Consider the following 70,099-nt stretch of genomic DNA (forward strand, 5'->3'; position numbering starts at 1 on the left):
GATCTCTCCTCTGGTCCCTACCATTAGAATCACATTCCAGATGAACCGCTGTTCTTCCCCAGCGGCTCAGAGCAGGAGTGGGCAGCTGTGAAGGCTGGGCCCGTGGCGGAAGCTGGAGCCGCAGCCGCCCTCCCCTGTGAAGGGCAAGTTCTGCTCAAGACCCCTGAGTTACGCTCCTCAATGGCCAGCAGCTGCCATGCCTCACTACCTTCAGTGGTGGTATTTGCTGGAAATTCTTCATGTGAAGAATTAGGTAACTATTAATGATGCCAGAGGGGGAAGGAAATCCTCATAGGCAGTTGCTCAGAGCTCGACTCCATTCTTTCGCCCTGGTGTTGGCCATCCTTCATGCACGCTGCCCACTGAGCTCACTCACCAGATCAGCTCCACCGCCTCCCTGCCACCAGCCAGCTTTCCTGTGTTTATTCCAAGTCTCTGTTCAAATCTATGAAACCCTGAGACCTTTGTGATCAAGTTCAATCTCCTTGGCCAATTACATTAACCGCTATTTCAGCTTTCACCGACTTTCCAGCCTCTCCTAGTGACTGGGATGGCCTGGGGCTTCTGAGCCCACAGGTTGGGTCCTGGTGCTGGAGGATGTGGAGCTGACCAGCTGGGTCATCTCCCCTGGGGAGACCCACCTGCCAGAGGAGAGACTGAAGCCAGGGCCAGGTCAGCAGGTGGCGGGAGGGAGGCCTGGTCTGGGCTTCCTCCACAGCATCTGTCATGGAGCCACTGCACCTGCTTTGCTGTTTCTGCTTAAACTGCCTGAGCTGGGTTTCTGCCACCAGTGAGCCCCAGCCGCTGGCAGCCAGAGCCGGCACAGCCTCGACTCCATGACCTTTGATTTTATCCTGTGCCACGGCCCTCACCCCATCCTGGCCTCTTGCAATCCCAAACACAGGAGCTGCCCCCCTCCCCCCGCCCCTGGGCCTCTAGGCCCACACCGTGTCTTCTGTGTGTCCTACCAGAGGCCCTCGAATCCCCTGGTCCAATGCTTCCTCCTCCCTGTGACCACCTCACATGCTCCCACCAGCCTCCAGCACTGTGATTACTGCCAACGAATTGGACCGCCCCTCCCCTGCTGCCCAAGGCTGGGAGCAGCCTGCTGCTCTGTCCTGTCCTCAGTGCCCGAGTGCTGCCTGCCCAGAACAGCCTGTGGGACTGAGCCCTACCCCGTGGATCTGACACTCCCCCGGGAGACATGTCAGAACCGAAGTACTGCAGGACTCCCAGCTCGTGTCGCAGGATTGCTTGGTGCCCCCTGCCCGTCTGGTGAGAAGTATCAGGAGTGTTCCAAGAGCCTGGTGTGTACTGAAAAGGAAATCAGTGGGGCTCCTCCCTTAGCACCGCTGTTACAGGTGACGCCGCCTGTATGGACCGGCATCGTCTCCGACCGCCGTGTGCTGTCTCCTGGGACGGGTTCCAGAAGAGGATGAGCAGGCCCAGCGGCGGGCGTGAGCGTGTAAGGCTGGGCTGCTGCGAGCCTGCCGAGCTGAACTGCCAGCAGGACATCCTCCTCCTCAGCACAGAGGAGTTTTAAACAAGCTGCTATAATGTAGCTGGGAGCTTGTCCTAACTGCATAATGTTGAGTATTAGTGAGATTGTGGCACTTAGTTGTTATTCCTCTCCCAAGGACACTTTCCCATTGAGTTTTAGAGAGAGATACACCGATTGATTGCCTGCCACACGCACTCCAACCGAGGATCGAACCCGCAACCCAGGTACATGCCCTTGACTGGGAACTGAACTCACAACCCTTTAGTGCTTGGGTCGGTGCTCTAACCACTGAGCAACCAGCCAGGGGAAGATTGCACTTTTTTAAAGGTTTATTATAAGCTTTTAAAATTTCTTTTATGATTGGTTTGCAACAGATTACTGTTTACCTCATGGTCACGGTGTGACAAGAGTCACCTGCAGGCAGTCCTGCATAAATGGCACTAATGGGGGTCTTGTGGCCAGCAAGCAGACCCGGGGCCTTCCTGGTGTCAGCTGTGGGGATCTGCCTGCCTGTCTGCAGTCACAGGGCTGGGGGAAGTCTTAATGGCTAAACACAAACAACAAGCTACGTTTATACAAACAAAACCAACACATTTATATGAACAAAATAAATGTACATGGAAAGCCTGACATCCAGGCCTCTCCCCAGAGAGCAGTGAGCTGGGAGCTGGGAGGCTGGAGCCCCCGGGGGGCAGGAGGGTTGCCCGGCGGTGGCGAGGGGTCGCTTTCTTGCTTTGGGAACAGCCTCCTGGGAGGGCGCCCAGGGAATGACCACGCAGTTCCCCGAAGGCAGGTCACACCTCAGCAGTGACAGCACGGAGCTCGGCTGCAGTGTCGTCCTGATGTGCCAAGGTTGCAGGTTCCGTCCCCGGTCATGTGAGAACCAACCAACGAATGCATAGGTAACAAACTGATGTCTCTCTCTCCCCCACCCCCTTCCTCTCTCCAAAATCAATGAGTAAAATAAATAAATAAAGAACCAAAAAGGATGTCCGTGGACTTCCCATTGCCCAGCAGAGGTCTGAGCTCTCCAGCAAGCTGGCAAGGACTCTCGCCGTGACCAGGGCCATGCCCAACATGCCCACCTGCAGGCTACGGTGTGGAGGCCCGTCATGACAGCTGTGTGACAAGCATGACTGTCTGGGCTCTGCACACGCTCCACCTCCCAGACCCTCTGTGGTGAGGACCAGTGCCCCGTTTTCCAGGTGGAGACACACTTGCCCAAATCACATGGCACTTAAGCCAGGGGGCCGGGTTTGAACCCAGGCCGCCAACCTCAGAGCCCGTTTCCCAACACATCAGGCCTATCAGGCCCACGCCTTGCCGTACGGCTGGAATGGCTTTCTGGGCTCTTGCCGCACACACCTGGCCGGCGCAGGGCAGGCCTATGCCCACCAGAAGCTGACGGAGAAGCTCAGGTCCAGGGCCCGCACGTAATGCCAGTATTTAACGGGGATGAACAGCAGCTCTCCCGGGGACAGGATGCAGGACAGGAACGGGGCCTCCGCAAACCTGGGGAACTTCTCCAAGTCGGGATTCTCCACATCAACCTGGAGGGGGCAGAACAAGTCACATACCTGCCTCCAGGCGGTGGGGGAGGAGCTGCGAGGCCACGCGGGCCCACCTGGCTGGTGTTGTGCAGAAGGTGTGTGTCATGAGGGTAGACCGCCTCCGACTCCTGCGGGGAATACAGGCGGATGTACTTCCTCCCAAGCACCTGGAAGAGAGCGACCGGCAGTGAGCTGGCTGCGACCTCACCTCCCGCCGCTGCCCCACACTGACCGCAGGTCCCTGAACCCCTCCCTGCCTCTCTGCACCTTCCACGCGGCTCCCGCACCAGCCAGCCCCAGCCCCAGCCCCAGCCCCAGCCCCGCTGCACATGTGCCAAGTCCAGCGTCTGTCCTCCGGGTCCACTGCAGACCAGCGCCTGTCCCAGTGCGCTTCACGTGGACCAGCTCCGACCCCACCGCCAGGGGGCGGGTCCTCCCCACCACAGAGCACAGGGCTGGCGAGGCGGTGAGCTGCCCGGTTCACAAAGCACTGGGGCCGAGCGGTGTGCAGGGGGCAGCCTGCTCTGTGCACCCCTCCGCCTGGCTGGAGGCATGTTCCCATCGGTTGGACCCTGTGCTTAGGAAACACTAAGGCGGCTGCACAGCTGCCCTCCCTTGCCCTCTTCCGGGTCCCAGGAAACCAGGGGCCGAGCAGCTGCTCCCCATGGGGAGGGTTCTGGCAGGAGAGGCCAGCCCGGCAGGGGCGGGAGCGGCAGGTGCTCTGGAGGACTCCCACCTGGGCCAGGAAGTTCTGCTGGGGATCCTGGTGAAGGGGGGACACGGTGCCCGGGGGCCCAAACCAGGCGTTGATGGTGATCTCTTCCTCCTCCCCGTCGCCCAGGCAGCAGTAGTCAGGGATGCTGATGTCCTGCTTCAGCTCCGGGATCTGTGGGTGGCAGAGCAGGCGTGGGAGGTGAGGCCAGGCCGGGCACGCCAGCCCAGAAGTCACAGGACTACCTGACAGAAGGCCAAATGCACGCTGTCCTCCTGTGTAAGACACGACTGGGTGTCATGTGCTGGACAGGAATTTAAAACTCAATGTGAAAAATGTAATCATAGGGAAGAGCTGTGATTTTATGTCAGGTTTGTTTCCATGTCATACGCATTTTATGTGTCTTTGCTTTTAAAAACCCAACACCAGTGCTTTGTCTTTGTACTTAAGGATAAACCAGTTAGGGGCGTCTGGCGACATTTTCACTTAAATGCGCTCATCTCCCCTCTCAGGCTGCACAAGGGGCTCAGGCAATCTACGTGAACATAATTTCTTATAAATGTGTCTTTAATGGGTTTAATTCACCCTTAAAAAAATAAACCAGTTGGTAATTTTCTTTTTCTTTTTTTCTCTCAGGTAGTAATTTTCTAAAGAGTTAATTATTTTAAAAAATCAGAACAAAAAGAAAATGGGACTGACGACCACATCTCTGGGGGAAGAGCTCCCAGATCTACCAAAGGTAAAGAGCGACGCCGCACGCGCCCAGTACCGTAGTTACAAAGACCAGCGGACCAGCACCCGACTGGAGCAACTGTGCTAAGTAAGGGTTAACGTACACAGCTCGTTCAAAATTATAAGGATCCCACTACAAAGGACAAAAACGAGATAATACCTAGAAATGAATGAGATATAAAGGCGCGGTTCAGTCCTGTTAGCAAAAAATCCAAATGAGACGTCATTGTTTATCACCCATCAGACTGAAGAGTGACAGCAGCCAGCATGGTGAGGATGTGGTGGAAGGGGTGCCCACGCTGGGCTGCTGGTGCGCCACGCGGGAAGCCATTCAGATAGCGAGGCGGTCCTGTGCACAAGGCTTCAAAGCCTGCGCGTCTGACAGATGGAAGCGAGCTGTGCTGCGCTCCCGGGTGGGGGGTGGGGTGTTGAGGCTGTGATGTCCCGCTCCCAGGAGGAGGCTGCCAGGAAAGCAGGTGCTGTGGGCTCGCTGCCCGCGCCATCAGTGTCTGCATCTCGTCTGACGTCAGTGCGTCCGATAAGATGTACTTTAAGATGGTCCCTCTATTGCTTCCTCACCGCCCCTGCCTCCCCAGCCCACGCCCTCTTTTGGGCAGAGGCAGCCTGTCATCTTTGCCTCAGAGGAGGAGGAAAGGAGGACACTGGAAATCAAGGTGGCTCCCTCCTCTAAAAGCCCGGGAGGGTATAGAGCCGGCACACAGGCCGGGCACAGGGACCGCCCGAGACAGACAGTCTGCGCCCAATGAGTGAGAGGAGACATTTTCCCTGCGAGCCCAGCCCATTTTGTACTCAACTAGACTTCCTTTATGGCTTTAACTCATGCGATTCTTTTTGGGCCCAGGCTTCAGTTTCCCTTGAATTTCCCAAAGCCTCAGGGCCACCGCCAGCGCGGGCAACCCTGGCGGTGCGGGCAGGGTGTGCTGGTCCTGGCCTCATGTGGAAAGAACCAGCCAGCGGCTCCCAGTGAAGACACCTCTCACCCTGGATGAATCCACCTCCTGCCCCGACCCCCAGTGCCGGCCCCACCAGAGCAGCCTCCAGCCCCACCCGAGGGGTGTGGGTCCCTCACAAGCCCCGGCGGGGCCAGCTGAGCCCAGGGGCCTCCCCAGCCTGAGAGGGATGGGACCGCCCGGAGCCGCCTCTGCTACTTGCCCCGGGGGCTTTCAGAGGAAGCGCCTGGTCTGAAGGTGCCCAGTGTCAGGTGCCAGGTGTCCTGGGCAGGGAGCCTGGCCACGCCATCCCTGCAGGGGGGCTACTGCGAGTTGGGGTGCTGGCAACAGCTGGAATGTCCTGCAGGCACCCTGACCAGACCCTGCAGTTTGCGGTCTAAGTCTGTCTCAGCAGCTGGTGTAGATGCAGAAACGCGTCTGTGGGCACTGCTCTGGGCTAAGGCAGAAGGCCCTGTCCACGGTTTCCGGGGATCACTCATCCCAGGCCCTGTCCGCGGTTTCTGGGGATCACCCCATCCCAGGCCCTGTGGGATGCTGAGCAGCTCACTGGTTCCTGATGACATCATCAGGATTTCCGAAAGATGATTGGTTGATGTTATCAGAGCACTGGCCCAGGACTCAGAGACCCCAAGAGAAGAAAGCCTCCCGCAATATGACTTATAGTTAAAAGCAGGCCTAGTGCAGTCGCCAATACATCCTAAACCCGGGGCCTCTGGGAGGAAGTCAGTAAGAGACTTCCCTGGCTGCCCCACACTGGGCAAGAGGTTGAGTGGGAGGCCCTGAGCCTCGCGTGGGCACAGAAGGCCCGGAGAGCAGCGCAGAGGCCCCAGCCCGTCCGCCCCGCATGACGCCCCAGGGCCTGGCTGCTCACACTTCCCCACCACCCTCTGTACAGCAGCGGGGAAAACGCCCCTGGGACCCCAGATAAAGACTCCGGCAACAGCCAAAACATCTTCAAAATAATCACAAGCTGCCTTCTCTTCAAACAGCTTCCTCTTGTTCTCATCCGATGGCTGTTCCAGGGCCCTGGGAGGCCGTGCCCAGTGTGACTGAGGTCTTGGATCACACAGTAGGGCTGGTCAATGAGAAGCCCCTCTCCTCCTATCAAGAGAGTCCAGGAGGCAGGACCTGCGAGCCCTAATACGGGAGGCCTGGGGAAAAGACAACACGCCCACCCAGCCCTCTCCAACTTTGGGGTGGAGGTTCCTGGAGGCTGGCGCAGCCCCTACTGAACCTGGGACCCCCTACCCCACCCCGGGACAGGCAGTGAGGATAGCGCTGGCAGACAGGGGCCCAGCCCATGCTTGGCTGTGGTCCTGCCACCGGCTCACTTGCCTGGCCTCGCCTCCTGCGGGAGCTGCCTTCCCTGGGCATCCCTGCTGCCCAACTTCTCCCCCCCGCGCCCCCCCCCCCCCCCGCCCGTGTCTCTGGCCTGGCTGAGACCACACCAGCACCTCTCCTGGACTCCTTCATGTAATGAGTCAGTTGGCCCCCAAATCCAGGAATCGTCCTTGATTGCTCCCTTCCCTCAACCTCGGTCACCCACCAGTGTCCAGGTGCCAGCACCCCACATGCTGTCAACACCACCCTCCAGTCCCCATCACATTCGGAAAACTGTCCTTCCTCACCCAGCCCCACCTACCTCTCAGCCCCCACCCCTTGAAGGTGAAAGTTCACTCCTGTTGCTCCCCTTGCCGGCTGCCCTTCTCTCACCTCCTCACATGGCTGGCCACTCCTCACCTTTTGGGTCCCTGCTCCAATGTTACCCCCAAGACACCTTCCCTGGCTGCCCCACCCAGAGAGCCACTCTCCCGCCAGCCTCCTCCTGGAGCCCCTCCTTCCTCTGGGGGCTCCTCACCATCTGAGGTGATGGTCTTAGGCCCCCGGGGGCAGGGAGTGACTCTGACATCTTTAGCCCTGTATCCAGGGCAGACTCAGTGCTTGGTGCACAGGGGCCTACAGAGAAGCCCACTCCCTCGTGGCCCCGGGTCCTGGCCCAGCCACACCCCCAAGTGCTGAGTGAGAAGTGAGGGGTGGGCACGTGGAAGGGTCTGGGTAGAAAGCCGAACTTCACCCCTTTCCCCAGGACGAGCCTCCTCTGGCTGCCCAGCGTCCTCAGCAGACAGCGCTGCAACCGGAGCGCAACCTCATTCCTGCCACTTCTCTTGGTTCTCGGGTTGTTTGCATTTAAAAACAAGTCTACCTTTTCTCATTATGATGAGCGTTCACACTCATTCTAGAGGATTTGTAAACTACAGAAATGAGAAGGAGAAGACCGCTCGGCGCCCACAGACAATCACTGCTGTCTCCTGTGGCATTTCCCGTCCTCGGCACAGCGAAGCGCATCCTTTACGTAGTCCTGCACCCCAGTTTTCTCCCTCCCACAGCCAGGACGTCCCGAGCTCCCGGGACCGCTTCGTGAGCTCCAAGTTTGGTGGCTCTGGAGCCCCGTCACCTCGAGCCCAACCACCGAGCCCCAGGATGGAGGCCACATGGCTGGGAGCTCCCAGGGATGCCCATGCCGGCCAGGGTCACGCTCTGCTGTCTGTTCACAGGTGCTGATTTGTGGCAGCGGCACCTCTGCTCCCTGCACTGTGTCCCTCCCCTTTCCCCCCCAACACCGTCCCTCGCAAGTATCCCGGCTCCCTGGCTGTCCTGCCTCCCTGGCTGTCCTGCCGGATTCCATTGGAAATGCTGCCTCTTCCTAGGAACCCTCCTGTTAAACGCCTCACAGGGCTCCCTGCTGTTTTCCAGATAAATCTGAGTTCTTGGCTTGGCATTCAAGGCCCTCCCCTGTTTGGCCCCAGCCTCCCTCCTCGCCGGCTCCTTGCTCTGCAATTCTGGACAAACCCTCCCCAGCTGGTTGATGTACCCAACACGGCAGTCCCACTGGCCCCTCTGGCCTCTGAGTGAGGCATTGCCCTCTGGCCTCGCTGCGCCCCCTTCCTCCCAGCTGCAGCCTGCGCCCCCTTCCTCATTCAGTCTTCAGCAGGTGTGTCCTCGGGGCCTTAAATCCGGCCCACCAGGCTGGGTACCCAGGGAGTCAAACCCGGCCCCTGCCACGAGTGCGCAGGCCCAGGGTGGGGAGAGCCTTGCCGGGGGATATGAGACGTGTAAGGGCGGTGCCAGGACCTGCCCAGAAAACTGTTGCAGGGAAGGCAGCGACTCGCCCTTGCCTGGCTGCCCGGGACTCCTTCTCCAGTTCTGACCACACCTGAAGCTGTGGACTCCCCCAACTACCCGTGTGCCCCGCCCCTCCCCTCCACCCCATTCGCCATCCTGGGGCCCTGGGCTCTCAGGCCTGGTGGCCTTGCCTGCTCTCCTGCCACCTACTGGTGAGGAGGGCGATGCACAGGGTGCCAGTCTGCTCTCTGCAGGGAGCAGCACCTGTGGGTGGCAGATGAGGCTGCTACCCTTTGCTGCCCTCTAGGGTCAGAGCCCAGGAAGGGAGGAGAGGAGCTGAGAGTGAAGGGCAGATGAGCGCCGTCTCAGACCTACCTGGTCAAAGAGCTGGTGCTGGGCCAGGTACCCGACGTCCCTCGGCTGGTCCATGGGAGAAAAACCAGAGGCAACACAGAAAGCCCGTTAGTGGTGATGGACGCCCTCCAGGTGCTACTGCTGTTTAGCTGGCTCTCAGCACCCCATGCCCTTGCCCCTGCCCAGCCCCGGGCAGCCACACAGAGGGCCCCCTCTGTCCTGCTGGCCCCCCTCCTCCCACCCAGCGGCTGATGTGGTCTCAGGACCCGTGCTGCCTCTGCCAGAGGTTGCTGGAGCTTGTCAGCCTGTGCCCAGGGCTCAGTTGACTCAGATTAAAAACGAAGGGGCAGGCCCTGGCCAGGTAGCTGAGTTGGTTAAGCATCGTCCCCAGACACCAAGATTGTGGGCTGGATCCCTAGTCAACGCACATACAAGAAGCAATCAGCGAATGCAGAAGTGGAACAAATTGGTGTTTCTCCGCCTTCCTCTCTCTAAAATCAATTTAAAAAAGGGCAGATACGTTGGTTAGATCACTCCTTTCTGCCGTGGAGTCAGCATCCGCTGGTCTCCCCTCCCGCAGTCATCAACCCGACTAAGTCCGAGTCTCCCAAAGAGCCAACAGCTGCCAAGGCTCTTCATCGGAGGTTTGAGCTTTGAAACAAACGATGTGAGTCGGAGGAGCCCTTCTGAGCCAGGGGGACACAGGCTGCGATGAGATCAATCACCAAGCGCCCCTGAGGCTCTGGGTTTGTCATGATGCCAAGCAGGTGGATGCAGCCACAAATGCCAGGTCAGCAAGGGCTGTGTCCAGCGGAATCTCAAAGACCTGGTCCCCACCACACTGAGGAAGATTTCTTCTGGTTGCATCGAAGAAGACACAGGAGAACTCGCCTAACAGGCTATTCTGAACCGTGGGAAGATGGAGTGATTGAAATCATGACTGAGCCAGGCAGTGGCGAGAGGAGAGGTTGGCTTTGGTGACCTGACTCCAAAGACAAGACTGTCATTCAGAAATAACATCCTGCGAATGGCCACACTGAGAAGTAGGGAGAGCCCTGTCCAAGCAAGAGATGGCCAGCGCCAAAGAGGTCGAAGGTTCTGGTAACTTCGGAGGTGGCCGTGGAGGTGGTTTGGTGGGAATGACGACTTTGGTCGTGGAGGGAACTGCGTGGCTGAGTGGCTTTGGTGGCAGTGGGGATCGTAGCTGTCATGGGTTGGTAACGATGGAAGCAGTTTTGGAGGTGGCGGAAGCTACAGTGATTTTGGCATCTTCAAATTGTGGACCCGTGAAAGGAGGAAACTTTGGAGGCAGAAGCTTTGGCTCCTATGGTGGTGGAAGCGAACACTTTGCCAAACCACGAAACCAAGGTGGCTGTGGCGGTTCCAGCAGCGGCAGGTTAATTACCAGGAAACAATGCTCAGCAGGGAAGGAGAGCAGAGAAGGGCCAGGGAAGCTACAGGCTACAGCGACTTGTGAACTCAGCCAAGCTCAGTGGTGGCAGGGCCTCGCTGCTACCAAGACGTGGTTTAGATCAGCGGTCGCCAACCGGTGGTCCGCAGAGGTCTGTGGGGTCTGAAAGGTTGGCGACCGCTGGTTTAGACAACACTCATGTGAAAGGGCAAAAACCTCGAGGACTGTGCTTGTGGCTAATTGTGTAACAGGTTTAGTTTCTGTTCTGTGGAAAGTGGAAAGCATTCTGACAAAGGGCTTTGATGTAGATTTTTTGCACCATGCTGTTGATCGCTAAATGGAATAGTCGGATCACGACACCGAGTGAACGTGTCTTTTATTACATGTGCTGGGTAAAGCTAGGCTGCTCTGAAGCCATCTTGGTAAATTACCCCAAAGGTGTGATGTCGGAATCACTTCAGAGTGATGTCAGGTTTCATCTGAAACTGCTGGGCACAGAAGCCAGTGTCTTCAGAAACCCTGGTGTGTTGAACTGACATCTACTGTGTAGTGGCCTGGAGTTCACCGTTAAAAGGTCACCCAAGCAGAGTCATGGAGTCTGTTAGGTTATTACTGATTGTTGACATATCCTGTGCAATATATCTACACTGAATTACAGCACCAGATAAAATTACAGATGGGAATGAAACCTGTGTATCATCCATTACCACGTGTAATCAATAAACAATTTAATATCCTCTTGGAGAAAAAATGAAGGGGATGATTTAAAAAATAAAAATGGAATCATATTAATATATTATATGTATTACTTTGAAATCTGCTTTTGTCATTTCACCACGAATCTCTCAAGTTGATACATACGTGTCTGACTCATTCTTTTGATGGATACTTCTTTATTGACAGATACACTGTTATTAACTCACCTTTCCCCCTACTGGTGGACACTGGGGTTGTTTTGCCCATTTGGGGTGTTCGCTAGTGTTTCATCAACAGCCTAATAGTTTGGTCCTTATATTCACACTAGTGGCCCGGTGCATGAAATTCGTGCACATTAAAATGGAATTAATTAGAGGAAATGTTTTAATATTGTTGTTTGCCCTTTCTCTATAATAGAAATGTCAGGGACAAAAGAAAATTAGTAAAATGTATATAAAAATCTCCCTCCTGTCAGAGTCTGGGGTGTGCCGCGGGACTCAGAGTCAAGTCCCTGCCCACCCGTGCACGACTCGAAATCGCGGGAGACCCAGACCCAGCCGGCCCCACCCCTGTCAAGCCCCACAAGGCAGGGGGCTCGGCCTCAGGTCCCCGGGCCCCGTCACGAGGGTGTGATGACCATATGCATATTAGCTCTTTATTACATAAGATACTATGTCCAAAAGCAGAACTGAGACAAGGAGTATGTGCTTTTTAAATTTTCATAGTTTCTGCCAGGTTATTTGCCCCAAAGTTAAATGATGTAGACTCTTTCCAGCAATTAATCTGAGCGCCCATTTTCCTACATCTTTGGAGATTATCACTGTGTGAAAAGGTCAGTTTCATATACCGGCCCCGGGCCTTGGGCTTCTCTGCAGGCGCCTGGGCCTCGGTGAGGATCCATTGGAGGAGTGGAGGGACGCCAGGCGCGGCCCTCGGGCTCCAGGGTGGAGTTGGCTTGGCCTCAAGGTCTGAGGCTGAAACGGTGTTGAAGGAAAGAAGTTCCTCCAGGATTCCTCAAAAATCTGTCTTTCTGTCTCTCTCCTTCATTCTCTCTTCCTTCCCAAAAACAGTTTACAGAATGCCAGACCCTGCACTAAGCGCCGGGCAGAGCCAGAGGTGACGTGGCCTCCAGCCCCTGGTGCAGAGGACACGGAAGGCCGTGGTAGCTGAGCGCCAGCTGTGCTCTCGGAGCTCCCGTGCTACTCCCGCAATGACCCTAGGAAGCGTGGGTAACCTCAACTGACCCCAACCGACCCCAACTAACCAAAGGTCAGGGCACTGGCGACCCGAGAGGTTAAGTAACCAGCCAATGACACACAGCCAGCCAGGGCCAGTGCTGGATACAGTGCTGTTCTGCCTGAACTGCAAGTGCACATCTTGACCCACGCACACCCTCTGGCCCCGCCTCTGCCGAGAAAGCAGGCTTCCGCCTGGCGGAGGGAGATGCCCAGGCCCACGGGGTGCATGCCTACAGCAGAGGTGGACATGCACACGGCACGTCTCTAGCCCACAGCTCCCTTTCCAGCCTCCAGGTGACTGTGCACTGAGCAGAGATGGGGCCGGGAGGAACGCAGAAGCAGGAATGGAAGGAGTCTGTGAGCCCTGCTGGAGGGGCCCCGCAGCCAAGTGAACGGCACCGAGTGCCGTGGAGGAGGGGAAATGTAGGAGCGCAGAGACGGGTCAGGGAGGGCCACGGGGTGGTCCGTCAGGTGAGAAGCTGAGAAGGCCAAGCGAGGAAACCTTAGCCCCATGGTCACTGACCTGGACCGTCAATGCAGCAGACCCATGACCAGACCGGTCAGAGCTTTACAGAGCCCCTGGGCTGGGGGCGGGCTGCCGGGTGCGGCGGAAGAGCTGCAAAGCACTGATGCTGACTGCGCACACCTTGTGGAGGTCCTTGCCCACCACAGGTGCGGGTGGACAGCCCCCCCTGAAAGCTCCCCTTCTCCTGGCCAACAGGGATGGCTCAGGCTCCCGCAGACAAGCTGCATTCCCGGCCTCACTAGTCAGACTCTGAAATGACAAAACGGCGCAGCTGCTTTGGAAAACAGTTTGGCAGTTCGTTCCTAAAAGGTGAAGCGCAGAGCTACCATGAGGTGTTACCAGCAGTTCCACTCAGTATACACCTAACAGAAACAAAACGATGTCCACAAACACACTTCACACGAGTGTTTATAGCAGCATTTCTTTTCTAAATCCTCACCGAGGACATGCTTTTATTGATTTCCAGAGAGAGAGGAAGGAGAGAGAGATATGTGAGAGAGAAACATCGACTGGTTGCCTCCCATATGCACCCCGACCGGGGATGGAACCCGCAACCTAGCTTTGTGCTGACAGGGAATCAAACCCAGAACCTTTTTGGTGTACGGGACGATGCTCCAACCAACGGAGCCACCCGGCCAGGGCTCCAGCAGCATTTTGATACTGACGGAAAGTGCACACAGCTCAAATGCCCCCAACTGACGAACGGATAAACAGCACATGGTCTCTCCATACAGTGGAATACGATCAGCCGTAAAGAGGAATGCAGGGCAGCACCGACAGATGCCACAACCTGGCTGAGCCTTGGAAACGTGAGGCTCAGTGACAGAAGCCAGACTCAGAAGGCCACACACTGCATGAATCCATCTACAGGAAATGCCCAGAACTGGCAAATCCACAGAAACAGGAGCAGGTTAGTAGTTGCCTGGAGATGGGGGACAAGGGAGTGGGAAGCGACTATGACTTAGTTTGGGGTTTCTTTGGGGAGTGATAGAAATTTTCCGGAATTACACAGTAGGGATGGTTGCACAATGTTAGAATATACTTCAAGACACTGAAATGTACAACCAAGTTTTTGAAATGAGCCCCTCACGTCCTGTCACGTGGCCCACCTGCCTACCCAGTAGCCTGCCTTCCTGGCTGTGGCCGCCTCCTGACAAGACTCTTAGAGACTGACCACTCCCAACGCTCCAGTGCAGCGCACGGAGTTAGGTGCCCAAATGTAATGTGCTCCTCCAATAAGTATTAGAAAGGAGTCAGAATGACATACCTCGTTGAGGATGTAGCAGCTGATGAACTCACTGACCGTCATGAGCCTCTGGGACCATTCCTCGTCGGTGTACCTAGAGCCCACTTCCACCGGGACAGTGCGGCAGCCAGCAATTTCTTGTATATACTCCAAGCTGTCAGAAAATATACATGTCATTTCATCACTATTGCTCGCGCTTGCAGGACACTCTGCTCAGCACGCTGGACACTGGGCTCCTCTCAGCATCACCACTTGCGAGGTGGAAACTGCCTCCCCCATTGCACTGACTAACGCCTGTCGCCAACCTTTTGGACCTCACGGACCACCGGTTGGCGACCACAGGACCAGACCCCACGGGCAGAGGTGAGGCTCCGCCCACCTGGCGCTGGAAGGCTTTGCAGACAGTTCCAATAAACCTCATTTGCCTCAGCTCTCCCCGGCTGCTCTGTCACGGCTTGCCAGGAGCCTTCTCTCTGCACGCCTTGTCACGCAGCTGAGTAAGTGGCCGGCAGTACAGGGTGGAGAAGTGCCTAGGTCTCAACCCTGGTGGCCTGGCATTGACTCCAGACCCTGCCGCAATAGACCTGGGGATCTAGCAAGTTACCTAACCTCGCTGAGCCTCTGGTCATCACTGCAAAATGGTGGTGACGACTGTGCCTGTCCCACGGGAACCAGGACAAAGAGTTAAACATGGCAAGGGTCTGTCTTGGCACTTGGTACGCAGTGAAACATGTACCACGCAGCAAACATGTAACACCATTGGCATGCAGTGAAACATGTACCATGCCTGGCACAGAGCAAACATGCAACACCACTGGCATGCAGTGAAACATGTACCATGCCTGACATGCAGCAAACATGCAACACCACTGGCATGCAGTGAAACATGTACCATGCCTGGCACACAGCAAACATGCAACACCACTGGCATGCAGTGAAACATGGAACACGCCTGGCACACAGTGAAACATGCCTGGCACGTATGCCGCATGCTTGCTGGCACGTGGGCTGCTGCAGTCAGAGCTCCTCTGTCTCAGTGGGAGCCACTTCCTCCACAAGACTACCACCGTGGCAGGCTGACTCGCTCACCCTTCCCTAGAGACCCTCCTCATTTCCAAAAAGATGCGCAGCTATGGTGATATGGCCACTCTCCAGCTGCCAGTCTCCCTGCGCCTGAGCCTGAGGCGGGACTACAGGCAGGTGTGAGGAGGAAGCAAATACAAGAGCCACAGGAGCCCAGAGAAGGGGACAGGCTGTTTCTGGGGCTCTTATTTCTACTCTGAAACCTCAGGGCCCTCAAGAAAGTGCACGAAATTCCCAAGATCCTACAAAACTGTTTAAGAGACTTAATCCTGGACTGCCCTGAAGCCCAAATTAAAAATGGCTTCGGGCAAGCAAGTGGGAGGGTGAGAGTCTGAGATCTGGCGAAGAGCCAGAGCTCTGACTGTTGCTGTTTGTTTTTAATCCTTACCCGAGGATTTACTTATTTATTATTGTTTAAAGTACTACATATGTCTCCTTTTCCCCAGTTTTATTTTTTTAATTTCAGAGATGAAGGGGGAGAAACACTGATGTGAGAGAGACATATCAATCGGTTGCTTCCTGTATGCACCTTACCAGGGATTGAACCCGCAACCTAGGTGTGTGTCCTGACCAAGAATTGAATCCACAACTTTTTGTTGTTGTTGTTAATCCTCACCTGAGGATAATTTTTCCATTGACTTTTTAGAGAGAGTGGAAGGGAGGGATGGAGAAAGAGAGAAACAATGTGAGAGACACGCATTGACTAGTTGCTTCCCGAATGCGCTCTGATCAAGGCTGGGGACCGAACCTGCAACCCAGGTATGTGCCCTTGCCCTGCAGCCTTCAGTGTGCAGGCTGATGTTCTAACCACTGAACCACCAGGCCAGGGCTGTCAGTTCTTGTTTAACCCTCAGCCACCCACCCCAGGGCCTGGTAGTGACGTGTCCAGGGGCTGTGCTACTTGGGGATGCTGGGGAGGAGTGCAGGGAGTCTGGGAATGCTGAAATGGAAGGAGAACCTCTGGCCCTCAGCAGCCACCCACCTCCACTTCTTCATGCACGGCCAATGGTCGGCCACGCCTTCCAAGATCACAGGCGTCTGTGGAATCAAATAATGCTTCCTGAAATGCTGCAGGGATGGACAGTGAAGCCGGGGGACTGCTTTCTCTGACCTCATATCGGGAATTGAAACATGGCCATTCCTGGCTTTCTGTTTAAAATAAAACAAAACAGGTGGCAACCACCAAGGAATTTGCATCAATAGTAGGCGAGCTTTGGGGTCATTAATAACAGTAATAGCTAACATTTATTATCATTATTACTGCTGCTGCTACTGTTCACTTCTCCTGAGAGCAAGATAGTTTTTTCTTTACCAGGTCATTTCCAATGTTTGTTCAATTATAAAAGTAGTATGTTGCTGTCACAGAAATTCTGCATTAGAGGAGAACTTACTATCCCACACTCCACCATCTAACATAAGGGCATTCATTCTCCTTCCCTAGTGCCTTCCCCACCATTTCAGACACATTGCTGATCCGTGGGTAATGTACTCATGATGAACACACAACTCCGCCTCTCCCGTCCAATAATTTATCTAAAGCAGTTTCCCTGATACCACCAGTCCTTGCAATGTCCCGGGAGTGGTTGCGTTATAATTTTCTTAATCATCTCCCAGCTGACTGACCTGAGTAAGTTACTGTCTCTGAGCTTCCGTTTCCTTAGGTTAAACTACTGGGAGATGAACTCTCATGTGTGAACCCAGGATGACCGCCTGGCGTGTGTCAGCGTCCTCTGCCCCCATCGCCGGACCCCAAGCAAGTTCTCTACATTTGCAGCAGTGGCAGCAGCACAGCTAACATCCTTACATGCAGGCGATGTGCTGGGACCTGTACCTGCTTGTTCTCTTCACTGTCACAACAAGCTTTTATGTTCACACTAGAGGCCCAGTGCACGAAATTCATGCATGAGTAGGGTCCCTAGCGGCTGCTGGCTGCCTGCTGCCGGCTGGGGCCTCCCTTCACTGGCTGCAGGCTGCTGGCAGGGGCCTTCTTTCGTTCTGCACCGCCCCCTGGTGGTCAGTCAGCACATGTCATAGTGAGCAATCGAACTCCCGAGGGGACAATTTGCATATTAGGCTTTTATATATATAGATGCCCCTCATCAAAGAGGCCTTCCCTGAACATTCCCTGAAGCTGCCTCCCCCCATCTTTTACAGCCTCACTCTACTGTCAGTGCTGAGAGGACAGGGCCTGGGCCTTTCTGTACCATCACCTAGCGCTGGCACATCTGGGCCACTGCTGGTGCTCCATAAAGCTGCTGAGAAAACCCCTCTTACAGGCAAGGGAGCAGCGGGGGCACAGAGGGACTATGGCACTTGCCTGACTCACAGGTAGTGGATGGCAGTGTGGGAGCTTGAGCCCAGGCAGGCTGGCTCCAGAGCCTGCGCTCAGGCCCTTATCTATTAGCATGTCCACTGACCAACACCACCCACACCATGAGTACCACCTTGGCCACGAAGCCACCTCCATATGCCCTTGGACAGACTTAGCATGGGAAAGGGCACTGTAACACCTGGGTCAAAGGGGACAGGTTTTTGTCCCTTGATCTACACGTCTGCCCTGCCCTCTCCAGGGTCAGTGAACACACCATGTACTTAGCTCTTGGCACCCTTGGCAATGCTAGATATTGTACAAAAGCTTGTTTAATAATTTCACAGCTAAAAATGACTGCCCGTTTTTTAAAACCAAGATGAGGTTGAACATTTCCCCACACTCTTTTATAGATGTTTCCTCTTTGTGAACAGACTTGCCCAGAGGTCTGTGTGTCAGCACTGGGCTTTGAAGCCGTCTCAGTAAACCATCCTTTGCCATGTGCACTTAAATACCAGCAGGGACATGTGCAAGGATCTACAGGGCAGGACTGATCAGTCACCTGATCAGAAGACAGCTAACTGTGTTATCTCCCCCAAACTCAGCAGCACAGGGACAGAGGCAGCCAGGAAAGTGGGTGATACTTCAACCAGCTGACCAAGAAGCTGAAAGAGATGGGCTAGCTGGCTGCACTCTCACCACACAATCCCTGAGCTGTTTCTCTTAGGAACGACGAAGCTGCACGCCCCCTCCCAAAAGGACACTGCTTCTGCAGAAACCGGAAGAAGAAATTGAGAAAATAGATGGAGCTGCTCTATTTCCAAGTCGATGGAGATGCTATTTTCAGCCAGAGAGGTGACTTGTCCCTTCTAGAAAAACAGGGCTGTTGGGTGGTGTTAGGTGTGGTCGCGGACAATGCCACCAAGATACCTTTAAGCGGGGCTGCTCCGGGGCCGGACCTTGGGCAGGCCTTTTTCCAGGGAGAAGGTGCGCCTGGAGGACGGCAGCGACTTTAATGAGGATGTCATCGAAGATGGCCGCTCCCATCAGCAGGCCCATGTCACAGGCTCTGAGGGCTGCGGCCACGGTGGCCGAGTCCCCAGGCGCTTCACACAGACACATGGCTTTCAGGAGGCAGCCGAAGGCATAAACCCGACGCCAGTCTTTGTCCACGTCCTGCCACAGCCCGGTATTGAGTTTCTCCCAGGAGTAGTCAAGGACCGCCTCGCACGCCTGCAGACACTCGCTCCGTCTGCCCCCGTAGAAGAGGTCGGCGGCTTGCTGCAGCAGCACCACCACACTCCCCTCCACGCTCGCACGGAGGTCCAACCGCAGTTCTTCTTTAGTGCGGGGCAGGAGCGCCCGCAGGGCCTCCCAGAGCGCCCCTGGCCCCGCCAGCGCGTCTCGGTTGCTGTCTTCTGCCATCAGGCCCACCGCCAGCTCAGGCTGAGTGCTGGTGGAGGAAGAAATAAGTTACAGCAAACACCATGAGGGACACGTGAATCCATACAATTCTCTTTTTATAAAATAAAACTGTGATGACTCCAGTGGCCAACATGTCAACCACTGAGATTTAGAAAATATATACAGAGAGAGGGCGACCACATACAGACTTGGTCCCCGGTAGGTTCCTACAGCTTCCTACACTTGTCCTTTCTAACACACACCTCATGTGCCAGTGCGAGGGTCCTTCGACAATGGGCTTCTCTGCTGGGCATAAACTCTGAGGGCAGGGCCCCATCTGTCTGGGTCACCACTGTATCTCCAGGGCCCGGCACAATACCAGCGTGCAGTGGGCACAGGATAAATATCTGTTCAGGAAGAATATTTACCCCTCTTCTCTGGCAAACCTATCCCACCCTCAGTGACCCCCTGCAGGGGCCCGCCAAGGCTCCCGGGCAGTGTTTCCTGTTCCAAAGGCCCTGGAGCGTCTTTGATAGCAGCTGCCACATGCAGCGCTAATACCTGCTCACTCGTCTCTCTCTAATACCAGCTTGTGAGCTCTTCCAGGGCAAACGCATCGCATGGCTCTACATTTCCCTGGAACCTGTAAGCTGCCCGGCTCACAGCAGGCACTCCACGGGGGCTGCTGAACAAGCGAGACCTTAACTTCTCCGGAAGGAACCTGAGGACAGGGCACCATTTGAAATTGAGGTCCTTAGGACTGACTTGGTTTTATTTATTTATTTAAAATATATTTTATTGATTTTTTGCAGAGAGGAAGGGAGAGGGATAGAGAGTTAGAAACATCGATGAGAGAGAAACATCGATCAACCGCCTCCTGACACCGCCTACTGGGGATGTGTCTGCAACCAAGGTACATGCCCTTGACCGGAATCGAACCTGGGACCCTTGAGTCCGCAGATCGACGCTCTATCCACTGCGCCAAACCAGTTAAGGCTGACTGACTTGGTTTCAAATCCTCGCTCTGGAAATCCCATCCCTTTCTCTCTCAATACTCAGAGACCGAGGCTTTCCCCTGGATAATCAGGACCCGCCCCCTGCCCCCAGGCATCAGAAGGCAGCAGCCGGGCCTGCGAATGGGGTCCCAGTCCCGGCCTCGGTCAGGCTGAATATGACATCTTGACCTACGTTATGGTTCAACTCCTACTTTCCCGTGAGACCGGACACACGGACCGGAAAAGACCTCAAAGCTCTCAAGATCTAAGAAAAGATTCATTTCCCTCACCTCACCTTCTCATCACGGGCACCCAGCACAACCGGGACCCCTAACCCACGGCGTCCTGTGCCTTTGCCGGAATAATCTATAGCCAAGTTCCTGCTTCTGGGCATTAGCGCCCGTCTCCTGGATGGCGCTCTTCATCAATAAGAGAGCCCGTATTGCTCCACTTCAGCCCCCGTGTCTAGCGTTTGGCTCTGCCTGCACCGGGTGGACGGGCTCTTTCTGTCGCCGTGACCCCAGCCCTCGCCCCACCGGACGGCCCCCCCTAAGCATGGTGACTTACCGGTCTTCGCATCCTGAGGGGCAACGCGATGCTGATGCTGAGTTAGCTCCTGCCGAGTGGCCGAGTGGGAAAGCCCGGTCCTGCAGGCGCCCAGCGCGCGGGCCCCACCTGCTCCCTCGGGCGCGGCACCTGCCCACACCCTCCCGCCTCCCCCAGGCCTCACACCCTTTTCCTCCCGGCGCTGCCCCCGGGGTTGGGGTTCATCTCTGGCGGGCCATTCGGAACCCCGCGGTTCAAACGTTCCCAGTCCGCCGAGCTCCAGGCCGAAGACAACGCCGATTGGTCCGGCAGCTACAAGTAAGAAACAAAAGACCGCGCAGGCGCACTAGAGTCAAACCAAGGCGACACAAGAACTGCGCAGGCGCAGAACATCCTGGCTTGCAAGCATGCGCAAAATTCTGAAATAAAATCACTGTCCAAGCGCAGGGCCTTTCTCCTACCCGCGGTTGCTCCGGAGAGTTGCTACCCCCTGCATTCTCAGAGCGCATGCGTTGGTTCTGTTGTGTCTCTGACGAGCCTTCCGAGGCGCGTGCGCGAAGCTATCCTCTCTGGATTGGTTCCTTAATCCAACGCCTGCGCAATTCTCCCCTCCTCCTGTAAGGAGTCACTCCGCCCTCTCGAGTAACTCGAGCTGACCTTCCTCGCGTCTGCGCCGCGTCACGTCTCGCGGGGACTCGTTCCTATTGGTCCGTACCGCCCCCGCCCCCGAAACGTCAGAGGTGCGCGCGAGCAGAGTCGACTCTCACAGCTCGTCCGGTCGGACGGAGTCCCTGGAGGAGCGGTGGGTGCCGCGGCCCGTCCGGGTTAAAGGCCTGCGGTCGGGGGCCGCGCATGGCTGGGCTGCTTCAGTTTTTCTCCCACGTGGGTCCTGCCTGTGGTACCTCTGCGATGACAGCTCCACAGCCATCATGTTTATCCAATCTTTACAACTAAGGTTCTTAGCTTTCAGTTTCACAGCGGGGTAGCCCGAGCTCGGTGACATAAAGTGGCAAACCCTGTCCTTTGGAAAGTGACCGATGCTGACTTTGAGCCCCGGGTGCTGCACCCGCGGCCGGTGGGAGTGGGGACTGGGTTTCAGTGCGCGGCCGGTGCCCCCCTCCCGCCAGGCCCCCTGATGCTGGGCGGGGGCGCCCCAGGGGGTGTGGTCTTGGGGAACCAGGGACGCAGGCCGTTGCAGCCTTGGACAGAGGCAGTAGAAAGTTCTGCTGATACTTAGTGTGGACTCTGTCAGAGTAGAAAAGAGAAGCGGATCCTATACTGGTGTTAAATTACCCATGGCAGCTGTAAAAGAGGATGAAGCGGGCTTGGTTCAGGGGTCGACCGTGATGGGGAGGGCGATGGGACACAGCAAGTGCAGATCTGTCACCAAGAGCAGGGCGGGTCCGCGGATGGAAATATTACAGAGGAAACCCTGGGTAAGGGCGATTCTGCTAAATCGACTTCACGGGATTCTTGCCGGAAGGCCAGGGTCATAGCCATCAAGGTTGAAGGACGAGGAATTTGATGATAGACTAAGGGCGGGGAGTTTTACTAAACGGACCCAGCAGGATTCTTGCTAAAACTAAACAGAAGACCCTGACCCATATTGTGTCAAGGAGAGTCTTTGCTGCTGGTCACTAGGGATGTGTCCGATATTGTCTGGGCCGGTCGGACTCCTCAACATTGTGTAATTCTCCCAGCAGCCCGGTGAGGTGGAGATTATGTCTTACTTACAGGTGGAGACAGGCTTGCCGAAGGCCAATGCAGCAGGTCAGTGGGCTCCAGCTACTGTGCTACCCCCGAAGAAAACACAGCAAACCCAACCCCTGCCCTCAAGGGTTTCACAGGTAAATACAATTAACAAATATTTATGGCGAATTTACTACACACCTAGCACTTTTAGAACACTTAAAAATATTAAAGTCATAGGTAATGCCCTAGGCCAGGGGTGGGCAACCCCTGGCACGCGTGCCAAACATGGCACGCCAGTAACTTTTGTTGGCACACGAAACCCTCTCTTATAATCTTCCATTTACAATTTTTTTCTTAATATCGACTTTTTTATTTTTCAGATAAATTCAGTGTAGGTGCATCTTAGATAAATAAATAATTTTACATAACAAGTTATCTTAAAGACCATAGACATGGATTGACGAGAGAGGGGAAGAGCAATTTCTATGCCTCTGCCTTAACTCTCCCTGCCTTCCTAGATCCGACCAGTGTTTTGGTTTCACCCACGTACGCTTGTGAATTTTTGTTCTCAGCGATGAATTTTGTTAAGCCTCATAATAGGAGTAGCCTGACGGATGAAAGTAGTAGCCCGTGCATATCTCTGAAGGTCACAAAATATAAACCTGATGTAAAATCTCTGTCATCAGTGATGCAGCAGCAAAAGTCCCACTGATAATATCAAACGGAGTCATAAAGTTTTCTGTCGGACTGTCAGTGTACATGTATACATTAAAAAATAAATGTATTTTTCATCATCATATACTGTGTTTTTGTCGCTCGAATGAATTGTATTATTTCTTCAAGGTTCTTCACATATGTACACCTTAAGAGATATCAAGTAGGCGTAACACGTGCTCAAAAAATTAGGGTTGACACACAGAAGAATTTTGAGTCAGAGATTTTGCTGGTTTTGGCACACATTCACAAAAAGGTTGCTCACCCCTGCCCTAGGCAGTTTGGTTCAGTGGATTGAGCATTGGCCTGTGGATGAAAGGGTCCCGGGTTCGATTCTGGTCAAAGGCAGATGCTCTGGGGTTGTGGGCTCAATCCCCAGTAGGGGGCCTGCACGAGGCAGCTGATCCATGATTCTCTCTCATTGATGTTTCTATCTCTCCCTTCCTCTCTGAAATCAATAAAACTATATTAAAAAATAATAAAATCAAATCATAGGTAACTATTATAATTTTCATCCCCAGTTGAGTAGTGACAACGTTGAATTTTATTTGAGCCCCGTGCTTCTGGAAGACAGTGATGGTAAAAGGAATTTCCCTCACCCTTTACCCTTTTGTGTTCCAGAAAACAGCTCACTGCAAAGAATCACCCTTCCCTGTGATTAGTAAGTCAGAGATGCTCCCCTGCTTTTACCTATGAAAAGGCCAATCACAGACTCCAATTCCCGTTCTTTGTCTCATCAATGATTAGCCCAGCTGCTTGTCCCTGCTAATCAATTGGAGCAAAATGCTTGTTGACAAAACTTTGCCTGAATTCTCTCCTTCCCAGCCCCTGAGCTTCGGGTCAGCCTCAGCCTGAGCCTGCAGACAGCCCCTCCTGAGATAAGGCTGGCCTCGGAGTACCGTCTCCTCATGCCGCCCTTCCCTCCCGCTTCCAGTCCTTCCTAGCCTTGTCTTCTCCCTATGAAAGCATCTTGAGCCCTAAGCCTTGCAGGCCTTGGTCACAGCATTCTCTGTTGCAGCAGTCCCCATCCCCCTTGCAATCATCCTTTCAAATAAGTCTCCCTTTACTAAGTCCAGTTTTATTTTTTACTTGACAGTGGGTGGCAGAGACTAGTAGGGTGGGCCTTGGCCTCTAGAACCCCAGACAGGCCCCATAGGAGGGGCCAAACTCAGGACACACTGATTCTCTTCCACAATGACCAGCAGTGAGTTAGGGTGCTGCCCGCCAGGCAGAAACACACCTCTTTGCCAGCTTGTTTGTGTTTTCAAAACTGGCTTGTTGAAGTGTATTACAGGTGCAGATGAAGTGTGTTCATACAAGAGAAGAACCACAACCTTTCACCAGGGGCTTCCCTTCCTGTAGTGTCATTGGCACCTGCCCCCCCCCCCTCCCCACACCCCCATTCCCAGCAGTCTTGGAATTGGCCATTAGCTGACAGATACTTTTGAGTGTTACAAAAGTGGTGGCATTACCATGCACTACCTCATCTTCAACATGTTTCTAAATACTGAGACATTACATTTCTCATGCATTATTTATACCACTTCTACATCCAGAAAGGAAGTGAGGCTGATTATACATTAGAAGAAGAGGCAAGAGGCAAAAAGTTAGTGATTTGATTTTTATAAAATTTAAGAAAGACATAATAACAAGATCTCTAATATATGATCTCTAAAATTTTTAAAAATATATGTGAATTTATTTTTGTGATTTTATAATAACTCAGAAATTTTGTTAGCTCAGAAAGCTTATTGCATTTAACATATTTGTTAAACCCATAATAAAATTGTAGTTTTTGCTTAAATTGCCCCCCCCCCCCGAATCTTAGAATAGTTTTAGATTTACAGAAAATTGGTCAAGATAACAGAGTTCCAATATACACCCCCCCCCCCCCCCCCCAGTTTCCCTGTCATCTTAGGTTAGTGTGGTACCTTTGTCACAATTAATGAGCCAAGGCTGATAGACTTTCATAACTAAAGCCCATGCTTTATTCGGAGCTCCTCCGCTTGTGCCTGATGTGCCCTTTCTGTCCTAGGGTCTATCCAGGATCACATGTAGTTGTCTTGTCTCCTGCGTGCCCTGTGGCTATGACAGCTTCTCCCACTTCCCTGTTGACGACCTTGACAGCGATGAGGAGTAGTGAGGCATTTTGTAGAAGGTCCCACACTGGGATCTTTCTGGTGTTTTCCTCATGATTAGGCTGGGATTGTGGGGTTGGGGGGAGAAGACCCCAGAGGGAAAGTGCCCTATCATCAGGTAATATCTGGGGCACGGACCACCAGCACAACTGCTCGCTTGACGCCAGCCTTGATCACGTGGCTGAGGTGGTGTTTGGGAGGTTCACCTTTTCCATGCTGGCTTTCTTAGGAAGCATGTCACTCATGCACAGTTCATGCTTCAGGAGTGGGGAGGTAGGCCCCCCTCCCTGAGGGCAGCAATCCTCATGAATTATGTGAACTTCTGCACAGGGCATTTGCCTGTTCTACCTATTTATGCAATCATGATTTATATCAGTATTTGCTCATGCTTATTTATTTTATACTTTGGATTGTGGTCCAGTAGCACATTATGTATTTTGTTGCTTGAATTGGTCCAGCTTTGGCCTTTGGGAGTTCTTTTGGGTTGGCTCCACGTCCCTTTCCTTCTCCTGTTGTGTGTGCGTGTGTGTGCATGTGTGTGCATGTGTGTGCACGTGTGTGCACGTGCGTGTGTATGTGCACGTGCGTGTGCGTGTGTGCGCATGTGTGTGTGGGCCTGCGCACAGCCTTACCTTTTGCCACTAGGAGATGCTCCGGACTCATGTTTTTTCCTGCCCCGTCTAGAATCAGCCATTTCTCCCAGGAGCTCTGGTTCCTTTTACTGGAAATCGGTACTGGAAACTAAGACCTGGGCACCAGGTGTGGTTTGCTGCTGGTGTGTCACCTTTTAAAATAAGCCCCGGAAGTCATGGATTTCACCTCTGCTGCACTCACAGGCCCACTCAGAATCAAGGAGAACACAGGCTCGTCCCCTTGCAGGTCTGTCATTGTCACACGTGAGAGCTAATGAGATGGGATATATCGGTGTCATCACTGGAAAATACCATCTGTCACGGCAGTGGTGCTGTTGTGCACCAAGGGCTCGTATGTCACTTAAAACACCTTTCATCCCTGTCTGGTTCTGTTTTGCTTCAAAGAAAGTCTTTCTGAAGTTTGGCTATGCTTTCCTTCCCCACCTCCAAGTTTGGCTCTTCTTGAAGATGGTCAGTTGATGCAGGGGCACATGACTAACATGAAGTCACACTGGCATCAGCTCTCTGCAGTCCTTTTGTTGGCACCAGACTCAGCTGGTCTAGAAATGTTGTTAACACATGTGTAACACTTGCTAATTGCTTTCCTTTCTTAGCGTTCTGCTCAGAGCTGGCTTGCAGCACAGCCTTGGAGGTAGAATGTATATTGTTTTGTTGTTGTTTTATTGCCTGAGCCATTGCCTTCGCAGCAGAGATGTTTGCTGCTCTCCAGAAGGCAGTGCACCCATACGTCCCATTCCCCTCTCAGCGAGGCTGGGCCATGTGACTGTTCGTGGCCAATGGGCTGTGTGTGGAAGATTTAAAATCGTGAGTGCTGGCCGGCATGGCTCAGTGGTTGAGCGGTGACCTATGAACCAGGAGGTCACAGTTTGATGCCTGGGTTGCTGGGCTTGATCCCCAGTGTGGGGTGTGCAAGAGGCAGCCGATTGATGATTCTCCCTCATCATTGATGTTTCTCTCTCTCTCTCTCTCTCTCTCTCTCTCTCTCTCTCTCTCTCTCTCTCCCTCTCCCTCCCTCCCTCCCTTCTTCTCTGAAATCAATAAAACTATATTAAAAGAAATAAAATCAGGACAGCCACCCTCCAGGTGTTCGTCTCCTGTTCTGAGCGGTATGCCCTCCCCCGGCCTGAGACTGTCACTGCCTGGGGGCCCTCTGCCAGCCCACATTGCACAAGCAGCGCTTGTCCTGTTAAACCTTTGAACTTCTGAACTGTTACTGCTGCCTTGCCTAACCTTTCCTGACTAATACACCTTCTAAGTAGGGTGAGTGATACTGGATTTTCACGTGCAGAATGATGCAAAATTTACTAATAAAAGGTGAGTTGGTTCAAAGAAAACCAGATGAATAATTTTCGAGGTGATACTCAGACATGGGAAACTCCTCAGGGCAGGGACTCAAATGACTGACATTGGGGACATTACTGTGTTCTCATCGTGTTCCCTGCATGGGAACTCGGGCCTTTATTGGACTTGCCCAGAGCATAAATCTCTGTTAATTCCCCTGTGTTCCCTTGTATGTCCCGAGGTTTAAACAGCAATCACCAAAATCTCTTCATTAAAGCTGATTAGTCAAGGATTACATGAAAAGATCTGAATTTTCTATTTGATTTTAGAGCCAAATAGCTTGCCTTTGCCTGTCGGGTTCCCCAGACGCTAATCAAGAGTGTGAACCTGGTGAGAGGGAGCTTTCAAGTCCCTCTGTGCCTGGAGTGCTACTCACAGGCAGAAGCAAATGGCACCTGACTCAAGATGGGAGACCACCGGGCATGGCAGCCACGAGGGGAGCGTGGGGTGTCATTCCTGTCAACACCCGCAAAGCCGGGTGTGTGCCGATTTGTGAGCAACTGGGTCTTGGCACAGTGCTTTGCCTGCTGGAAACTGCTAAAATATTCATGTACTTGACCGTGTCTCTTCCGATTAGATGTAATAAATGCAGATTTGAACGGCCATATGTTTTATTTTGACGTAATGGTTTTAACCTTTATGGTGTGTGTAGCTCTCCAGTTCTCTGCCAGATTAGAAGTTAGCTGGTATTTGAAATTGCGATGCGATTATTATTAGAGACTCCTTGGGACTGAACGAATAGGCAGTAACAGCTTTTTAGTTTGAAACCTACTGCTCTCATTTATTCCCTCTTTCCCTTCTTTCCTCTCCCCTCTCTCCCCCTCCTCCCTTCCTCCTCCTTTCTCACTTCTGTCTCCCTTTCTGAGCAAGTTGAATAATCTCTTTCAGCCTCAGTGTCCTCATCTGTAAAATAGAAATAATAGCAACACCAATGGGAGTTGTTATAAGGAATACAGACGATACTGTGTTTGAGGCATTGGCACAGTGCTTGGCACGTACTGGGAGTTCAGTAGCTGACAGCTGCTATCAGGTTATGTAAGCTTTCTGAACCTCAGTTTCTCCGTCTGAAAATGGGCGCATGCCACTCATTGCACCACCTGGTTGTGATGTCTGAAAGAGAGAACTAGGTGTTATTTTGATTATGGGCTCAATGAATGAATTCTGGGACTTGTGTGTTAGTCAGGGTAGGATCCCTGCCATAACAAACTACCCCCGAATTTGGCCTGACGGGATAAGTTTATTTCTCCCCGAGACCATCTCTGATGGTCAGGAAGCTCTGTCCTGAGCAGTCAGTCAGGGACCCTCACTCCTTCCCACTGAGGCTCCGCCCTCTGCAGGGGCCGCAAGATCCTCTTCCTTTAGCCAGGAGCCATTTGGATATTTATAACATCCTTTGCTTAATATAATTCACTTAATATAAATTTATGTTGTTGTGAAAGACGCTCCTAGGTTTATTGAATTTCTAGTCCTGTCTGCTGTTGCGTTGGTGGGGCCAGACCAAATAATTTCTAGGGCCTTATGTGGCCTGTGGGCCTGACATTCCCACCCCTGCTTTAGCCCATGGATGGGAAAGGTGGTGGCAGATGGATCTCATGTGTGAGTAGTTTTTGTGGGTTTTTTTGGGTTAATCCATACCCGAATATATTTTTCCATTGATTTTTAGAGAGAGTGGAAGGGAGGGGGAGAGACAGAGAGAGAAAAACATTGATATGAAAGAGACACATCAATTGCTTGCCTCCCACACATGTCCAGACCAGGGCCGGGGATTGAGCCTGCAACCGAGGTGTCCTTGACTGGAATTGAACCCAGGACCCTTCAGTCCTTGCGCCAACGCTCTTCTTCACGGAGCCAAACTGGCGAGGGCTCGTGTGCGAGATTTTTATGGGCGGCCCCGATGGGTCACTTCTGTTCTGGCTCCAGGGGCCTCCCAGTACAAACCTGGGCACCAGGAAAGCTGGGAGATGGCCTACCTGTGCGCCTGGGACAGCAGAGAGGATGCACCTCAGCCGCTGTGGTTTTCAGAGACACAGAGCGAGGGTCGCCAGCTGCTTCTGAGACTCTCAAGGTAACAACGAATGAGTCTGACTTGATGTCGTCACAGTTTGAAGAGGCGGGGGGTAGGAAGAAGCAGAAAGGAGAAGCGCGGCTGGGGGTGATGGAGCCCTGAGTTCCTTCTATGGCTCTGGGTCCCGGATGTTGGAGCCGCAAAGTGGCCCATGCCCTACCCACCCCCTGTCCTTGACCATTTGCTCCTTGGGAATTTATTAGTGTCTCCACCGTTGTGTTTCTGCTTCCATTAAAAATGTCACCAAGACACATGCTCCGCGGGATGCCACTTCGGTCCTCAGTGGGCATTTTTGCTGGATGGATCTGTTTTTTAAATGACAGCATCTGTTTGCTTGTACACACTGATGTCTAATTCTTCCCTTGGCAATTGGAGCAGGGGGTTGGGGAATGGTAACCAGCTGTTTGAATGGGGTGGGGGGAGGCAGTGATCTGATCTGTGAAGGAGTACCAAAGCCCTAGCCAGAGGCAGTAAAAACGGAACAGATGCCCCCAAATACAGAAGCCCAGAAGGGACTTGTAAATCCCACTGCCAGCCCTGGAGAGACCACAGCCACACTGGGTGGGCCAGGGTAGCTCAAAGGAGTGGACCTCAGCAAGTTGGACCCTCTGATGTGTCCCCATTTCACTCGCGGTGAAACACGAAGTCCCCGCCGATGCCCGTGCCCTGTCCTCCTCTGCCCTCACTCCCTCTGCTCTCGCCTGCGTCCCTGGGTCTGCTGCAGCCATCCGCTCCGAGTGCTGGTGCTCCCCCTCGGGGTTTCTGGGCTCCGGCTTCTGTTTGGAGCTCTCCTCCCATCTGCTGTCAGTAGGGCTCCCTCTTCTTTCAAATCTGTGCTCCGGTGACATTTCTCAGAACCCCCAGTTAACGTCGCAGCTCTAGCATGCCTCCCTCTCCCCTGGTTTCAGTTTCTTAACACAACCTTCCTAACACAGCATGCATTTAAGCTTTATTTCTGCCGGTTCCATACACACTTCGTGATGAGAGGGGCCTCATCTTACCTGCTCCCTGCTGGCATGTGCTTGGCACATAGTAAGGGCTCAGCAAATACTTGCTGACTCACTGAAAGGATTTTCACTTGGGGAACACATTGTCGGTGTGTGTGTTACAGAGAACCCCGGTCACTTAGGGGCTCCAACACTATATTTTTTATCTCTGTAGCTTCCCAGGGCCTAGCCCCGAGCCTGGCACACAGTAGGTGTTCAATAAACGGTTGTTGAACAAAGAGTTGACAGAATGACCCAAGATGACACTCAACACGCCCAAGGCAGAAACAAGTTGGCATCCAGATTCCTACTTTTATTCTTAGACCAACACCAGTGCCTGTGACCAGCAGCACCTCTCAAACATGCCTTCATGCAAGCACCGGGCTCCAGGCCCTCCATCTGTACCCTGGTCTGAGCCACCATCACCTCCCAGCCAGATTACAACAGCTCCTACCTGCTCCGGCTGCTACTCTAGCGCTGCCTACAGTGTGTTCTCCACACAGCCGCCAGAGGGCGCTAACAATCAGATCCTGCTGTTCTGCTCACCCTCCTCCACAGGGCTTGCACCAGCATCCACACTCCTGTGGTCCCTGTGCATGGCTGATCGGCCTCCCTCACTGCGCTCGGCCCTCTGGCCTCCTCGCTTTCTCTAAACATCCCTCAGAGCCTGTGCACCCGCCGCTCCCTCTGCCTGGGGTGCCTTCTCCCTGGTTAGTTTCCAGCCAGTGCCTTATCCTGGGAGAGGCCTTCCCTGACCACCCCTGCCCCACAGAGAGGAATGGCCTGGCCCCAAGTGAGTCCCAGTGGCCAGTCTGCCGTGTTCCATCTCCCCATCTGCTTTTGCACACGAGGCAGCATTACATTCTACACACAGCCACGTGCTGAATAGCGGCGATTCAGTCAACGCTGGAGCGCATCTGACATGGCACACCTGTAGCCTAGGTGCCAGCAGACTGTGCCGCCTACCTAGTGTGTAAGCTCACTCCAGACGCTCACAGCCACTAAGTCACATAAACGCGTTTCTCAGGATGTATTCCCCTCGCTAAGCGGTGTGAGACTGTGTGACTTTATGTTTTCTGTTGTCCCTCCTTCCTCCAGCCCCCCCCCCCCATTCCCCCCTTTCCTTCTCATCAAAGCAGGCAGCTGCTGCCTCAGAGGAGGGATATAGCAGAAGGCAAGAAGGCGTGGACTTTTCCTCTCTTAGAACTTAGGCTGCGGGGATCGAGGTGCCATGGAATGTCCCGAGGCAGCACATCCTCCTGGGGTAGTTTTCAGGAAGGGGCTCCCCATGAGGTGGGCAGGTGTACCCAGGAGGGATCAGCCATCATCAAGGACATTGCTCTGGCCGAAGCTGGAGACACGCAGATCTTCCCGGTGGCCCCACCCACGAGGCCTGTCTCATCCCAGGGTTGCAGATGCTCTAAGTCAAAATGAGCTGCTTCAATCTGGAACACCCTGGGCCAAAGTGGCCTATGTGAGGCCGCTGTAACAGTGAATTAAAAAATCTAGTTTCCCTCCCCACTTCTCCATCCCACCCCAGAGCACACAGCTGTGTCCTCACAGCAGCTGCCCATCCTTGCTTCCGCGCGGCCCCTCCTCTGTCTCTGGGTCTCCAAAGACAGCAGATGCCTTCTCCTGCCTGAATGTTGAACTAGGTGAGCCCTTTGCCTCTCTCCAGCCTTTTCCCCAGACCCTCCTCCAGTTTCCTCTCAGCGACGGGCTACCTGGGGAGCCTTCTGATATCAGAAACTCTAATACACAGGTATCTTTGGGAGGAGAGGAGGCAACAGGGTGCTCACCAAATACCTCCCAAACCTCCCTTCAGGGAGGGCGCGGGTGTGATGCAGGAATCGCCCCGCTCCAGCACTCTTCACGTGTGATCCGGTCACAGTGACCCCCAGCAGACTTGTGGTTGAGATGAGATGGGATCTGGCCAGGTCTATGATTCCCAGACCCCGTCCTTCTCAACCAGCAGGTGGAATGATTGTTTGAGACTCAGACCATCAGCGGTCATGTGGCTTCTCCACAACTTGTGTGACCTCAGAGGGAGACTCAATTTCCCATCTCGAACAGGAATGATAACGATGCTGGCTTCTCAGGCCAGGGGTGGGGCAGATCAGAGTGAAAACTCCCCAGGATGACATGCCCGCATTGCCTATGGCTCCACGTGGACCACGTGCCCACCCTGCACTGTGGCTCCCCGTGGACAGTGTGCCCACCCTGCACTGTGGCTCCCCGGGGACACTGTGCCCACCCTGCACTGTGGCTCCCCGTGGACAGTGTGCCCACCCTGCACTGTGGCTCCCCGTGGACAGTGTGCCCACCCTGCACTGTGGCTCCCCGTGGACACTGTGCCCACGCTGCACTGTGGCTCCCCGTGGACACTGTGCCCACCCTGCACTGTGGCTCCCCGTGGACAGTGTGCCCACACTGCACTGTGGCTCCCCGTGGACACTGTGCCCACCCTGCACTGTGGCTCCCCGTGGACACTGTGCCCACCCTGCACTGTGGCTCCCCGTGGACACTGTGCCCACCCTGCACTGTGGCTCCCCGTGGACACTGTGCCCACCCTGCACTGTGGCTCCCCGTGGACAGTGTGCCCACCCTGCACTGTGGCTCCCCGTGGACAGTGTGCCCACCCTGCACTGTGGCTCCCCGTGGACACTGTGCCCACGCTGCACTGTGGCTCCCCGTGGACACTGTGCCCACCCTGCACTGTGGCTCCCCGTGGACAGTGTGCCCACACTGCACTGTGGCTCCCCGTGGACACTGTGCCCACCCTGCACTGTGGCTCCCCGTGGACAGTGTGCCCACCCTGCACTGTGGCTCCCCGTGGACACTGTGCCCACCCTGCACTGTGGCTCCCCGTGGACACTGTGCCCACCCTGCACTGTGGCTCCCCGTGGACAGTGTGCCCACCCTGCACTGTGGCTTTCTGTGGACTATGTACCCACACAGCACTGTGGCTCTACGTGGATGTGTCCACACTGCACATGGGCACACAGTAGGTGATCAACAGATTTCTATGGAGTGGACCACTGTGCTGGGCAGCAGAGTCATGTACAAGAGATCATAACTAAAAAGCTAAAGGAACACCAGGGAGCTCCTGGGCCACAGGTTCCTGTGGGAGATGGGGAGGGCAGGGAGGGGAAGAGAGGGTTAAGTCGTCGGTACCTCACCCCACCGTTGCCTGAGGCAGATCAGCTTTTAACAGATTCACAGGAGGGGTCAGGGTGCCGCTGTGCATTATTCAAGGCCGAGCTTCTTGGAGGGAGGAATGTAAGGCAAGACCTGCATTATTTAAAGCCTGCGCAGACACGAGTCTTCAGTGGTGCTTGTGACTTGCCCAGCTTCCAAGTCACAGAATGCAACTTTGCATGAAACAGGCCGCACGGGTTTCAGGGCTCCGGGTGAGATGTGGTGGGAGGATGTTTCCCGGGGTGAGAAGGTTGCGCCCTGCTGCCGGCCTCCCAGACTGGGGGGGCTGTAACCAGCGCTGAGGCTGGGTCATACTCACCTGACAGGTCCCAACATTGACAAAGGATTCACTTTAACCAAATTAGAGCTGACTCAAAGGTAGGTCCGGGCAGCTGTGTGAGCTGCTGGGGCATTAATGGGTGTCTTTTTTCTGTTTGCTCACAGCTTTCCCCCAGCTCTGAGGGCCTTGCTGCAGATGCAGAGCGCGGCCAGAGACAGACTCCTGGTCCTGCTCCCAGGGCAGGAGGCTCGTTAGCAGGCACTCCAGGAGAGTCGGACTTGGTTGCTGTGAAGGCTGGGAATTTGAGCCTTTCTGAAGGGCATTTGGCTTCAGAAAGGGGGGGCTGAGGTGGAGGGGGCTGGTGCTTGGAGGGGTATTTCGGTCACTGGAACTGGTAAGAAGATGTTGAGGTTCTGGGGGTGACACTGTGTGACAAAGGACCCGCTAAGGTGGCATGCGCTGGGTGGGGGTGGGGGTGGGGCTCCACGAGGACCCTGGCCGCAGCCTTGGGAGTGTTGTCCGCGGCACCAGGAGGGGACTCTCGAGGGCCGTCTGTCGCCTGTTCCCACGGGCAGTTGTCGACAGGGGCGTTGTGCTTGATGGTGACGATGACAGCAGCAGACATTTCTCAGTCACTCACCGGGGCTGGGCCTGGCCTCGCTGTACTGAGTACACGAAGTCACAGTTACTGCCCCGTTTACGGATGAGGACACTGAGGGGCAGAGAGGGTCGCTAGCCACTCGCCCGGGGTCCCGCGGCCAGTGAGGGGCAGAGCTCGGGTTTAAACGGGGCCGTAGCTGGAGAGGCTATTTTTGCAGCCACATGCAGGGACTGTGGGATGGTGACCGCACCAACTGAAGAAGCCTCTCAATTATTTTGGACCAAACCCTTGGATGCGTGTGAGATCAACGGAGAACAGAGACCCCAGAAATGGAATAACACTGACCTGTTATGTATACTAACTAATGGGGGTGTGACTTGGTTTAGAAATGGGAAGAAATGGGACATACTAGTATCTTAAACTCAGGAATTGCGGAGCAGTTCATACTGTGGCCCCAGGAAGAATGTCAAAGTCACTTGCATTTTTGATATGCTTCCTTTCTTAATTTAAGTTTTTTGAATAGATATTACATTGTATTACATGGTTCAGAAATCAAAACAATATAAAAGAAAAAACAATACAAAAAGATATTTACAAAAAAGCATAAGTCCTTTTCCTGTCCATTGTGTGCTCTCTCCCCTTAGAGGGCCACAGTTATTACTGTTGTGTGCCTTCTTCCAGGAGTTCTTTTTTTTTTAATATATTTTTTATTGATTAAGATATTACATATGTGTCCTTGTCCCCACGTTACCCTCTACCCCCCCCCCCCCATGCCCTCACCCCCCCGTTGTCCGTGTCCATTGGTTAGGCCTATATGCTTGCATGTAAGTCCTTTGGTTGATCTTTCCCCCTTACCCCCACCCTCCCCTACCTTCCCTCCAAGGCCCGACAGTCCAATCAATGCCTCTCCGTCTCTGGATCAGTCCTTGTTCATCAGTTTATGTTGTTCATTATATTCCACAAATGAGTGAGATCATGTGGTATTTATCCGTTCTCCAGTTCCATCCATGCTGTGGCAAATGGTAAGAGTTCCTTTTTCTTCTTCCTCTTCTTAAAGAATACCTTTCAGCATTTCATATAATGCTGGTTTGGTGGTGATGAACTCCTTTAGCTTTTTCTTATCTGTGAAGCTCTTTATCTGACCTTCTATTCTGAATGATAGCTTTGCTGGATAAAGTAATCTTGATTGCAGGTTCTTGCTATTCATCACTTTGAATATTTCTTGCCACTCTCTTCTGGCCTGCATGGTTTCTGTTGAGAAATCAGCTGACAGTCGTATGGGTACTCCCTTATAGGTAACTGACTGTCTTTCTCTTGCTGCTTTTAAGATTCTCTCTTTGTCTTTTGCTCTTGGCATTTTAATTATGATGTGTCTTGGTGTGGTCCTCTTTGGATTCCTTTTGTTTGGGGTTCTCTGCGCTTCCTGGACTTGTAAGTCTATTTCTTTCACCAGGTAGGGGAAGTTTTCTGTCATTATTTCTTCAAATAGGTTTTCAATATCTTGCCCTCTCTCTTCTTCTGGTACCCCTATAATTCGGATGTTGGTACGCATGAAGCTGTCCCAGAGGCTCCTTACACTATCTTCGTATTTTTGGAATCTCTTTTCTTTTTTCTTTTTCGGTTGGGTATTTTTTGTTTCTTTGTATTTCAATTCTTTGACTTGATTCTTGGGATCCTCTTGTCTGCTGTTGGATCTCTGTAAATTATTCTTTATTTCAGTCAGTGTATGCTTAATTTCTAGTTGGTCCTTTTTCATGTCCTCCAGGGTCTCACTATACTTATTGAGGGACTCACTAAATTTATCGGCGGTTTCCATAAAATTCTTGAAAAACCTTATAAACGTGGCCTTGAACTCTATATCCAGTTGTTTGCTTTCCTCCATTTCTGTCATTTGTGACTTGTTTCTTTGTCTCCGCATTTTGGCTGCTTCCCTGTGTTGGTAGAGTGGCTTTGTGTGCTAGGTGTCCTATAGGGCCCAGTGTCTCAGCCTCCCCAGTTACCTGAGGTGGACACTCTTGGTGCACCCCCTTGTGGGCTTTGTGCACAGTCTTGTTGTAGTTATGCCTTGGTTGTTGTAGGATCACTGGGAGGAATTGACCTCCAGGCCAATTGGCAGTGAGAATCAGCTGTGTCTGCAGTGGGAGAACTTCTGTGCTGGAGACACCCTTCTGGGGCAAGACTTGCTTCAGTGGGGTTTTGGTGCTCACTGAGTCTGCACCCTGAGTGTGTCCCTTATGGATCTGAGGAGTTGTGATCTGGATGGTCCCCCTCTGACCACTGGGTACAGTGGCTCTTGGATCTAAGGAGGTGCTAATTTAGCCTCTGCCTGAGGTTACACAGCGGGAGCTACGAAGAGAACTGCAGATTCCCCTTCCTTTTTTGGAGTTTGGAGGTGCCCTGATGAGGCTCAGCTGTGAAGCAATGCAAGCCGCTGTGGGGCCTTGGGCCTTCTCTTGGAAGTTCTGGGTCTATCTGGCCCGGCTGCAGTTAGGTAATTATCAGGTTGCAAAGGGCCGGGGCATTCATATGCAAAAGTCTCTGCCGCAGCCTGGGTGGGGCGGGGTCTCAAGGAATCAAAGGGCGGAGCAAGCAGCTATGGCGGATCCTTAGCCCTGCCCTAAGGAGTCGCGCGTCTCAGTGTCCCAGTAACGGCTGCAAGCACCTCTGAGGGAAAGCCGCCCTCAAGTTCGCCCGCTGCCAGACAGTCCAGTTTCTCCCCGTATGAGTCCTGGGTCCCCAGAGACTTCCCGGAACTGGAGTTCAGAGCCGTTGGGAGCTTGTGACTCCCTCCGGATTCAAAAAGACAGCCGCGTCCTCAGGTGCCAGCCCCTTTCCGCGCGCACGAGCCCCCGTACCTCTGCACTTTACTTCCGCAGCTCCTCTGGCTCTCAGTGTGCTTTTCTTTCCTTCTAGTTGTAGAATTTACACTCAGCCAGCCTTCCTGTAGTTCTGGATGATGTCCGTTTTGTGTTCCTAGAAGATTTTTCAATTGTTGTGGGAGGCAGCAATTTCCCGGTGTTTATCTATGCCGCCATCTTAGTTTCTCCTTCCAGGAGTTCTTTATGCGAGTACAGCTGTGTGTGTGTGTGTGTGTGTGTGTGTGAGTGTAGGTGGGACGCGGGCTTTGTCGGAGGAGGGCAAAGGGGGACACTGAACACCCTAATTGCCTGACCTGGGTAATAAATGGGAAGGGTGTCCAGCTGGGTGGTAACAAGGGAGAAAAACTAAATAATTGCAGTATTGAGGGTGGGCTACAGATTTGGAGGGAAGAGACTGCGCAGGACAGCAGCGCTCCTGCTGTGACAGACCTGTGTCTGGACCGACATCTGGGAAGAAGTGACCCCAGCCACCTGGACACGCCAGTAAAGGGCAGTTCCCACCGGTTTTGGAGGTTTTGGAACCAGCGTCCTCACCCAGGGGCAGAAAGCAGAGCCAGGACACAGGCCTCCCGAACGTGTCCGCCTCCCTGCCCAGGACGCAGGGCCCCAGCTCTCGGCCATATTGACACTTACCATGCGCCAGCAGCTGCCCTCCCTTTACCAGATTTCACCCTAAAGGTGGCACGATCCGGTGGCCGAGTGGGATGCAAGTCCAGGCTGACTCCGAAGCATGGAGTACAGGGCGGGGTCCTGGGAACAGTGCTGCCGAGTCTTTTCAGGTGGGTCCCCAGGTAAGTGGCCTTTCAGGGGGTCGAGGAGGGAAAATATTCTTTCTCCCTCTACCCGTCTTAGAGTCATTGGCTAGTGTCACATGAATTAGACAAGAGCCAGATTAACATGAGAAGAGCAAGAGAAACAGTTTATTAACGTGCATCAACCGTACCCGGGGAGTACCCAGTGCTGAGTAACCCAAAGGCGTGGTTAGAACTTGGGCTTACATAGCAGCCTAACAAAAGAATAATACGGTGCATTGTTAGAGCGGTTAACCTTCAATGATTAGAGAGGGGAGAGAGGAGGGGGAGACACCTTTAGAAATTTATGCCCAGCCTTTAGACAAACCGGGGGAGGGCAGAGAGCTTTCCTTGTGCCTGGCGTTTCCTCAGTTGCCTTGAGCTCAGAAATAGTCCTCCACCAAAGTGGCATCTCCTGCTAACCCCTCAGAGGCACAGGGTTTCAGCCACTGAATTTGCAAACTGCACACAAGCAAGTGCAAACGACCTCCAGCCATTCGGCAGCTCACACTTGCCCCGCAGGTCAGGGAGCTGCAGTTACCGGGGAGGATGGGTTGGGATGGAGGCCCGTCTCCTTCTCCGACATCATCTTCATTATTTTGTGTCAGGGCACAGGGGCTTTTTTCTGAGCCTGCTGTGGGGACATCTGCATGTGCAAGTCCTCTGTCTGGTAACCCCTCCCACGCTGACCCTGTGGCTGTTCAGAGGAGCCCTGGGAGTGAGCTCGGGGCTTCGTCCAGACCAGGGCAATGATGTGGCTAATCGCTCCAGTGTGCCCGTTAGCTGACATAATCAGGGAGTGAATTAGCTTCTGCTTTTCTGGCTGTATTTTAAAGGCATTTTTTTAAATGCTTTTTTTTTTTTTTTTTTTGGAGCCGATGCGCTCTTCAGAAATTAAATTTAGACTGTGATTTTATTACCCTTTTTATTTAATTTATCCTAACGGTTGCATTCAAGCTGTGAACCAGCTGTTGACTTTGAAAAAACATTGTTCAATTTGAAGGGAGCGTTTAAAAACTTAATGTAATGGCTGTAAGTAATCACTACAGCAATCGCACACCCGGAGCTGCGGGCCTCACAGGGGCGTGACGGGGGTTGGGCAAGAGGCAGGCATGCGGATTTGGGGGAGGGGGACACAGGGGGTGCAGGGACAGCGGGCCACGCGAGCATGTTCCTCCTCGCGGGGCGGCCTGGGGCCCTAGGCCTTGGGGGAGAGTTGGCCAGAGCCCAGCTTCAGGTGAGCACAGGCCTGCGCAGCGCCTGGCTCCTGCGGTGCCCGTCCCAGACGCTGAGTTTCCTCTGCCCCTGCGCCTCCCTGAGCCCCACAGTGCTCAGGACCTCGACCTGGACGCACCCCTTTGTCAGCCCCTTTCCACCTCGGTACGCAGGCACCTCCTCATTTATTCAACCGCTGTGGTAGGTTGCAAAGCGGCCCAAACCCTTCCCGTTCTGTGTGCAGGGCCCTTGGCAACGTGCCTCTCCCATCAGGAAGTGAAGTCTATTTCTCTGTGTGTACTTGAAAAAAATGTGTATGCTGCAGTTTTTGAGACATGTCATAAAAATGCCTATTAAGTCTATCTCATCTATGGTGCCATTCAAGGCCATTATTTCCTTATATTCTGTCTGATCACCTGTTTATTGATATAAGTGGCTAATAAACACCCCTGCTATCCTCACATTGTGTGAATTTCTCCCTGTGTGTCCATTAACAATTGCTTTCCATATTTAGGTGCCCCACGCTGGGTGCATACATATTTACAATTGTTATACCCTCTTCTCCGATTGACCCCTTCATAATTATGTAATGTCCTTCTTTGTCTTTTTAAAAAACACATTTTGTTTTAAAGTCTATTTTGTCTGATATGACTATTGCTACCCCAGCTTTCTTTTTGTTTCTATTTGCGTAGAATATCTTTTTCCATCCCTTCACTTCCAGTCTGTGTGTGTCCTTCGATCTGAAGTGTGTCTCTTGTAGGCACCATATAGATGGATCATGCTTTTAAATCCTCTCAGTCACCCCGTGTCTTTTTATTAGATCACTTAATCCATTTACTTTTAAGTAATTATTGGTAAGTCTTGACATTTTGTTCATTGTTTTTAGGCTGTTTTATAGTTTTCTACCCCCCCCCCCACCTCAAACAATAAGGAGATTTATTGTTACATAACTAGGAAGTCCAGAGGTAGGACAGGGTGGAGAGATGCAGTTGTGTAATAATGTCATGAAGCATCCAAGGTTCTATCATCTCTTTGCTCTGTCACCCTTCATCCTTCTGTAACAACGTCATCCTCAGGCAACAGAAAGACAAGGCAGAAATTCTTGGCGTCATTGCTCAGACACGTCAACAAGGAAATAATGGCCTTGAATGGCACCATAGATGAGATAGACTTAATAGGCATTTTTATGACATGTCTCAACAACTGCAGAACACACATTTTTTTCAAGTACACACGGAGAAGTGGACTTCACTTCCTAATGGGAGAGGCACATTGCCAAGGGCCCTGCACACAGAAAGAAGCTGGCTCGGCCTCTGTGCGGATCCGCTTTCCGTCCTGGGTCAGCAGGGTTCTCTCCGGCTGGTCTTCAGTTGGTTATTCAGGACGGCTTTTTTGTTTTTGTTTTTGGTATTTTAGTTGTAATTTCAGTTTGGTTGTGGGAGTGTGGTCTGTGTAGCAGCCACTTACTCCGCCACCATTTTTAATCTCTGTTTTATAGTTTTCTTCCGCTCCTTTCTTCTTCTCTTGACCTCTGCGTGTGTGCGTGTGTGTGTGCGTGTGTGTGCATGTGTGTGTGTGTGCGCGCGTGTGCGTGTGTGTGCGTGCGTGTGCGCGTGTGTGTGCGTGTGCGTGTGTGCGTGTGTGTGTGCGTGCGTGCGCGCGCGCGTGTGTGCGTGCGTGTGCGCGTGCGTGTGCGTGCGTGTGTGTACGTGTGTGTGCGTGTGTGCGCGTGTGCGTGTGTGTGTGTGTGCGCGCGTGTGTGTGTGCGTGTGTGCGTGCGTGTGCGTGTGTGTGTGCGTGTGCGTGTGTGCGTGCGTGTGCGTGTGTGTGCGTGTGCGTGTGTGTGTGCGTGTGTGCGTGTGTGTGTGCGTGTGCGTGTGTGCGTGCGTGTGCGTGTGTGCGCGCGTGTGTGTGTGTGCGTGTGTGTGTGCGTGCGTGTGCGCGCGCGTGTGTGTGTGTTTTATTATTATTTTTTCAGTGTTGTGTTTGGGCCCCTTTCCGTTGTTCTCGGTATGGCCTTTGTAGTTTCTGATTTGGGTTACCGTGGGGTGTATGCACGTCACTCTGCCAACAGCAGACTGCTGGGCTGAGAGGTGCTGAAGTTTGAACGTTTGCTGTCATGACTACATTTTTACTCCTCCTCCATGCTTTAGGGTATTGATGTTTCATCGGATCTCTTTTTATGCTGTGGGTCTCCTACTACTCATTGCAGTTTGAGTTGAACTTGACACTTGTTTTAACATTTGTAGTAGCTTTTAAAGGTCCGATTTACTGTATTTGTTGAATATTTGGTTTCCCTGTGAGATTTCTCTCTCTCATATTTTCTTATTCCTGGTTAGGCCTCTCCTTGCTGCTTATGGAGACTCTTGGGCACCTCTGGTAAAGCTGGTTGAGTGGTGTGGACGCTTAGCTTATGCTTTTGGGAAACCATCGCTCCTTCGATCCCGAGTGATAACCTTGCTGGGTGGGTTCCTTCCTTCCAGCTCTTCACAGATGTCCTGCCGCCTTCTCTGGCCTGTCAAGGTGAGGCGCAGGCACTTCGGGCGCCTGGGGCACAAGCAGGCACTTCCTGTGCCTGGGCGATGAGTGGGCACTTCTGGGGCTTGGGGCACTAACCTGCTGGCTGGGCAGCTTCCAGCAGGGGGAGCAGGTGGGCGTGGTGATGCCCTGTGGTTCCTGCCCCTTTTGTCAGAGGCAGAGGCTCCAGGTGACGTGACTGTGACCGTGGGCAGGCTGCAGGGGCCCTGCAGACCCACAGAGCCCCGCCCACCCTGTCCAGTGGAGGGGAAGGAAATGTGCCACTAGCTCCTCTGGCCTGAGGCTCCTGTGGCTTCCCAGCCTCTCTGTTTGGTCTCTTTCTCTTGTTTATTGTCAGGAGTTGCTCACTCAGTGCGTGGCTGTCTCGCAGGAGTGATGGCTGCCTATGTACATGCGTATCTGATTTTGCTCCTGGGAGGGCCGAGGTCAGCATCCTCCCTCACCGCTGCCATCTTGGGCCTCCTTGATGGCGGAGTAGAGCATCCATGAAAGACAGAGAGCTGGAGCGGAGTCACTGCCAACCCTCGATGCATGGACATGTAACGTGAGCAAGAGCTACTCTTCCGCTCCCCGTTGTTTCACTCCCTGGGCCTTGTGGGGCTATTTATCACACAGCAGTACCTAGGCTGTGCTGACTGGTACACTTGGGCAAAAGAACTTGATCCTCTGGGCTGTAGTTTTCCCACAACAACACCTCCTTGTATGCTTCAGAGAGAGCCAGGCATGATATGTATGTTACCTTTGGCATCCAGGTGGCATTCAGTAACTGTGATTCTTTCTACTGAGAGCGGCCTCCTAACAAGGACTTATTTACACAGCGGGTGCATATGGCCTGGAGCCAAGTCCGACATGCTGTCTGTGCAGTCGGGATGAGGGCACAGCTCACTGCCTTGCCAGACCTGTCTCCCTTCTCTCCGCCCCTCTCCTCGTCTTTCCCAGCGGCCAAGGGCATCTTCCGGGGCCCGGAGCATTGCTGCCCAGTGGCTGCTGCTGCGGCTGCTACATCCCAGGTCCTGAGTGGAGTCAAAAATGTCACCCGAGCCGTAACCGGTTTGGCTCAGTGGATAGAGTGTCAGCCTGCATGCTGCAGGGTCCCAGGTTCAATTCCGGCCAAGGGCATGTACCTTGGTTGCGGGCACATCCCCAGTAGGGAGTGTGCAGGAGGCAGCTGATCGATGTTTCTCTCTCATCGATGTTTCTAACTCTCTATTTCTCTCCCTTCCTCTCTGTAAAAAATCAATAAAATATATTTAAAAAAAATGCCACCTGAGAAGCAGCGGCAGAGGAGGCCATAGAGGTGAGTGTCCTGAGAAACAGCCTGGAGACACTGGCAGCAGGAAGGAATAGCGACTTCAGTACAGAATCAAAACCCATGGGCGATTCCTTGCACAGGCGCCAGCAGCTGGGGCTGGAGGTGGGGAAGAGTGGGCCACGTGACCCCGAACTTGGGAGGGGCGCTGGGCCCAGGCAACTCCATGGTGCTGCGGGGCTATGGACTCTCGCTCTAATCGCTGTAGGGGGTGCGAGGACCTGGCCTTTGAATGGCGTTGAGTTGCTCCATAGGCAAAGCGTGGTGTCTCCTGAGGTAGGTGTGAGGTGTAAACGTGATGCAGTTAATAACTTGTTAAAGGCCCATCAGAAGGACGTCCGTTCAATAAGTGGTGAGTATCCTTAGCCTTGAAAGCGATGAGACAGATTTACACACACAGTTATGACACATTCTCCAATAAATCTTACGTGAAGGGAGCAAGACGGCGAAAGTCTTCACGGAGCGTCTCCGCGGAGGGGCAGGCGGAGGCAGGGACTACCTTCACGACTCTCTCTGGCAGGGACACGCCCCGAATTGTCACAGCATCGCCAGTGGGGGTTGGAAGTGGGGAGAGGGGGCCTGAGCAAGGCGGGAGGATTGCCTTTGACTCCGCACCCTCTGATACTGCTTCAGCCATTACCATGTCCATCTCTTCCGTGTGCCTTTCAGCAGAAAGACAGGTCGCACGGCGCCTGGGATGCCTACCAGGTTTGGGGATCACCCTGTCGCCATGGCACTAACCCAGTCAGTGCATCACTGAGGTTGTGAAGATCCCAGGTCAGTAACAGTTACTAATGAGGTGCTGTGGCTGGGCTCCTGTAGGGACCTCACAGCCTATGGGCTGCCTCCTGTTCTCACCTGGATACCTGCGCAGTGCCGTCACTTCCAGGCTGTCTGGGAGCGCACAGCGGGGTCTGGCCTCCTGCGGGCAGGTGTTGGTGGCATCTGGGTGGGTGGGTCCTAAGATGGAGAGTGTGTTCCTGGCGTGTGGATCTAGCTGGGACTTCCCTGGGGCAGTCTTTTCTCTCTCTCTCTCTCTTTCTCTCTCTCTCTCTCTCTCTCTCTCTCTCTCTCTCTCTCTCTCTCTCTCTCTCCAGCCTGGCAGGGGCAGGTGTCTGTGCTGAGGTGGGCGCTGCTGGGCACGGGGAACAGACTGGACTCAGAGGCTGAGGGAGGATGGTCCTTGCTGAGGACTTTTGCCCTGGGGTGGCCCCTGGGGACCTGCCTGTGCTCATGGACGTTGAGACCCACATGGCCCCCCAAATGCCCAGAGTCAGCAGGTGGCTCTCTGCAGGCCTGAGAGACAGACAGGGCAAACACTGTGGATCCTGGAGCTGCTCGGCCTGGCTCCTCCTCCTGCCTTTACTCTCTTCTGTGGCCACAGACTGTGGGCCAGCTTCCCTCAGATGTGCAGCCCCAGGTCTCGCGGGCCCCAGGGAAAGCCTGTGAGAATCCAGAGTGGCATCTGGAAGCCCGGGAAGGAGCCGGTGGAACATTGAGCAAGTCTTGCTCTTTCTTGGAGCCAGTGGTCAGACTGGACTGGATTCTCCCTTCCGCCTCCTTCAGCTCCGACGTCAGGGCCCTCCAGGGTGTGACTAAGCTCCCAAGTGGGGAAAACCGGCGTCCAAACGCATCTCCTGACATGGAAGCGCGAGTCTGGCGGCGTTCGGGGCCATCCTCATGTCAGATGGAGCCGATAGCTGTCTTTTGCCAAAGCGCCTGGGGTAGGAGACAAGATGAGTAACTTTCCCACAAGTACATCCTCCAGCAGAGAGCGCAGGAGGGCTCCCTGCCACCCGCTGGGAACCCCCTCATTTGCATGCATCAGAAACAATTTTTGTGAATTTAATTAATCACAGTTTACATAATAATAACCCTTGAAATATTTTATGGGTAAATAGTGGATTTCCCTGCTGTGAGGGAACCCGTTGGTTCTAGCACTTACTTATAATTTGTTTCCCATTGAGTAATTAGAAAGTGAGGGGGCACCTCCAGTTGTGATGGGAGAGTGGAGTGACTTTCATTTCATGCACGAGGCCTGGGAAGGTAGCACCTTCCCCAGCAGGTCTCCTAGTCCTCTTGGTTATAACATGATTATAATCTATACTAATAAAAGGATAATATGCTAATTAGATTGGATAGACCAGATGTCTTCCAGACATCATTCCAGATGTCCTTCCTGACAAAGCCACGGCTGGCCCTGGGGGAAACTGCCTATGGTCCTGGAGCCTGCTCGGGCAAAGCCAGCCCAGGTTCCGGGTCCCGGGTGCCCGTGGCTGGCCAGAGGGAGGGAAGCCTGGGTCCTGGGTGTGGGAGCCGAGGCAGAGGCAGTTAGGGGGTGATCAGGCAGGTAGGTGAGTGGTTAGAGGTGATCAGGCAGGCAGGCAGGTGAGCGGTTAGGAGCCAGCGGTCCTGGATTGTGAGAGAGATGTCTGACTGCTGGTTTAGGCCTGATCCCGCAGGGACATCCCCCAAGGGGTCCTGGATTGCAAGAGGGTACAGGCCGGGCTGAGAGACCCCTTCCCCAGCCCCCTGTGCATCGGGCGTCTAGTTCTACTATATTATTAACCACCACCATCCCTACCGCACCCACCATCACTACCACCATTACCATTATCAGTACTTAGACCAGTGTTTATCACCATTTCACCACCACCACTGCCACCACCTCCATTATCACTATTTCATCATCTCTACCACATCACCATCACCATCACCATCACCACCACCATCACCATCACCATCACCATCACCATCACCATCACCACCACCATCACCATCACCATCACCATTACCACCACCACCATCGCCACCACCACCATCACTACCATTATCACTACTTAGACCAGCTTCATCACTACCACCTGTCATCACCATTTCCGTCATTTCCATCCTCACCATGTTTACTCCCCCAATTCCCACCTCCATCATCACTGCAGCCTTCAACACCATTGTCACTACCACCATCATGACGGCCACAAACACACCATCTCAACCTTCCTTACCTTTCTGTACCTTGGGGATGCTACTCCCTCCATCCCTGGACCCTCCTTCTCCCTTCCCCTCTCCATACGTCCTCACTCTGGCACATCTAATCAACCTCTAAATCCGATGGATTCTGCCTCCTGTCTCTTCAAGTTATGTCTGCATCTTCCCTTATATTCCCCCAGTTTAGCATCTCATGGTTTCTCAGAAGATCTACTACAAAAATGATAAGATGCATTGTTTTTTCTGTAGCATCAGGAGAGAGCATTACTGTCATACTGTCAATAGTAATTGTAAGAAGCTATAGATTTTAAGGTGCATCCCAATTTCAGAGTCACAATGTGACAAAAATTATGTTTTAGAGTCAATAACAAAAGAAATCCATAAACAACTATATGATTAAAAATTAGAAACTAAATACAAATAAAAGTAATAAAATTCAATTAATATTATGTACTCACTGTGAGAGATGATGTTGTTTTACTGAAGCTGAAGTGCCACTGGCTAAAAATGAATTGCTGTGCTAGCGCTGCAGTTTTTGGGTTTGACGGCCCCTTACGTGGGTAGCGTGGAGACTCAATTCTTCCACCCCTTTCTCTGAAAATCTTTGATTGGCATAGCAGGTCATTAATTGGGAATCTGCCTCAGGCAGGCCAATCAGAGGACTGAAACTCTGTGGCTACAGTGATTAGTTCAAGGATCACCATATGACCCAATGGGGCCAATGAAAGGCCAACCTGAGCTTTTGTCAGAACTAAGGGGAGAGAGCACTTCCCTTCTGTTGGGAAAGCTAAGCTGGTAGGACGTTAGCTGGGATTCTATCTCGGCCACCTGTTGGAGGAAGCCTGGCTGAGGGTGAAGTAAACTCTGCTGGCAGCAGAACCAAGAGACAGAAATGGAGGGATTCTTGAAAGTTCTGGGCACCTGGATCGAACTGTGCCTGAAGCTAACACTACTGATGGTTTTGCATGAGCCAGAACCTACCCATTTTCCAATTAAGTTGGTTTGAGTTGGGTTCAGTTTTGCCACTTGTCATAATATAGCACATTAATTCATCCCCTGAGAAGCAGTCTAAGAGGATTCTCACTAGAGAAAGACACTAAACAAAGACAGACAGGCGAACAGGATGACAGGCGATCTCACCTCTTCACAGGGCAGAGCCAGCCCACCGCCCTTGCCGGATGCTGTCCTCGTGTCTGAAGCAGCCTGGGAGGGAGCCAGCACCAGGCAGGCTGCAAATATTACAAACGTCTGGGGAAAACAACATTGTTCCCAACTGATGTTTCTGCTTCCCTTCTTGTCTCCTGCATTTTCGCTTTTATTTAGGGCTGTGTTCAGTGTTGTAATTACTTTTCTAATCGGTAACACGCCTGTCTGGGGCCCGTGGCTCCCTGCCGAGGCGGGGCTGGGCGCTGTAAATGAGCTCGGCACTGTGGCTGGGAGGCTGCCACTGAAATATTGCCCGAAATAAATAAAAGGCAAATTGGGTATTGGTAAATAACTGTAAATTACATTGACTTCTTGGGGAATTACGCCTGGCATCTGCGTTTGGGACAAATGAGTTCACTGTGAATAATAGGTCTGGAGTGAGCGCCCAGGGAGGAGGGAGAGCAAGGCTCAGTCTTTCCAAAGACAGTGAGATGCAGGACGGACGGCGCTTCTTAAGGGATGGCACGGGCAGCGGGGGGCGCGGGAACCCTAAGAAACCTGGCGTGTGCCTGCTGTGTCCGCCAGCGAGAGGGCTCCTTGCGAGGAAGGTCCCCAGTAAGCTGCTCTGTGGAGGGAAGCGGGTGCAGACATAACCATGTCCCTACTGTGTCCCGGGCGCCTAGCAAACGTGGAGACAATGGAGGCACCAGCTTCGGCGGCAGGGACCTGGTACACATATTGGCGTTGTTACTACCGCCGCTGACCAGCGGGTAAACTCATGACATCAGGGGGCTTCAGTCTCCTGTTACTAAAGGACTGCAAGGTCGGGAGGGGGACACATCTTAACAGCAGGGCCTTTGGCACCAGCCTGACGACCATTTAAACCCCGGTTCTGCTGCTTCCTAGGGTGTGGCCACGGCCCTTACCTCACCGCGCCTCCGTGTCCCCATCTGTAAGGGGGGATCAGAACAAGAGTTAGCTTCTCTCGAAGAATCGCTGTAAGGATTCAAGGTGATCATGTTACTTGCTTAGCAGAACTTTGCTCCCAGAATAGTGATGACTAGCATTTCGTCTTGTGATCTGCACACAGCCTTTGTAACAGGGTGTCAAAACTGAGGTTCCAGTTAGACACCGAGATAAGACAGGCGTGTGGTTTCAAAGTGAGGTGCCAGTTCCCTGTCAAGGGCGATGGTTGGAAACAGGTGCCACAGCTCCCCATCCCCTTGGACCGACGTCGGAAATAGAAAAGGTGTGAGGATGAGAGGAGGCCCAGGACTGTGAGGGAGATGTCTTCACGGTGAGAAGCTGTCCTGAGAGCCGTTCCCTCTCTCGCTTCAGGGAGTAAAGGACCCGCTCTTTTCATCCAGAGACAGGGTGTGGAGTGCAACCTTAGGACTAGCGTGTGGGGTGCATCAGTCAGGATAGGACAGGTTTTGCTCCGTAACAAACCCTTCAGGCCAATTAAAGGGGGCATGCATGCCTGTAAGATCCTGGTTCCCTCTGCCCCAAGTTGGACCTGCGGAGCTTGTGACCGGTGTGGCCAGGAGAGGAGCAGAATGGCTACTCTCCACTCTCCTTACCTGGTAGATCCAGACCCCCAAACTCCCATCACTCATTCCAATGTCATCGTCATGACTTTCACCATTTCTTGTTGCCACCTGCACTTTTATTTACTTACTACTGGTATCAGTCAGGACAGGCTGGGTTATGCTGTGGTAACAAACAATCCCCAAATCTCAGTGCCTCAGGAAAGGGGTACCTTTCTTTCCTGTGCTGTGTGGCCATCACGGGCTGGCTGTGCCCCTGCTGCATGTCACCTGCCCTCCAGGATCCAGGCTGAAGGAAAGAGGAAACACAATATGACGAACCATGTGTCTGCTCTTAACACGGAACCGGGCTTGATGTCAACGGGCAGAAATTACACTCCTGCCCCAGCACAGATTGCCAACAATCATGATGTCCACCACAGTACTTAGTACCAACATGGACTTAACCTTTTCCTTAAGTACATTTGAGGAGAGGGAAAGCCCGCCTTTACTTGCTATGAGTAGAGGTAACCATGACAATAAATGCATGACATTAGAGAGCAACACTGCTTGCTCCCATATGACTTAAAACCATCTTGTGTCCCATTAGTGGTGACACATTGGGAAACAGAGGCTGAGCATGTCAGGGCTCGAAGGGCACGAGGGCCAAAGTCACAGGCTTTAGAGCCAGGCAGACGGGCAAGAATCCAGCTTCCTCTCCTCCTTGCCTGTGGGAACTTGGATAAGTCACTTAGAGTTTCAGAGCTGTTTCCTCTTTAATGAAATAGTAATAATAGGATCGACCTCCCGTGTCTTGTGATGTTTAAACGAGACCTTGTATACACAGCCCATAGTAAGAGGTGAGGTTCGTCTTGGCCAGCGTGGCTCTGTGGTTAGAGCAGCCGTGGGCAAACTACGGCCCGCGGGCCAGATCCGGCCCGTTTGGAATGAATAAAACTATTGGAAAAAAAAAGACCGTACCCTTTTATGTAATGATGTTTACTTTGAATTTATATTAGTTCACACAAACACTCCATCCATGCTTTTGTTCTGGCCCTCCGGTCCAGTTTAAGAACCCATTGTGGCCCTCGAGTCAAAAAGTTTGCCCACCCCTGGGTTAGAGCATCGGCCTGGTGCACTGAAAGGCTGTGGGTTCAACTCCAAGTGAAGGGCACGAACCTGGGTTGCAGGCTTGATCCCTGGCCCAGCTCGGGGCAGGTGCGGAGGCAACCAATTGATGTGTCTCTCTCACGTCGATGTTTCTCTCTTTCCCTCCCTCCCTCCTTTCCACTCTCTCTGAAAATCAATGGAAGAAAATATCCTCGGGTGAGGATTAGAATAAAAAAGAAAGATGCGAGGCACCCGGTGATACATTGATTTGTTGAAGCTTTCTATGTGCTCAGCACTGTTCTAAGCAGCGCACAAACATTAAGTCATTTGAGCCTCAGGACAACCCAATGAGGTGGGTCCTGTTTCTATTTCTACTTGACGGAGGAGGAAGCTGGAGCAGGGGGAGGGCAAGTTCCTGGCCCAGGGCCGCACAGCGAGGAGGGCAGGCCATCTCCAGGCTCCTACCCGTCCTGCACCCCGCCCTCTCCGCCTCCATAACGGGAGCTGTCCGGGGCCCAGGCCAAGCCCCTCAGTTTTCTGAGTTGGAAACGGAGGACCCACGATGGCGATGACTTGTCTCAAGTCTCACGGTCCTCTAGCGTCCTGGGCCCAGCGGGGTCTCTTCCCTGGTGCCCCTGTGGGACCAGGCCAGGGCCCCTGGGAGGAAAGGCCAGGCCTCCTTCCTGGCCCAGGGATGGAGGGGCTGCTGAGCAGCTGCTATTGACGCCGAGCGGAGAGGCACACAGGGGCCGAGACCTCCTGGAACCCGGACAGGACGCTTCAAGAGGCTGGCTGGGTGCCTGGCGGGGCGACCTGCACAGTCAGACGGAGCATGGGGCCTGCGTTGCAAGCAAGAGCCAGTGACACGTTCAGACAACACGGGCTTCAGGGAAGATGTGCAGGGCGTGGGGACCGCTGCCCGCGGCTGCCGTCCTGGAGGCGGGGCTGGCAGCGCTGTTCCCAGGCTGCACCACCAGGATGAACGGCTGTTACACTTTCCGTCCTGTGTCACTTCATTCAAGATTCAAATCTTGAGAGAGAATTTTATCAAATTATTGTAGGTCACATGCTTTTATATGAGTCTGTCACTGTGTCCAAGGGGATGGAGCACTCGGGTTGGCCAGGCTGGGGTCACCTGTTTGTCTCTGGACCAGGGAGGCCCACCCCACTGAGTCCCAGGGCCCAGAGGCCAGAGGGGTGCTGCCCCCCACAGGGCCAGGCTCAGAAAGAAAAGGAGGAGCCTGCAGCTTGCAGGGGGACGGCCGGGCACGGGCTGGTCTGCCGAGCTTGGGGGTGCAGCCACTCGCCCTCCCAGCAGACGCTTTGTGTGAGAGCAGAACTGGCCCTGCCTGGCCTTCCCAGAGGCCCCCACCTGGTGGACCCTGACCCACCTTTGTTAGTCAGTGAGTGCACATCTGACTCGCTTCTTCACTTCTCTCTCTGCCTGGCGCCCATTTCTCTAGCCCAGTGGCTGCCAGCCAGCTGCTCAGTAGAGTTGCCCAGGACCTGACAGAACTCTGGTGCCCACGCCGCCCTCCCGACCCGTCACAGCAGGCGCTCCTGGATGGGGACTAGACATCAGCATTTCTTTTCTTTGTTTCTTTCTTCCTTTTTTTTTTTTTTTTTTTTTTTTTTTTAAATTCAATACCTTTTAGTATATTTAGAGTTGTGCATCCAACACCACCATCATTTTTTTTCCGGTTTGATTGAGACGTCATTGACACACAGCACTGTACAGGTGACTTGACTGCCATACATTGTGCAATGATAACTACAGTAAGTTTAGTTAACATCCATCATCCCACATAGATTTAAAAAAAGCAAAGGAGAACGTTTGCTAACATCGATGTAAAAGCCTTTTCAGTACCTCAATGAGGCATCATTCACCCCTGGGCTGTTCCTCCCCACCCCCAGCCATAGGCAACAGTAACCTGCCTTCTGTCTGTATAGATTTGCCTGTTCTGGACATTGTATGAAGGTGGAATCATGTAATGTTTGGTCCTTTGTGCCGGCTTCTTTTTCTGAGCATAATGTTTTCAAGGTTCATTCATATTATGGGGTGCATCAGTACTTCGCTTCTTTTTATTGCTCAATAACATACCACTATATAAATATACCAGGTTTTATTAATCCATTCATTAGCTAATGGACGTTGGGTTGTTTTTATGTTTGGCCATTATGAATGATGCTCCATAAACATTCCTGTACCAGGTTTTGTTTGGGCACATGTTTCCACTTCTCTTGAATATATACACCTAGGAGTGGAATTGCTGGGTCCTGGGGTAACTCTATGCTGACATGTTTGAGGACCTGCCAGACTGTTTCTGAAGTGGCTGCACCATTTAACCTTCCCATCCGCAGTGTAAGAGGGTTGCTGTTTCCCCACATCCTCGCCAACACTTGTCATTTTCTGTCTTTTTTATTAGAGCCTCCTCGTGGGTGTGGAGTGATCTCTCACTGCGGCTTTGACGTGCATTTCCCTGTTGAGCATCATTTCCTGTGCGTATTGGCCATTTGTATATCTTCTTTGGGAAAAGCTCTATTGAAATTCTTTGCCCATTTTAAAATTGGGTTATTTGTGTTGTTATTATTGAGTTGTAACAGTTCTATGTGTTCTAGATACAAGTCAGATATATAATTTGCATTTTTTTCTCCCATTCTGTGGGTTGTCTTCACTTTTAAAAAAATATATTTTATTGATTTATTTACAGAGAGGAAGGGAGAAAAGTGAGGGATAGAGAGTTATAAACATTGATGAGAGAGAAACATTGATTAGCTGCCTCCTGCACACCCACAATGGAGATGAGCCTGCAACAAAGTACATGCCCTTGACTGGAATTGAACCTGGGACCCTTCAGTCTGCAGGCTAACGCTCTATCCACTGAGCCAAACCGGTTAGGGTTTGTCTTCACTTTTCTGATGGTGTCCTTTGAAGGAAAACCTTTTAAATTTTGATGAAGTTCAACTCACCTAGTTTTTCTTCTGTTGCTTATGATTTTGGTATCATGTCTAAGATCCAAATCCAAGGTCATCACAAAGACATTCTCTCATGTTCCCCCCCCCCCCCCCCACACACACACACAGGGTTTGATAGTTTTAGCTTTTACATTTAGGACTTTTATCCATTTTCAGTAATATTTGTATGTGGTGTGAGGTAGGGGTTCAGCTTCATTCACTCTTTTGCATGTGGGTATCCAGTTGTCCAGCACCTTTTGTTGAAAAGACTATTCTATCTCCATTGAATGGACTCTTGCTAAAAATCGGTTGACCATAAATATATGGGTTTATTTCTGGACTCTCAATTCTATCCCATTGATATCTATGCCAATGCCATACTGTCGTGATCACTGAGGTTTTATGGTAAGTTTTGACATTAGGAAGTGCGATACTTCCAATGTTTCCTTCTTTTTCAACATTGTAAGATTGCGTTCTGTGCTCCTTCAATTTCCATATGAATTTTAGGATAAGCTTATCAATTTCTGAAAAGGAGTCAGCTGGGATATGGATAGTGATTGCATTTAAATTTAAAATTTTTTTTCAATTACAGTTGGCATTCAATATGATATTAGTTTCAGGTGTACAGCATAGTGGTTAGACATTTATATAACTTACAAAGTAACCCCCCCCCCCCCCCGCCGCAATAAGTCTAGTACCTCCTGACACCACATATTTATTACAATATTATTGACTGTCTTCCCTGTGCTGGACTTTATTTACATCCTCGTGCATGTACCAAGATGGCAACTCATTTATTTAGGTCTTTCTTAATTTCCTGGAAAGGTGTTTTGTAATTTTCAGAGTAGAGGGTTTGCACTTTCGCGACATCAGTTCTTAACGGGCCCTCGGTGAGTCTAACCTGCAGCCAAACTTTCATAATGATGACGTGAACGATGCCTCCAGAGCTTTGTTCCAGGCCACGGCTCATCACACCTATTCCTCACAACAACCCCACCGGCCTCAAGGCCCTGAGGCCTTTTATACACGGGAAAGAGGAGGCTCCCTTGTTGTTACACAGATAGCAGGTGGGAGAGCAAAGACCTCAGCTCTGGCCCACGACCCCGGTCAGGCCTCATACGCTGCCTGATTCTCCCCTCCCCACGCACACCCCTGAAAACACCTTAGGCCGCTGCACATGCGGGCCCTTTGCCTGGGACGCGCTCCTCCTCCGCCCGCTCCAGGTTTAGCCTTTGGTAACGTTCCCCTTCGTTTTCCCACTCTACACGTGAGCTCCGCTGAAAGGCTTTCCCAGGCCCTTCTCATCCGTCTTGGGAGCAATGGTGGGTGGCACCTGCCTCCACACAGCACACAGCCTGTTATCTCAGCTTTCGCCTCCCCTCCCGTCCGCTGAGTCCTGGCTGCTAGTGGTGGGAGGACAGGGTGGCTTCCAAGGTGAGTCACACAGGCCACAGACTTCTGCTTGCTCACGAGGACGCTGGCCCTTGGAGCCCTGAGCCCCACGTCGGCAGTCGGGCCCCCTGTGAGGGCACCTGGAGGGGCCACAGGTGAGGTGCGCTGGTGACAGTCCTCGACCCACCCAGCGGCCACCAGAGCTGGGAGTGTGGAAGCCAGCTTGGCAGTGAGCCCTGCACCCAGTCACCCAACGAGGCCTCAGGTACCAGGGAGCAGACACGGTCCACCTGGCTGTGCCGTTCTCAGCCGCTGGCCCGCAGACACCATCAGCATCATGGTTGTCACACGCCTCTGAGTTCCGGAGCGGCCACACAGCAGACATCCAGAGTGGTGGCTGCGCGTCTGTCCACCATTGGACTGTGGACTCTTTGAGGTGCAGTCACATTCATCTTCTGGCTCCAGAGCCAGCGGGCACCTAGCTCGGAGTGGGTGCTCACACATGTTTCTGAGAACAGGTGACACTGTCCGTGGCCCAAAGTGCCCTGAGCTGGGGCTTTGCTGACACTAACATGTCCCACTGACATGGCGGCCACGCACCAGCCTGGACCACATGAATCACAGCGCCTGCACCGGAGCCAGAACTCCCTTCTGCAGGGATGTGCGTACCTTTAGCTGCCAGATGCGTGCTGAGCGGAGCGCGCACAGCGACTGTCAGCCGGTGCTGTTCGTAAGAGCAGAAGCGTTCATACACCTTGTGAACACCCGTGACACCCAGGAGGGGGAGCGGGGCTGGGAGTGGAGGCGAGGGGGAGTTTTCACTCTCTGGACTTTAATACTTTTTGACTTTTGAAGTATGTATTACCTCTTCTAAAATAAATATTAATACATGTGCTGTACAGCTTGACTTGGAACAGAATTAATATTCTTCTTTAAATAGACTCAACTGAAAAAAATAAATACAGTTATTGAAAAGGAACGCTTGCTCTGCCGTCCTAGAAGGACACTTGGCATCACTCGCCACACGTGGAGACACGCAGGCCAGTGGCCGTCCTGGGTCCGGGGGAGAGCAGTTTCGGAAGCTTAGCAGGAAATCCCGTTTTCTCTCAGCTGGGATCTGAGGCAGACACTTAAGAATCCACAAAGGAGATCACAGCGACAGGAAGCGAAGGACTGCCGCCACCACACTGTGACTTCCTCGCAATGACACGGCTTGGGGGTCATTAGCCAGGACACTGCTTTCCGCTGCACCGTCGGTGCTACTGATGCTCTGCCCATTTGCACCCAAACGACCTGTGTGGTGCCTGGGGCCTGCCTGTGCTCTGTGGGAAGCCACTGCTCCCAGACCCGCGTGCTCCCCGCATTCCCAGGGGGTGGGTCCTGTGACCGGCCCTGGCAGCGGGGCTGTGGCATCTCCCGGCGGGTGGCCCGGAGGCCGTGTGTCCCAGTATCACAGCCGCAGGCCACCTTCGCAGGGATGAGAGGAGCCGAGGCACTGAGGTGCGGGGCTGACGTGTGCCTGCCTCCGGCTCCGGCTGTGCCCACACGTGGGAAACACGACCTTCGAAGAGCCCTTTGCCAACGTGGGCCTCCAGAATCTCGTCTCCTTCCCAGCTGGGCCCCTTATTTCCCTCTCCTCCTCCTCCCTCTCCCCCAACCCTCTTCTCCCTCCTCCTCTTCCTCCCTCCCCGTACATTCGTCCCCTGGATCCTGCCTCTGACCGCTCCCCATCCCCCATCGCTCTGGGCTTTGCTTATAGCCTCAGGGTCTATTGAGCTTCCAAGGAGCCTGGTTAGTCAGGCGGGCGCCCCAGGAGCAGCCGCAGCACAGCCTCTGACGGTACCTCCTTGCACGCCTCCAGGCCCGGGAGGCTCACCTCCTCTCCCAGGGGTCCCGCTCGTCACCGGCCACGCCATCGGTGCCCTATTAATTAAATAGCACGTCCCTCGTCCCATCCACAGTCCCGTGTCATCGCTGCCCCGACCCAGGAAAGCCTCCCTGAGGAGTGACATGGGAGCTGAGCCCGTGTCCCTGAGGCCACAAGCTCGGTGGCTGGAGGGAGGACAGGAGCCATGTGTGGCCAGAGTGTAGTGACGAGAGAGAAGGGTGGAGAGTGGGCGGCAGAGAGGCCCGGGGAGGCTGAGGACCAGCCGCCGCCCAGGCAGGAGCAGAGAGCACGCTCAGGGGTGATGACGGAAGCTGGGAGAGGAAGTTCCAGAGGTGCGGGTGGTGGAGGGAGGCCAACAGGGAGCGCCAAGCCGCCTTGGGACCAGCAGTGGGGTCCCTGTTGCCACCCCTAGTCTCAGGCCAGGGAGGAGCAGTGGGGAAGCCGGAGGAGTTGTGGCTGTAGGAGGCCACCGGCCGCTGTCCTCAGTGGGACCCGCCATGGCCACCCACGGCCACGCAGAGAGGAAGCTGGGGAGTAACATCCAGCCTCTCCCGCCCCCCGTCCCCCCCCTCCCCGCCGAGATCTGCTGCTCATGGTCCGATGGGGAGAATCCAGAGGGCAAAGGCTGATGCAGCCCTTCAGGCCAGCCCTGGAGCAGTGAGGAGGCGCAGGATGGAGCGTGATCTGGCCCTGGCCAGTGGCTCAGTGGGTGAGAGTGCCATCCTGACAGGCCAAGGTGGCGGGCTCGGTCCGGTCAGGGATCATACGAGAAGTGGCCAATGGCCTGGCCGGTGGCTCAGTGGGTGGGAGTGTCTTCTGTATCACAAAGGCTATGGTTCGATTCCTGGACAGGGCACGTGCCTAGGTTGTGGGTTTGATCCCCTATCGGGTGCATATGGGAGGCAACCGACCGATGTTTCTCTTTCACATTGAAGTTTCTCTCTCTCCCTCTAATCAATTACCCCCCCCCCCCCATCCTCGGATGAGGATGAAAAAGAAAAAGAAGTAACAATGACTGTATGAATGGATGGAACAACAAATGGTTCTCTCTCTCTCTCTCTCTCTCTCTCTCTCTCTCTCTCTCTCTCTCTCTCAGTAAAAAACGGGCATGGTCTGGAGGACACCGGGATCCCCCCTCAGGCGCAGAGCCGTGGCGCCAGTGTGCATTTTGTTCTTAGCTCCTAGCCTGGAGGGAGGGGGCGGGGGGGGGGGGCGGTGATCCGACCTGGGATCGGCTGTCTGGCTGCTGCCTGGAGCCTGGGTGGGGTGGGGTGGGGTGGGGAGGGCCAGGGCAGGGGGAGCAGTTGGAGGCAGTCTAGTTGTCCAGGTGGTGATGACAGCGAGGGGACCAGGAGGGGTCAGGGAGGGTGGAGAGAAGCGCTGGGCTCAGGGTGACCTGAGGTGAGACTGACAGGAATTCGGGAGGCTTGGGGGTGGGGGGTGGGGGGTGGCGGGGGGACAAGGCCCTGAGAAAGGGGCGAGGAGGGGAGCGCGGAGGCCTCACGCTCAGGGTCACTCGAAGCTCGGGAAGCTCACAGCTCTGTGTGGTGGCCCTTCACCCCCGGGACTTGCCCCTTGGCCCCTCGCTGCTCCTCAGGGACAACATCCTTAGGACAACCTTACGGGGCAGGCGTCTTCTTAGGTGAGGGGTTCAGACGTCAGCGAGACAAGCGACCTGCCCGAGATTACCCGCACGCGGGCACCGATGGGGGTCTGAACTCCGGTCTGCCTTTTAGGAGCACCCTGTGCAGGGGACCCGCTGGGCCTCTTGCCTGGTACTTCAGCCCCGAGCTGGGCTGCGCTGCCAGTGCGCTCGGCCTGGACAGGCTGCCAGCACAGCAGGCCGCGTGCCCGCCTAGGGGCTGCCAGTGCAGCAGGCCGCGTGCCCGCCTACGGGCTGGATTTGAGCAGAGCAGCAGCCCCAGCAGAAGTGTTTTAGTCCCTGTCTCCCCAATTTTACAGAATTGGGGGACAAGGAAGGAAACTAACATTTATAACTCTTATCCATTCATTTATTCATTCTTTAACTCAAAAACCTGCTCCTGAATGCCAGGCTTCTTGCTGGGCAGGCACTTGCATTGTCACTTAATCCCCCAAATGAACATCCCAGCAAGGCCAGTGCCTGGTTTTGCAGACCTGAGGAAATGGAGGCTCAGAGAGGGGAGGGACTTGCTCAGGGTAACACACCCACCCCCTCTCTGCCCCAGGGCACTTCCCACGAAGTGCAGGCCCGCTGGCTGGTGGCAGGCTGCAGAGAGCAGTGGTTAGAAGCACGGTGTGGAAACCAGGCTTTAGTTCTTGGCTCTCCTTCAATAGAAGTGTGACCTTGATGTCCACCTCTGTGCAATGGGTTAGTAAGAGCATCTCTCTGAGAGGCTGTTGCAAGGTTGATGGTGATGAGGCATATGAATGACTGGGCTGAGCAAGGGCTCAGAGCACTTGAGCATCACCTGATCTCTCTTCCCCAAAACAGTGTCAAGCTCAAGCGCCCGGTGCAGACGCCTCAGCCATGTCTGGGCTCCCTTACTCAGAAAGCAGCAAGATCAGTACCGGATCAACTCGGCTCCCCTTCCTGAGACGCTGCTCGGCCCCAGGCCCTGGGTGGGGCACAGGATGGGAGGACAGTCTCTGCCTTCGGGCCGTCACACCTGGTGGGGAAACAGGTGCAGGCAGGGGACACACATCAGAATGTACCAGGTGCTGTTATAGAAACTGATTGTAACAGTGGTCTCCACCTCACCCTCTGTTGCTGAGTTACCGTGTGTCATTTATTGCTCAGCACTTCTTAGTATTAAAAATTACCTTGTGCCCTCATTGGTTGGCTCGCTTGTCGTCTGTCTTCATCAGTAAGTACACTTTCCACCGCTCCCCCCCACAGGCCAGCACAGTGCCTGCCATTAGTAGGCACTCAGTGAATACTGGCCGAATGCATGAGTGAGCAAATGAAGTTCACAAGTCAGTGCTACGCCGCCAAACATGGAGGAAGGAGGTGGGAGACAGGTGTGGAGGGATTGGGTGCCTCTGTGGGAGCCTCCCTGACGCCCAGGGCCTTGCACACAGCCTGCCATCGGGGTGCTGGCAGGGCCTGCAGCCTTGGGCTCCCAACACTTCCCCACCGGCTCCAGCGGCTGTGTGAGCTCAGCCCCTGGAATTGAAGGGAGAATTTCAGGTTTGGGGGTGGGGGAGGTAGGGTGTGGGCAGCAGACTGTGGACAAGTGGCCTTGTCTTGAGGACGCCTGTGGAGGCTGGGGTGTTTATCTGTAGGTGGGGACCTCGCAGCACCCACTTTTTGCAGGATGGTGGGGCCCTAAGCCTGTGAGCTCTGGATGGGCCTTCATGGCTTAAACCCCGGCATCGCCTCTTACAGGCTGTGTGCTTAGCTCCCCTGGGCCTCAGTTCCTATCTGTCCATGGCTGCCTGCGGATCACGTGAGCCCGCATTTGAAAAGTGCCGGCGAAGGAAGCCTCGGCCAGTACCAGCCGCGCCCTTTCAAGGACCCTTTCAAAGATCGTGGCAGGCGGCCTGGGCGCGCTACCTCCCAGCGACCCTCTCCAAGCAGCTCTCCGCCGGACTGTCCAAGCTCTAGCGGTGGCCGCTGGGCTGCAGCAAAGAGCTTCCCTCGATGCTTCAAACGTGACTAAAGAAAAAAAAAAAAAAGGGAATCCAGGATTGTTGCCCGCGGCAAACACGGTTTAAATTAACTTAAACCATTTCCTTCTCCCTCCCCACCTCGTTATCCTTTTCACGGAGGAGGGAAGAGAAAAATCTTTTCAGGAAAAAGCTGCGGGAGACGCTTCCCTCTTTCCTGCAGCGGATGCCAGCCCAGGAGATGCTTAAGTTTGCAGCCGCGTGCGGAGCGGGATTCAGGGCCCTGGTGCGGAGCGCCGGTTGCTAGGAAACACGCGGGGGCGGGGCGGGGCGGGGCGGGGCGGGGCGCGGCGCGCCTGTTCCCCTGGCCGGCCTGCAGTGCTGCATGCTGCCGCTAGAGGGCAGCAAGGGCCTGCGGATGCGTCCACGTTGGAGCAGAGGCGGGAGTGTTACTGCAGCGGGTCTCTTGGCTGCTGGAGCCCTAGGCGTGGCCCTCTCCCTCCACCGCCTCTCCCGTCCTCCCCGCTACCCTCCCCGCCCTCTGCTCTGGCTGCCCCTGGGCCCTAGGACCAGAGCTGCCCAGGGCAGCAGGCCACCACCTTTTCCTCCCCTTCATCCATTCGTTCTTCCTTCATCTCCTCTACCCCACACACTACTTCCCCTGACCGCCCCCCCCCCCTTCTTCCTGGAACTGGGAGCTCCATCAGTGATTTCCAGGTGGGAAGGGTGCTCCGTGAAACTTTTTGGGGTTATGATGCATCACAGCCAAGGATTCAGTGTCACCACTTGGCAGTGGTAACATGAAAACATTCAAACCTGTAAAGAATTTTTGTGAGTTTATTTGAGCCAATCTGTCCACAATTGCCCAGAAGCAGAATCTCAATGGATAGGGATAATGCTCCGGAGAATGGCGGGTTACATCTGTATTTATACATTGCAATCAAAGGAAGGGACGTAGGTGGGTTACACGACATCCATTGGTGATAGACTAGAGAGGCAGGAGAAAGCAAAGCGGGGAAATTCCTGGGATTGGATAAAAGGTAAAATGATAGACAAATACTTACGTGGGTGCAGGAAAAATTAACAATATAAGAATAACAATGAAGGAATTTGTGGTCTCTGTCCTGGCGCCCGGCACATTAGGTTGTGCCCCAAGGGGTCCGGACAAAGGGAGGTTACAAGTTACCCAGACATTTCAAGGGTATGTTATCAAAGATGCAAAAAGACCGATAGGCTCAGTTAAGGTAAAGGTTGACCTGGTCAGTGAAGATACCAGTCTAGGATGCGACTACCCATCATAACTGCTTTTAGTTTAAGTTTAATTTCAGACCATCCTTTGTGGCTACTTTAGGTCTGAGTTTGCAGGACCGCCATGCAGGCCTCCCCTGAGCCAGTCAGGTCAGCATGTGGCCCCTTTCGTCCACAGCAGGCACAATGTCAGTGTGTCCCAACTGTTATCCAAAGAAACAGCACAGCCCCAGCCAGATTGGCTCAGTGGATAGAGTGTCGGCCTGTGGACTGAAGGGTCCTGGGTTCGATTCCAGTCAAGGGCACACACCTGGGTTGTGGGCTTGATCCCTAATGTGGGACGTGCAGGAGACAGCTGATCAATGATTCTCTCTCCTTTTTGATGTTTCTAGCTCTCTTTCCCTCTCTGAAATCAATAAAAATATATTCATAGCCCTCGTTTGACAAGGCAGGAATGCTCAGAGAGGTTAGCAAACTGCCTGACATACTGTGCTCGACTAGACTGTGGGTGCAAACATTCCGGGCTTTCCCCATCTCTCCATGTTCAGAAGGTACATTTCCCAGGCTTTGGGGTGAGGCAGGGCCATAGAACTAGCCCCAGGCCAGGAAGTGGGCGCAAGTGATGGGTGTCTTTTTGAGCCGAAGCAGGGAGCACCCTTCTATGATGATGGCATGTCTCCTACCCGCCATGCACCCATCGGGGTGGAGGGACCACAGTGCTGAGCAGTTAGCACCCAGAGGACAGGTCTTGCCAGGCCGCCCTGAGGTTGAGTAGATTTGCACAAAGACAAACACTTTGTGTTAAGCCACTGAGATTTGGGGGTGTTCTGTTACCACAGCAGCTCCTGGCCCACCTTGATGAATACCCCACAACCAGGAAGAGGGGTGGCGGGGATCCGAACCCACACCTTTCCCACCAAAGACTTACTATGACATTAGAAGCAGAACCTGGGAAGGCGGGTGCTGATAAAACTCATTGAAAGATACTCATTCCCCGCTCCCCGCTCCCCGCTCCCCGCGCACATGTCAACATTCCCAGAACCAGGTTTGCCTGGTAATCGTGGCCTCTCACAACACGTGACACAGTTGTCATTGCCCGAAACCTTTGGGCAAGATTTTAAAAAAGTGCCAGCATCAAACCCCGGAGAGTGCGTCTCCTGGGGAGGAACCCGGGGCAGCGGCGGGCACTCCCAGGGAACGGGCGCCACCCCTGCTGGATGTCCCCACGACCACACTGGGTGAGAGCGCACAGCAGGGACGCTGAGCCGAAAGACACCCACAAAGGTCAAATTCTGAAGGTGAAGATGTTGTAGGACGACTTGACCAAATTGTTGTGCTGATATTCTCCGTTTTATACATGTACAATAGTCATACGTAATAAAACTCTGTTTAAATACGTCTAAGAGGCCCTTTCAATGCACATAAAATAAAAACTCTCCGTGATAATAAAGCAGCATGCCCTGTTTAATTGGCGGCGTTTTTTCTTTCTTAGTGGCCCATAAAGATGCCCCCTGCAATCAATGGCCTCTCCCATGAGAAGAAATATGGGCCCCGGGGATCTCCGGAGGCAGAATTCGCCACCACGGACAACTCCCTGTGGGGAGGGTGATGCCAGGCCGGCTGTTGGTGAGAGCTGGCCCCGCGGGGCTCCCTCCTCAGACGCCCCCCTTGGGTCCGAGGACCCTGGCTCTGACTCTTCTTCGCTGTGGATCCCCTTTCCGACAGCTCCTGGTTTAAGGCTGCTCAGTGGAGCGGACAGAGTTCAGGCTCCACGCAGGCTCCACACAGGGGCCCAGGAATCCTCAGAAAGCAATAGAGAGAGAGCAAGAGCTCCCCAGGCCGCTCCCAGAAATCTGTGGAGTTCCTAGAAAGAAGATGGAGACAGCAGGCCTGTCTTCCTGCCCGCCTTCCTGAGTGCCAGGGGCCTGGGTGTGGCTCTGGCTTAGATGGCAGCTCCGTGGGGCCAGACCTGGGGGTGGGGGGGACGGGAAGGAGCGGGCGGATCCCAGTCCTTCCCCTCCCGCTCCCTGCTCTGACCCAGCCACCAGGGCCTGTGCAACCTGCAGGAGCAAACGCCCTCACGGCTCAGCCTCAGAGGCTGTACCCACAAAGGTTTCACCTCCCCCCTGCTCTGCACCCCTCACAGGTTCCTCCTCACCCAGAGGCCTGCCGGACAAGCCTCCCCGCGGGGCAGTCCACGATGCCCACTCAGAGGTGACCCATGGCTGACGCCAGTCTTGCGGGCACAGCTCATGGAAAAGGACAGCATCCTCCACCTGGTGGGGTGTTTCTGTGCACCCCCCGCCCTCTGTGAACACCCTTGTCGCTGGCCGCACTCCACCATAGCCCTGACCGTGTCCCCTCCACCGAGGCTGGATTTGCCAGACTGAGTCTACTGAAAGTGTAGACGTGTGTCTGCTCTCCTCCGGCACCTCCCGCCTCACCTACCGCTCACTTCCCTGGCCGCGGGCCCTGCTGGGCGGTGCGCCTCCTTCCCAGGACCTGGCCATTCGTTCTGTGCCCCCATGACAGCACCACGCCAGCTGTCTGGGGTACGTGCGTGGGTCGACGGCAGTGTTTCTCATTCTGCTGGTGATGGACACAGGGTGGCTCCCAGCGTCGGGAACTGTGGACATTTTTATTTGTGTCGCTGGCTCACTGGTTCAGGGTTTATAGAGCTGTGTGCCTGGGAGTCTGGCTGCGCGCTCACGGATTTTCTTATCGAAAACTCGAGAGGCGAATGCAGCCTGTTTGAGCAGCTCACTCAGACCTTTCTCTTGTGCGAGAATTCCTGCCATTCGCATCCGTGCTATTTGCTCATCTTTTACTTCAAAACGTTTGCCAATCTGTCTGGTGTGAATTGAGACCTCCCGTTTTCATCCCTGTTTTCCTAATTACCAATGAGGGTGAGCTTTTCAATGTTCACGGGTTGCTGGAGTTGCCTTTTCTGGGAAATGCCTGTTCATGTTGTTTGCCCATTTCCTTTTCCTGTGGATTTTGTCTTTTCTTACCCATTCGTAGGCATTCTTAATAAAATGTGAACAATTTTGTCCAGTCCTTTGCTGACTCGTTTTGTGTGCTGTAAATACCTTCTCTTCCATGCGTACATTCTTGAAGAAATTAAAACAATATGGCAACAACTGAAGTTCTATTTGCAGTGCCCTCAATCCATTCTTTCCCAGGCTCCCCGATGCAACAGACGGGGCAGCACCGATGCAGGACACACGTCTCCCAGGCAGCTCAGCCCCAAACCCTGCAAAGGCCCTCGGCTGCGTGCACATCCTTCCCAGGCCTGTGAGCTGACACCAGGGGCTTCCTCCAGCCCCTGGAGATGGGGTGTCTGGGGTGCCTGTCCTCAGGGGCCAATTCTGTCTCCAGTGGCCATCCGTCTCCATTCTGCAGGTGGCCCCAGCGGTACCTGCTGGTGCCCAGGTAACTTCTCCTTGGGCACCTGATTGGTCCGCCCCTCTTTTCCATCACGTCCCCACCCCCTCTCGGTGCTTCCTGAGTCGCCTCCCAGATAAACCACCTGCACCCAAGCCCTCGTCTCATGTTCTGCTTCTGGGGAGCCTGACGGGGACACCTTCGGACTGTAAATTCCCTCGCCTTCCTCTTCTGCCCAGTCAGACCCCAATTCCTTTCCCCAGACAACAGTGACAGGCTCCTCACCAGGCCCCCTGCCTCCCTCTACCTGCTGTCAGTTTCCACACGGAGGCCGGAGGCCAGCCCGCACGGCACAAACACAAACAACCTCACCAGCACCACCGGCCGCCCTCTAATACAGCGGTTCTCAACCTTCCTAATGCCGCGACACTTTAATACAGCTCCTCATGTTGTGGTGACCCCAACCATAAAATTATTTTCGTTGCTACTTTATAACTGTAATTTTGCTACTGTTATGAATCGTAATGTAAACATCTGATATGCAGGATGTATTTTCATTGTTGCAAATTGAACATAATTAAAGCATAGTGATGCATCACAAAAACAATATGTAATTATATAAGTGTTTTCCGATGGTCTTAGGTGACCCCTGTGAAAGGATTGTTTGACCCCTCAAAGGGGTCGCGACCCACAGGTTGAGAACCGCTGGTCTAATGGCTGCACCTGAGGTGCTGAGCCGCATCCCCTCAAAGGCACAGGCCGATGTCTGACCCTCTGTCCTTCTGAATGTGCTGCCTTTGAGGACATGGCCTTGAAAGAGGTGGCTGAGCTAAAATGAGAGCAGAGAGCTGGGTCCTGGGCCATGTGCCTGGTGTTCCTGTGCGAGGAGACGAGGACACAGACAGGCACAGGGGGCGGCCACTGAGGACACGGAGAGGATGGCCGGCGACAAGCCCAGGAGCGGCCTCGGGAGAAAGGAGCCCTGCGGACACCATGGCCTTGGGCCTCCAGCCTCCAGGGCTGAGCAGTACAGTCCTGCTGGTTAAGCCGCCGTCTGTGGTGCTCCTGGGGCAGCTTGAGAGAGCGGACCCACACTCCCCATTGCCCGAGGCCTTGCCCAGGTCCCTCAGATCGGCTTCTGAAGCCTTCGTCTCCCGCCCTGACTGACACCCAGGCCGCGGGCGGGACGTCCTCACCACCATGGGCGGGGGCACCGAGTCTGCTCCAGACAGTGAGAAGAGCCCATGACTGTCCGATGGAAATCGGGTTCTCCATGTGGGTGCAGGAGCTGTTAGCACCCCAAGGGGATGCAGTTCTAACCCCCGCGGGGGAGGCTGGGCCTCTTCGGCCAGGTGAGTGTGGGGTGCAGGCTCCCCCTGGGCCTTGCGGGGGGCGGGGGGTGGGCAGAGCCCGGCGCTGCGGAGTTTGCATGTGGAGGGGCTTGTCCGCACTCTCCCTGCCTCACTAGGTCGCCCTCTGTCCCCTGTCCGGGCTTTGTGTCTGTGCCTGGCGGCTTTTCGGGGCTGCTGGCTTCTTCGGCTCTGAGTCTGGCTCTCTGTCTGAGGCGAAGAGGACACCCAGGGGCTCGCGGGGGTGTCGTGCCCTGGGCCCCAGTGTCCTGAGCCGCCCGGTCTCCTTCTGTCCACCGGTCAGAGCCTCAGGACTGTCCCGTATGTGACTGCGGGCTTTCTCGTGGCGTTAAAGTAGGGAGAACGGGAAAGCAGACATTGACAGGTCATAGTTCAGTGCAATATTAAAAAGTCAGAGTGAATGCAAAGACTATCCAGGACGAACAAAATCCACAGATTTGAAGTAAAGACAGGATCAGTATCAGTGCCCTTTGCTCCCATAGGGTTTGCCACAGCATCTTACTAGCCCTGCATTAATTTAAAATGCTTTTATTTGGTTCACCACGGCTGTTTGTTAATTATGAGAAATATCACATTAAAATGTTTATCTTGGTTTTTGCGTTTTGGTGAGGGCCCTAAATATTGCCCCCGAGCCGGTGCCACCCTGGCCCAGCCTGTCCTGGCCCTGGTTCCTGCAGCTTTTTACTCACAGGCGCGACCTGGGCCCAGCGCTGCTCAGCAGGCCCCACGCCGGCCCCAGCTGCACGCTGCACGCTGCACGCAGGGCCATCCCCTCTCTCTGGCTACAGTGGGACTTGGGAAGTCCTCAAAGGCTGCCCGAACTACCTTGTGCCAGAAGTTGCTGAAATTGCATAAGCAGAATAGAAAGAAGTATTTAGTGAATCAGTGACCCGGTAAATGGGTCCTTTGGCAAACTGGTTTTCTATGCGTTTGTGAGTGTCCCCTGAGAGGACGTTGTTGCCCAGTGTCTGAGGTCATCTCCAGGGACTCCCCGCCGCCCACAGCGCCCTCCTGAGCCCATCACTCTGCCTGCACCCGGACGGTGGGCAGGAGTCAGTGTCCAAGGTCCAGTGGGCGGTGAAGGGAAGGAGGGGATGGAGTGTTGGTAACGGGGAGGCAGGGGTGGCTGAGTGTGGAGCGGGTCAGGGAAGGCCCCCTGCGCCGGCGGTGACCGAGCTGCGCCCGCCGAGGAGGCGAGGAGCGGAGCCGGCCCAGCAGGGGCTGTGAGCTGCCCTCGGTCTGCCTGCCCCTCCGGAGCGTGTGTCCTTGGCCGCCTGAGCTCGGGCCTCCTGTTTCTTCTGTGGCTGAGGTGACAGTACTGACTTTGGGGAGGGAATAAAGTTAAATGAGGTCACAGGGTGAGGCTCTAACCCAGTGGGATTGGTGGCCCCATAAGAAGAGGGAGAGCCCTGGCCAGTTTGCTCAGTGGTTGGAGTGTCGGCCGAGGGCCGAAGGCTCATGGGTCGATTCTGGTCAAGGGCACGTACTTCATTGCAGGCTCCATCCCTGGCCCCGGCGGAAGCACGTGTGGGAGGCGACCAATCCATGCTTCTCTCTCTGTCTCTCCCCGTCCCTTCCACTCTCTCTAAAAACCAATGGGGAAAAATATCCTTGTGTGAGGATTAACCAAAAAACAAAACAAAAACAAAACAAAAACCCAACACAAACAATAATTAAAAATAAAATAAATAAAAAAAGAAGAGGAAGAGTGGTCTCCCCACCTCCCCTTCCTCCCCACCCCTCCCGTCCCCACCGAGCCTAGGCCACGTGAGGGCACAGGGAGAAGGTGGCCCTCTGCACGCCAGGCAGAGCTCGCACCAGAACCCGACCGCGCTGGCCCTGAGCTCGGACTTCCAGCCTCCACACTGTGAGGGGGGGAATCTCCGTGCGGTAGGTCCCCAGGCCACGGTGTTGGCTGTGGCAGCCTGAGCTAGCCCAGGGCCGGCACCACCTGCTATTCATCGTTTAATCCAGGTAATCACCAAACATGGAGCCATCCTACTCAGCACAGGTAGCATGCTCGTCACTGATGAGGAGGCTAGAGATGTCCGATGTCAATGCATGAGGAATTGGGGGGAAACGAATCAGGGATGGGAGATGGAGTTGGGGAGGAGCTGCGGTTTCAGTGGGGTGGCAGGGGGCTTGTTGGGGTGATGTTTGAGTGATCTGAAGGAGGCTGGACTGCAGCAAGTACTCCAGGATGGGGCGGACAGCACGTGCCAAGGCCCTGGGGCAGGTGAGGCAAATGCAACAACACAGGGAGTGCTCGGGCGGGAGAGGAATGGGCTCAGAAAGGCTCGAGAGGTGGGCCCCCAAGTGGAATTTGAGCCGAGGAGGGTCGGGATCCAGGGTGGCTGCTGTGCTGAGAGGACACAGAGGGGCTGGGGTGGCCGGGAGCAGGAGACCGGAGGCCACTGCAGGGGTCGGTGAGAGCGGCTGGCGGCAGGGGGAGTGGTGAGCAGTGGAGACCTGGATATACTTTGATGGTAGATGCATTTGAGGTGTGAGAGCCCCTCCCGGAGCGACTTGTCCCGCCCGTGGAGGCAGCCCCTGACCCTGGAGGCCTGGTGGGCCTTTGTGCCCTGCTGCTGACACCTGTCCCAAAGCTCCGCTGAGCAGCACCAAGCAGGCATGGTGGGAGCAGGGGCTCCATTCTCCCCGTGTTTGCTTCAAAGGAAAACCCAGCTCTTTTATCAAAAATGCATTAGGAGGAGCTGCTCCCTGGGAACAGCAGGGAGACTGGGAAGCAGGGAGCATGCGCAGCCGGTGCCGCTGCCGCTGAGGCAGGTGAGGGATGGAGCTGGGAGCTCGGAGCTGGCCGGGCCGCAGCCTTCCCAGGGGCAGAGTGGGACACAGACAGGCTGATTTTGGTTGGGGAATTACCTGCAGAGAGTAGAGGGCACAAATCTCCCGTGTTCCAGAGCATTCAGGACACCAAGACGTCTCCCTGCCCTCCCAGCTGAGATCCCCCAGGGACAACCCTCTAGGGCAGCGGTTCGCAACCTGTGGGTCGCGACCCCTTTGGGGGTCGAACGACCCTTACACAGGGGTCGCCTAAATACATCCTGCTTATCAGATACTTACATTACGATTCGTAACAGTAGCAAAATGACAGTTATGAAGTAGCAACGAAAATAATTTTATGGTTGGGGGTCACCACAACATGAGGAACTGTATTAAAGGGTCGTGGCGTTAGGAAGGTTGAGAACCACTGGTCTATGGTCTCTGCCACCACGGACCGGTTTTGGGAAACGGAATCATACACGTCTGCTCCTGTGCACGCTCTTTCCCTCCGTGTGCACCGTGTGACTCACCTGTGCTGTGTGCGCAGCCCACTCTCCCCACCGCGGCGCACCAGCCCATTGGAGGGAAAACCACAGTTGAACAAGAAAGATCCAGAGACATTGAAACATGCAACACGCTGACATATTTCAGAGGGAAAGGGGTGGTGGGGGGTGGGAGCTTGACCAATGAACTTACATGCATATATGTAAGCCCATGGACAGACAACAGGGCGGGAAGGCCCGGGGAGGGGGCGGGAGCAGGGGAGAGGGGGCCAATGTGGGGAAAGGGGGCATCTGCAATACTTTCAACAATAAAGATAAATAAAAAAAGAAAACACTACAGTTTACTCATTTTACTGTCGATGGATGTTAGGGTTTTTCCAGTGTGGGGTTGTGTGAACACTTCTGTGTGTTCTTCGTTTTTCTTGGGTGTATATCCAGGAGCGGAATTGCCAGGCGCATTGAGCTTTGGCAGATACACTGCTCAACGGTTTCCCAAAGTGGAGGAGCCATTTCACCCCCCTCTAGCAGCTGGGAGAGTGCCCATTGCTGCACAGCCTTGCCTTTGTGGTGGGGGTGCAGGGTTCTCAGGGGTTCTGATTGGCCCGGGATGTATACCTGACTGGAAGCTGGGCCAATCAGAATTTGGAATTGAGACCCAAGATCAGGCTGATCAGGCTGCTGAACACTTGAAAGGACAGAACACCACGGAGCCAGCTGTGTCCCTTTCCCTCTTAGAGAAGCCAGAGAGGGAGTCTGCAGAGGGGGAGGGAGCCTGCAGAGGGGGAGGGAGTCCACAGAGGGGGAGGGAGCCTGCAGAGGGGGAGGGAGCCTGCAGAGGGGGAGGGAGTCTGCAGAGGGGGGAGGGAGTCTGCAGAGGGGGAGGGAGTCTGCAGAGGGGGAGGGAGTCTGCAGAGGGGGAGGGAGTCTGCAGAGGGGGAGGGAGTCTGCAGAGGGGGAGGGAGTCTGCAGAGGGGGAGGGAGTCTGCAGAGGGGGGAGGGAGTCTGCAGAGGGGGAGGGAGTCTGCAGAGGGGGAGGGAGTCTGCAGAGGGGGAGGGAGTCTGCAGAGGGGGAGGGAGTCTGCAGAGGGGGAGGGAGTCTGCAGAGGGGGAGGGAGTCTGCAGAGGGGGAGGGAGTCTGCAGAGGGGGAGGGAGTCTGCAGAGGGGGAGGGAGTCCGCAGAGGGGGAGGGAGTCTGCAGAGGGGGAGGGAGTCTGCAGAGGGGGAGGGAGTCTGCAGAGGGGGAGGGAGTCTGCAGAGGGGGGAGGGAGTCTGCAGAGGGGGAGGGAGTCTGCAGAGGGGGGAGGGAGTCTGCAGAGGGGGAGGGAGTCTGCAGAGGGGGGAGGGAGTCTGCAGAGGGGGAGGGAGTCTGCAGAGGGGGGAGGGAGTCCGCAGAGGGGGCAGGGAGTCCGCAGAGGGGGAGG

At 54.0% G+C, this 70,099-nt stretch overlaps 1 protein-coding gene across 7 annotated transcripts; it reads right to left on the bottom strand.

Moving 5' to 3' along the window:
* Window positions 1–1,807: 1,807 nt before the first annotated feature.
* On the bottom strand, window positions 1,808–21,056 carry KDM8 (lysine demethylase 8). 7 transcript variants are annotated; one of them, XM_036309813.1, is made up of 9 exons: window positions 20,858–21,056; window positions 20,418–20,708; window positions 18,382–18,904; window positions 16,126–16,292; window positions 14,082–14,214; window positions 8,965–9,009; window positions 3,788–3,937; window positions 3,079–3,218; window positions 1,808–2,340 (listed from the first exon to the last, which is right to left on the bottom strand). In XM_036309813.1, exons 3-9 carry the CDS (start codon window positions 18,874–18,876, stop codon window positions 2,073–2,075), a joined length of 1,398 nt encoding a protein of 465 aa, XP_036165706.1. In that variant the 5' UTR covers window positions 18,877–18,904; window positions 20,418–20,708; window positions 20,858–21,056; the 3' UTR covers window positions 1,808–2,072. The 7 variants fall into 7 exon arrangements, with proteins under 7 accessions (XP_036165706.1, XP_036165707.1, XP_036165708.1 ...); XM_036309819.1 differs by adding an exon at window positions 2,867–3,051 and having other exon boundaries at window positions 2,204–2,340; window positions 3,126–3,218; window positions 20,418–21,056; XM_036309814.1 differs by having other exon boundaries at window positions 3,079–3,179; window positions 20,418–21,056.
* Window positions 21,057–70,099: the final 49,043 nt, after the last annotated feature.

Source organism: Myotis myotis, unplaced genomic scaffold, assembly GCF_014108235.1.
Source record: "Myotis myotis isolate mMyoMyo1 unplaced genomic scaffold, mMyoMyo1.p scaffold_m19_p_5, whole genome shotgun sequence".
Classification (NCBI taxonomy): domain Eukaryota; kingdom Metazoa; phylum Chordata; class Mammalia; order Chiroptera; family Vespertilionidae; genus Myotis; species Myotis myotis.

Bases quoted from the DNA above. Each gene is read 5' to 3' on its own strand.
- KDM8 (XM_036309813.1), bottom strand. From the start codon at position 18,876: ATGGCAGAAGACAGCAACCGAGACGCGCTGGCGGGGCCAGGGGCGCTC. The intron at 14,215-16,125 runs GTGGGTGGCTGC...ATTTTCTGACAG, and splicing joins CCGTGCATGAAGAAGTGGAG to CTTGGAGTATATACAAGAAA. The intron at 3,219-3,787 runs GTGGGAGTCCTC...GCTCTCTTCCAG, and splicing joins AGCAGAACTTCCTGGCCCAG to GTGCTTGGGAGGAAGTACAT.